The sequence below is a fragment of the Budorcas taxicolor genome, chromosome 8, assembly GCF_023091745.1.
Source record: "Budorcas taxicolor isolate Tak-1 chromosome 8, Takin1.1, whole genome shotgun sequence".
NCBI classification, from domain to species: domain Eukaryota; kingdom Metazoa; phylum Chordata; class Mammalia; order Artiodactyla; family Bovidae; genus Budorcas; species Budorcas taxicolor.
The window spans coordinates 26,360,935-26,414,354 of NC_068917.1; the positions used below are offsets into that span (position 1 = coordinate 26,360,935).

General features: G+C 43.5%; 3 protein-coding genes and 2 pseudogenes across 3 annotated transcripts; all 5 read left to right on the forward strand.

Moving 5' to 3' along the window:
• The first annotated feature begins 7,526 nt into the window (after window positions 1-7,526).
• On the forward strand, window positions 7,527-8,087 carry LOC128052625 (interferon beta-2-like). The gene has a single exon (XM_052645206.1). It carries the CDS (start codon window positions 7,527-7,529, stop codon window positions 8,085-8,087), a length of 561 nt encoding a protein of 186 aa, XP_052501166.1.
• A 4,563-nt stretch (window positions 8,088-12,650) lies between these two features.
• On the forward strand, window positions 12,651-27,867 carry LOC128052700 (interferon alpha-14-like; annotated as a pseudogene).
• A 2,751-nt stretch (window positions 27,868-30,618) lies between these two features.
• LOC128052292 (interferon omega-1-like) lies at window positions 30,619-31,239 on the forward strand. The gene has a single exon (XM_052644801.1). The coding sequence runs from the start codon at window positions 30,619-30,621 to the stop codon at window positions 31,237-31,239; it is 621 nt and encodes a 206-aa protein (XP_052500761.1).
• Window positions 31,240-37,115: 5,876 nt separating this feature from the next.
• Window positions 37,116-37,797, forward strand: LOC128052247 (interferon omega-1-like; annotated as a pseudogene).
• An 8,608-nt stretch (window positions 37,798-46,405) lies between these two features.
• LOC128052294 (interferon omega-1-like) lies at window positions 46,406-47,041 on the forward strand. Its single transcript, XM_052644802.1, has one exon. It carries the CDS (start codon window positions 46,406-46,408, stop codon window positions 47,039-47,041), a length of 636 nt encoding a protein of 211 aa, XP_052500762.1.
• The last annotated feature ends 6,379 nt before the right edge of the window (window positions 47,042-53,420 follow it).

Here is a 53,420-nt window from a genome sequence, read left to right on the forward strand (position 1 = left end):
TCCCATGGACAAAGGAGCCTGGTAGGCTACAACCGTCCATGGGGTCGCGAAGAGTTGGACATGACTTAGTGACCGAACAACAACAACTTGCTGGACACTCCAGATGTGGCATTACTGCCTTATAGTCTATCAGGGCAATCAGGTGTCACATAATTAGATAAGTTACTTAATTCCACTGTACAGAGTATAGCTAAAGGAGATGCTTAAGATTAATGAGAAGTAACAAGGACACAGAACAGTACAGTGGTAAAATACCACTTATATAATTAATCATGACTTAGTAAATTAGGTAACCTCTCTGAGCTTTCAGTTTCCTTATTTGCAAGTAAGTCGATCAGTTGTGTCCAGCTCTTTGCAACCCCATGTACTGTCTGTCTCCTGACAGGCCCCTCGGTCCATAGAATTCTCCAGGCAAGAATACTGGAGTGGGTAGCCATTTCCTTCTTCAGGGTATCTTCCCAACTCAGGGATTAAGCTCGGGTCTCTTGCATTGCAGGCAGATTATTTCCCATCTGAGCCACTAGGGAAGCCCTCCTTATTTGCAATCATATTAATAGTTATAGTAATTATCTCAAAGGGAAGTTGTAGAGATGAAATGAAGTGTCTGTAAAACACTTCCCTGAGAAGTTGTGTATAATTAAAGGTTGCTACCATTAATATTATTAGAAATAATCTGTATCTTACAGATTCAATAAAGATGTATCATTACAAGGTTCAAAAATCATTGCAGCCTCATTCTCCCTGAATATGTGGTAGGATACCACCTCTCAGGGAACATATACGGAGATGAGATTGTATTGCACAACGACGGAGGCAAGTGTAGTTGGTAGAGAAGAGGGAGACTCACACACACAGGCAAACTCAAAACTTTTAGGGAAACCAGCACCTAAATGAGTGGCCAGAAGATTATACGTGTACCATGCTTTCCTCTTAACAGATCATCTCAGTGATACTGTTCTCCAACAACGTCATCAGTGAACTTTAGAACAATTCAGTTGATACTTTTTAAGGTATATACATAATTAAAATTTTTTAAAGCAGGGAGAAAAGGATCAATAAGGAAAAATAAGAAAAATCAAAGTCTTTTATATTGAATATTTCCTTCTGACCCGGAAAATCCACCATATATTGTACGAATGTTTCTCCCTTCTCTGACCTTAACTATACTCTCCTCTCCAGGAACAACACAGGAGGTGGGAGAAAAGTGTTACACTGCTGTGTAGATATCTCAGTGGCACACGTGATTTGGAGTCCCCCACCTAGGCACTCATGGCAATAAATGCACATTTTTCATTGGCTTCATAAAAAAAGAGTAGAAAAGGGGAAAAATGGCAAAACACAGAAAATCAAAGTTTCAATACTCGATGTTTAAAATGCACCCATCTCCCAAAGTCCTCAGAACTTGCTGATATCTCTCCTTCAGGCAATCCTGCAGAGGCCCCCAACTTCCCAATGGTCCTCCCAGTTTCTGTGCTTTAGTTTACAGAACGTGCTCAGAATGGTACCAGACACTTCCTAAGTGCTCCTTACATATTAGCTCTTCTATTTGAATCTGGTTAGAAGATTATTTTCCGATGTGGTCAGGAAGATGAGGCAGTTGCCAAAGAGCTATTCAGACACAGCTTCATGCCGGTTACCCACCAAGCAGTGAGAGGAGAAATAGCCATTCACTGGGATGACGAGGCCAAGCATGTTGCAACAATACCCAGTTCTAGACGGAAACATTCCTACATGGCACACAGGCCAGCTGTCCACAAGGACTCACCCCCACCCTCACTGGATTCTTGGTCCTCCTGGACTTTAGGAGCTCAGAGTTTCAGCCAGGAAGACACAGGCGTCTGGCAGGCGGTCAGGAGGATCCTCTGCTCTGAGCACTCAACTCAGCCAGGAGGCCAGGCCAGAGGGGATCCCCAGGCTGGATCCTGAAATCCCCTTTGGCAGCTTCATTTATTTAGTTTCCTTTTCACTTGTTGCATCAACTTCGTTGCTATTTTTGCCTTCTGGGGTTCATTACCCAATCTCTGATGATGGAACAAAATTCAAGTCGCTTGTCGGTTTTGAAGTATGTAGAGGCCTTCGCTTTGGGCTATTTCACTTTAAAGATTCGGAAAGTGCCTCAGAGACAGGAAACTCACCCAGAACCCACACCAGGAGACCTGCCCTCATGCCAGCAGCTTGGGGCAGGGGCCCAAGGCTTGCTCAGCAGCTGCAGCCAATGTTGTCCTTTTAACTCTCTTCTCAACCTGAGGTTGGCCCGACTCAATGCAGCCCTGACAATGATGGTGGGAATTAAATGAGTCCAGCTCATAGGACGGCCTGGGATCTGAAGGGAAGAGTAAATGCAGGCTTGATGCAGACGGGCAGGCTGTGAAAGGGCCAGTCTGAGCGTCCAGCAGCAGCGGGTCTGGCAGCAAATAGTGAGACAAGGTGTGGGCTGCTCCTGCCTGCTCTGGGCCGTCCACCCTCTGATGGGAGCATTCTGAGGGTGACGGGATGCAGAGTGTAGGATCCTCTGGTTGGTTATGTTCTGGAGGAGTTAGAAGAGCTAGGCAGAGAGGACCCCCAGCAAAGTACCTAGTTCCAGCTTGATCCTCAAGTGAGAAGGACAAACACTGGGCAAAGAGTCTAGTCCAAGGCATATGAAAGACGTGCAGAGCCTGAAGAAAGGGAAAACAGAAGGTGAAAGTGAAAGGCACTCGGTTGTGTCCTGCTCTTTGTGACCCCATGGGCTGTATGCTGCATAGTCCATGGAATTCTCCAGGCTCGCAGAATACTGGAGGGGGTAGCTGTTCCCTTCTCCAGGGAATCTTCCCAACCCAGGGATCGAACCCAGGTCTCCCGCATTGCAGGCGGATTCTTTACCAGCTGAGCCACCAGGGAAGCCCAAAGGGAAGGGAGAAGAGGCTGCAACCAGAGGCACTTAGATCCCTCTGCATGCTGTCCCTCTCCACACCAGGTGGGAGGCCTGAGGAGGGGCTCTGGGCCCGCCAGCTGTTGGCTGTGAGCAGGAGGCAACCCCCGCCTGGGCAGAGTCAGCCTCAGGTGCTGACAGAGGGCGAGAGCGAGGCCACAGCTGGAAGGCGGGAAGACACGCTCTTCCCTCAAGCTGGAGACGGACTTTCCATCATGGTCCTGAAGCTTCACAGGAGCTCTCTAGGTTGCCAAGCAAAATGTCTCAGTCCAGTTTGGCCTATTTTTAAATTTGTATAAATGATTTATGTTTCTTTTTTTTCTTTTGAGTTGAGGTTCTTTTACTCACTTCTATGTTTGTGCATTTAGTTGTGTTTCTTACATTTTATTGTTAGTAACAACTGTAGTGTAAGCATAGGTAACATATTTATTCATGCCATTTTAAGGGATATTTGGGTTGTTTCTAGTTTGCCACTGTTATGAATATTGTTGGTCTGAATATTCTTTACTTATATCCTGATGCAGATTTACATGATTCTTTTTAGGTTAATTAAGAGTGGATTTACTGGATCATAGGCCACGCATATTTTCAGCTTTCCTAGGTAATGTTTTTGAAAGTTGGTCAAATTAACACACCAAACAGCAGTTGCTCCATATAGTCATTACACTTGATATTTTAGGTCCTTTAACTTTTTTATTTACAGGCAATGTATTTGTTTATCTAAAAATTTGAAAAATCAAACCCAAAATGTTTATATAGTGTTTGTAAAACTGGCCAGAGGAAAAAAAAAACCCAAAATTAGTTATTTTCATATGTGTGTGTGTATGAAAATGCAAGGAAAACTTAATAGCAAAGTTTTCTATCTCTACTTTCTATTTAAAGTTGCTATTTAAAAAGTAGCGAATGTCATGAAAAAATTTCATTAATACTTGCAACAATAATAAAGCATAAATATATTGGAATAAACCTCAGAAAGAATGTGCAAGACACATAATCAAACTAGCAGCAAAAGTTTATTGGGAGACAGTTTTAAAATAGTTCAAGAAAATGGAAACATTTGTTTTTCTTTATGACATGGTTAAGAAATGTTTGCTAAGTAAAATTTGTTCACTAAATAACTGTTGTTTCTCAGGAGGAGGTGGCCTTGGCAGTCTCCTATTGCACGCTCTGATTTCCCTCCTCACTGAGGGAAGATATGAATAAATAGCTGCTTTCCACCTCATCACATGCTTACATGCCCCTTGCTCCCTTACAAAAAGAGAAGTTGCTTAATCCTCATTAGTGATCAAGATACTGTCTCACTGTAAAAGGAAAAACTGTTATGTTTTTCATTGGCTTCTGGGCATCTAATATGAATCACAAATGAAATTATGGACTTGTCAGTTCAGTTGCTCACTCATGTCCTAGTCTTTGTGACCCCATGGACTGCAGCACACAGGCTTCCCTGTCCATCATCAACTCCCGGAGCTTGCTCAAACTCAAGTCCATCAAGTCGGTGATGCCATCCTCTATTGTCCCCTTCTCCTCCTGCCTTCAATCTTTCCCAGCATCAGGGTGTTTCCAATGAGTCAGTTCTTTGCATCAAGTGGCCAAAGTATTGGAATTTCAGCTGAGGTTAAATGTAAAGATTAAGTGACTTGTCAAAGCTACTTTAAAAAAACCCTGAAATCTACACTTTATTAAGATTTCCTTATTCCACCACCTACCCATTCACCCCCCGTTGGTTGGAGTAACTTCATTTTATTTTATTTATTTATTTAAGGCTATGAGAACTGTGGGATCTTATTAAATAGATTCTCAACCAGAGATCCAACCTGGGTGCCCTGCAGTGAAAGCATGGAGTTCCAGCCACGGAAACTCAAGGGAATTCCCAGATCCCCTTTGTTTCTACCGAATATTGTTTTTCTGCTTTGGGATGCTATTTAGAATGGCACATTTTATTAATTTCCATGTTTCCTTAGGCACCTCGAGGCTGTGACAATTTCTCAGTAATAGACTTTTTATGTTCTTATCAGTGGTATCATTTGGAAATGTCAATTTCCAATTTTTTATTGCTAGTGTAAAAAGAGGTGATTGATTTTAAAGTTGAACTTCTTTTTGGTGACTTGTTAAATTTATTTTAAAATTCTAATAGTTTATATATTCTTTTGTATTTTTGTATGTACACAATTATATCATCTTTAGATAGAAAAAAATTACCTGAGACAGTCAGCAAGGTATTGGAACAGGCCTGTCACAAAGAAAATATCCAAAATGGTCAATAAACATATGAAAATTGTATGGAACCTTAGAAACAATTAGGCAAGATGAGTTACATGATGTCTTGATGTCATAAGACATCACTATGCTTCACTAGAATGGCTAAAAGTAAGAAGACAGGCAACACCAAGTGTTGAAAAGAAAGTAATGCAACTAACATCCCATTCTCAGATACTGAGACTATAAGTTGGTGCAAACATTTGGGAAATATGTTTGTACATCTACTAACTCTGAACATATGCACATTCTCTTACCCAGTTACTTCATCCCAGGCCATATACCCAACAGAAGGCTATGAAAATGTGCACCAAAGGAGAGAAACAAGGATTTTCACAGCAAAATTAATTATACTGACAAAAATCAATATAAACTCCATGAAGGCAATTGAAAGGTGGTATAAACTCCATAAAGGCAATTGAAAGAGACTGATTAAGAAGCAGTTCATAAACACAATAGCAGGGCATGGGAGGAGGACAAAGGGAAGAAAGCAGAAAAGAGAATTCTTGTTTACAATTCTGCACCCATCCCCTTCTTCCAGTTCCTCACTCTGGTCTTTCTTTCCAGTCTCTGAGAGATGAGAGCACCTGGGCAGGATTTCTCCCTGCTTCAGTTCCCGACAATATCTGTGCCCATTCTTCTGTCCAGGGCATAGTCGAGCATGACCTACCCTCTTCTCGAATTAACTACAAAGCTACCCTCTGGCATCAAGATTGTTCCTAATACATTCTGCGCTGATTTTCCACCATTGATCCCCTTGATTCTTAGCACATAACTCGTCCACAATTTGAAGGTCCTTCTGTGTGGTCCCTGCAAACTTGGAAATTCTCCTGGCTCTCTGATCAAGCTCCTCCCTCCATCTTGAGCTGTGCTGGCCACCACATCAACCACAAGAGGCCAACTGACCACTTCACTAGTCCAATCTCAGCTGTACTATGACTGTAAAAGTATGTACTGTATTTTGAAGGAACTATGAAAAAGATGAATGTAGCTATCTAATTATTAATTTTATATTGGTATGTGTTGAAATGATAACATTTGGATATTTCATGTTCAATAAAATACATTGTTAAAATTAACCTCACTTGTTTCTTTATCCTGTTTTGATGTGGCTACTAGAAAATTTTAACTTAAGAAATTTAAAATTTCTTTAAACTTTGAGGAAATTATATTTCTTCTGAGCAGTGCTGAATACATTCTCTGGTAGCATATTGAAAAATCACACAAAGGATTAAAATAATGTTATCCTTAGTTTCACAAGTCAAACTTAATTACTATTAAAATGTTGGTATATTTCCTTTAGTTCATTTTTTTCCTATATACTTTTACATAGTTGCATTGTATCTACAATTTTATGCCCTGCTTTTGAATATAACTAGGTGCTTTTTATTTTCTAGTAATACCAAAAAATAAATTCCTTATAGAAAAAATTTAAATGTGAGAAAAGGGTAAAAATTACAGTAACATTTATTCAATTCTTTCAAACTAAATTATGAAAATACCTAAGAATCCTATCTCAGAGATATTCTTTCATTATGAGGAAAAGTTCATGTACAAGCAGTTCCAAAGGTACAAAGTGAGGACCAAGGAATTTTCCTGCTTGCTGTATCCTTACCCTATCGTGCAACATCAGATATTTAGATTATTTGAAGTATGTACAAAATAAATATGCATCGGGCCTCAGTAATTGTCACAAAGGATCCCTATAAGAGGAATCATGGACTTTAAGGCATGGTCTGTGTAATATTCATTTGCCGGCATAGAGATATTCCTTAATCTTTACTTTTTACTTATATCTGGAATAGTTTGAGATTGTCAATAAAGCAATAAATTTTGGTTGATAAAGTTATGCAATATCTTGCTGCTTATGGCTGAGGCCTACAAAATATTTCATCAACTTAGCTTATATCATTCTATTTTAGATATAAAAAATATATTTTTTCTAAAATCATAAACTCTTAGAAATAAAGACACTTTCACAGAATCTAATAATATGAAAAAACAAAGACAAAGATCTTTTCCCAATGAAAGAACCCTGCTGTAATTCAAATTGATTAGGCTACTTTTTTTTAGCATTTATCAAATCACTGACAATCTACAGAAACATTAGAAATTCTTCCAGACAGTATGAAAAGCTAGGAGCTTAAAAGAACAAGAGTTTTAGAGGTAACTAATCATTTAAATGACACGGGGGGAAAAAAGGAGAACTGAAAGTGGGAAATTCCTCTCAAGAAGAAAGGAGAGCCATCCTGTATAAGTAGCCCACACTCAAGGAGGAAGGACATTCACTCTGCAAACTCTTGAAGACTCAGCTTCAGCACCTACTAGCAGAACAGGCAGCCCTGTGCCTGATTTCACCATGACCTACCGGTGCCTCCTCCAGATGGTTCTCCTGCTGTGTCTCTCCACCACAGCTCTTTCCAGGAGCTACAGCTTGCTTCCATTCCAACAAAGGCGGAGCACTGCGGTGTGTGAGAAACTTCTGCAGCACTTACCTGCAACTCCTCAACATTGCCTGGAGGCCAGGATGGACTTCCAGGTCCCCGAGGAGATGAAGCAAGCACAGCAGTTCCGGAAGGAACATGCCGTATTGGTCATGTATGAGATGCTCCAGCAGATCTTCAATATTCTCACCAGAGACTTCTCCAGCACTGGCTGGTCTGACACCATCACTGAGCACCTCCTTGTGGAACTCTATGGGCAGATGAATTATCTGGAGCCAATCCAGAAGGAAATAATGCAGAAGCAAAACTCCACTACGGGAGACATGACCATTCTTCGCCTGAAGAAATATTACTTCAACTTCGTGCAGTACCTCAAGTCCAAGGAGCACAACAGGTGTGCCTGGACAGTCATGCAAGTGCAATTGCTCAGGAACTTTTCTTTCCTGAAGAGCCTAACAGGTTACCTCCGGGACTGAACATCTCCCACCTGTGGCTCTGGGAAGGGACAATGTGACTTTGAGGTGAGACTCTTCAGCAGCAGAGACTCTTGAAGTAAATGACGATGCAAGGCACTGATTTCAATGGACAGTTAAAAACTGTAAGCTATTTTTAAATTGATTTATGCATTATATATTTGTTTAAACTTTTATATGAGAAATAAATTATGAAACAAAAGTCAGCGTGGCAGTTTCAATGTCAAGTTGATTTCTGTGACAACACAGATTAAAAATTGCAGAGCACCTTGGAGATATTCATCGCCAAACAAGCCTGTAGAGTAGTAGAGTTTCTGGCCCCTGCATTTGAGGAATTTAAAATGCAAGGAAGCCATGAGGAATGTCCGAGTTATATGCATGCTCTCCATGTGTCCACACAGTCTACCTGCGCTTGTCTTGTTCACTTTAAATGTACCAGACAGCTCATGCTGGAGGGCCCCTCTATATGATGTGGGGTTTTTGTCTCTCTCTTTTTTTAATTGGGGTAAAATGTACACCACCTTACATTTGAGAGTCTTACAAGGTAAGCCTTCTTTATGCCAATAAAATTTAGCAAATTCCACCTAATTTATAAAATCCTTACTAAAGTAAATGAAAAATTCTGACCTTCTAAATGTCCTCAGTTGCTTGTACACTCTAACCCTTATTTCCAACAACGCAGTCCTCAGAAAGAGGTTTCAGGAACATAAGTCGAAAATTACTTAAGACTGTCTTGGGGGTCATTAGAAATTGTCAAAGATGGTAATTCACTCAATTAAAAATAAGAGAAAAGTAATCATGAAAATATTAAGTTTACTTCCGTGAAAGATAGAAAAGTAAAACGATATTAAATACTTGTTTCAGTACACAGAAAATATAGTTTAAAGCTTAATAAAATGCTACTGTTATATGCAAAATGTATTTTAATATTCTAAGCTTAATATTTAAAATATCTTCTATAAATTTATTATAAAATTGGAAACATGAAATATTTCATTTACAATAAGTATATAATTCAATATAAAATTAATTCAAAAAAATAAAGTGCTGTGCTTTTAAAGATATTCCTAGTTTTCAGCTATTCAACACTTACTCCCCACACTTCAAGGCCAAATCCTTGAAAGACCCTGAAAATTCCAGAGCATTCCAGGGGCGCACACTTCTTTGGTCCCTGACCCAGGTGGTGGCCGCGTTCCTTCTCATCCCCAGAAAGTCCCCCAAACCGTCCCATGCTTATTTGTCTCCTGACCACCGCTGACTTCTCCTCTGGCTGCAACGCACTCCCAGGGTCCCATGGCCAGTCTCATCGCCTTGGCTGTTTCTCACGTTGTCCAAAATGGCTCTAAGCCTATAGCCTCACTGACTCCCCCTGGCTCCCTTTTGTCCTCAAGGTCCTCCCATCGTCCCATCTCTCACAGTCTCACCCCCACCGCCCGGTTTAACTTGGTCCACGCCGCGGTGCCACCGCCCCAAGCCGATTGTCTCATCACCTATGCTCGCTTTCACTTTGTCCGCGAAGCCGTCCCTTCAACTCGAAGCCAAAAGCCTCAGCGCTGCCACCGTGTTTCACTGTGTGCCCAACGCCTTTCCATCCTGCCTCAGCGAATAGTCTCGTCGCCACTTCCAGGGTCCCCTGTGTGGACCACACCCATCCATCGTCCGGTAGTCTCATCCCTCCGCAGGGTTTAACTTTGTCTCAAAGCTGTCCAATCGTCCCACCACCAGTAGTTTCCCGCCACCGTCATGTTTCACTTTGTCCAAAACGCGGACTCCTCCTCTCAGAGCCAAGCAGGGCTCCCCTGTGTGAGAAACGCCCTCCCATCACCCCATAGCCAATAGTCTCATCGCTTCCGCTGTGCTTCACTTTCAGCGCAAAGCCCTCCCAACGTCCCACAGCGAATAATCTTACCCACCACAGCATCTAAAGTGAGGCAACGCCGCCCCCAGTGCCCCACAGCCTCTTGTCTCATCGGGACGTCAGCTTTCACTCTGTCCGCAACACTTTCCAACCGCCTTATCTGCAACAGCCTTACCCACCGCCCACCCCCGCCGGATTTCACGTCTTGCAGGACTCTGTCCCAGCGTCCTATCGCCAATATTCTCATGGCCTCCGCTGTTTTACACATGCCGCAAGGCCTCCGACTTCTTAGGGCAAACACCGATAGTTTCATCGTCATCTCAGGGTCCTCCTTTGTCCGGAACGCCCTCCGACGGTCCCATCGCCCAAGGTCTCATCTCCCCTGCAGGGCTGAAATGCACTCTGTTCGCAACGCCTTCCCATCCTGCCATAGGGAATGCTCTGCAAGCCACCAACGAGTTCTCTTTTGTCTGCGATGTTCTGATAAGGTCTCATCGCCCATAGGCATCGTCCCTAAGCCAATAGTCTCAAAGCTGTCTGTCTCAACGCCCATGCTGGCTTTCGTTTCGTCCCCAAAGCTATCTATCCTCTGAAAACCAAGACTCCTTACCACCGCTGACTTCCCCTTTTTGCCCCCCAGCGCCTATAGACTCATAGGCAAAGCGGTGTTTCACTTCAACTCCAAGGACATCGCCCAAGATCTCATCCTACCGCCCTGTTTCACTTTGTGCATAACGCCTTCCCATCGTGCCATAGGGAATAGTCTCCTGGCCAGCGCCAGGCTCCCCTACATGAGCAACGCCCTCGCATAGTCCCCGTAGACAAATGTCTCATCGCCGATGCTGGCTTTCACTTTGTCCGCCACGCCGTCCACTCTTCTCAGAGGCACCACCACTTTCCCATTTATGCCCAACGTTCGCCCGTGCTCCCATCGCCTATAGGCTCACGGCCGCCTCCGGTTTCCCCTTTGTGCACCACATCGCTGTCCTGCCTTCCCATCGCCAAGAATCCCATCTCCTCCGCGGTGTTTCACTTTTCCTCAAAGCTGACCCATACTCAGATCACCCAAGGCCTCATCCCCACCTCCGGGTTTAAATTGGACCTCAACTCTTGCCATTGTCCCAGGGCAAATAGGCTCATCGCCACCGCCGGGTATCATCCCATAGCCGATACTGTCATTGTGGCCACTGTGTTTCATTTTGTTCCGAACTCCCTCCCATAGTCCCACAGCACATAGTCTTGGCTCCACCGCGGGATTCGACCGTCCAGCCCGACCCCTACTCCGCCCCCCAATCGTCCTAAAGCCAATAGTCTCATCGCGGCCACTGTGTTCCACTTGGTGCCGAACGCTCTCCATCATCCCACAGCAAAGCGCCTCCTAGCCACCGCGGGATGCGACCGTGTGAGCAACGCCCCAGCAGGTCCCACAGGGAATAGTCTCTGAGCCGCCGCGCTCCGTGTGCGCAACGCCCACTCCCCCGTGTTTCACCTGGTGCACGACCCCCTCCCATCCTTCCACAGCTTATGGTCTTCAAGCCAACGCGGGATTCCAGAGTGTTCGCCGCGCTCCCCCCACCCCGCCCCTACCCCAGACACTGTTTCACTAGGTCAGCAAGGGCCCATATGAGCCGACACCAGGAGTGTCTTGTTCACCCTCTAGTTTCACTTTGGGCACAACGCTGTCCATCCTTGCATCGCCAATAATCCCATCACCGCTGCCGGGCCCTTTGAGCTGTGGGTTCCATCGCGCCTGAAGGGAGCGCCAATCTGTAAAATCAGCCTAATCTCGCTCGAACCCCTGCCTTGGGGGTCTGTTCCTCAAACATGGCCAGTTCCGGTTGACATGTGGAAAGAAAGCCCACTACTCAGGCGATCTTTCCGAAAATGCAAGATTCTGGCTCCCGACTCAGGACAGCGGAATCCAGGCCTTTTCCACAAAAGGGCTAATGATATGCGCACCCTTGAATCAGTGCTCCTATTAAAAGCTCTGTGGAACCTTTGCGTCCTGTCTCTCCAGCAGCCCCACGAGAGTCAACTGAAAACTCTCCCACGATTGCGATTCGAAGCAAAAACGATGGATCCCCAGTGTTCGCGCTCTCGCGGTTGCCTGGAGAAGCAGGCGGTCTGCGGGTCCATCTCAGGGCTCTTTCACATCGTTTCGCGGTGCTCGCGCGCCCCCTGCCGGCCGTCTGCAGAAGCACTGACATTCTCTATGGCCCACATCCACTTGCTGGTGGAAGGAGCTGCTGCATCCCTGCTTGCTCTCTTCGCTGGAAGGAACCTGGGATCCACCGCCAGAAACACAGGGAAATCTCCAAACACCTGAAACAGATGCAAAGGATCCGCTCTCAGTCGCGCCTAAAGGACAGAGCCGACTTGAGATTTCCTCGGAAATGAGAGATCATCACTCCAGTGCAGATGACTCAGGGCCCCTGCAACCACTATCTGATGCTCCAGCAGAGCTTCCAACTCTTCACCATGGAGGACAGCCGTGCTACCCTGCAGCCCGGATCAGAGCCTGAAACAACTGGAGCCGATGGAAGGAGACAGTCTGTGCTCTTCTCAGGGAACTTCCTGCCCGGGAGTATTTCCAGGGCATCCATCTCTACCTCAGGGAGCTGGAATACAGCCACTTTGCCTGAGAGGCTGTCAGAGTGGAAATGAAAAGTGCCTTCTCTCATGTAAAAATCCTCAAAGAAATGGCAACAATGAGAGTGTTTATATTTGTAACACTCGCTAATGAATTCCATTATTGTTTGCTTCCTGTTCCAAAGCGATTGCAGCTCATACTTCCTCAGGCACTGAAAACGGAAAAGAAAATCATGATTTTCCAGAAGCAGGTGTGGACAACAGAGCAGAATGTCTTTTCTTGTATAAAGATCTTGTGATCATCATTGAAAAGATCTCTTGATGTCTGTGGGGCTGGTATTTTCTATACCCAGCGTTCAGAGTTTCTTTCTCATGGACAGGTTTCCAGGATCCTCTGTTCTTCAATATCTTTTTCAGTTAATTCTAGGTGCTATGGAGATAAAGAATAAACTGTGTGGATTTTCATCATCATGGAAACTTATCTTTCCTTCTCTGAAGAGCACAATGCAGGCCTTCCGGATGAGGTGAACCTTCTGGTTTGCTCTCGTTCAAAGGGTGATTCAGAGACATGGGACCTTCTCTTCTGTGGCTTTTTCCATCATCAGTATGTGACTCCAAGTTTGTCTCTGCTACTTCGATCTAGTACACTCGGCAGTAAAGGTATGAAGTCTGGTGGCTCACGGGATGCTTCCAAGCACCAGGACTATACAGGGTGAGAGCACTTCCCCTCGCGTTCCGTGGCCTGGGTTTATCCTCATGGGAATCTCACTGCAAGCAAGTTGGGAAACTATTAGGTGATGAATGGATGAAGAGATAAGTTCAGGGTGCTGACTTTCAAAAATGCAAAATTGAAAGTTAAGTGTTTGGGGGGCAGAATGAGGACTGCAGCCCAGGAGACAGTACCTCAGAAAGCTCTGAGAAGCTGCTCCAAAGACACACAGAGGGATATATGGGATTTTGGTGAAGGGGCAATACATGCAATCAGGTGCCTATTTTTCGTGGAAGTTTTCTGCCAGTGTCGTGAAGGTTTCTTGGAGTCACAAGACCGGTTGTCACCATGAAGGGTTTCCATGCTTTTCTAGCTATGAGGAGATAGAAGAACCGTAAAGTTAAAATGGGCTCCTGAAAACAGTTCACCTTCTGAAGACTTGTTCTGCCAGTTTTCCCTGCACACAGCCTCCCTCACTTCTGCTTTCCACCCGAGATTCCTTTCCAGGGGTGTTGAAAATCAGCAGCTGCAAGAGCACATGATTTAATCCTTGTAGGGAGATGGCAAGCGCCAGTGGCAGGTGCTAGTTTGTACTTGACAGGGCATGAGACCAGGTTTCACGTTTGCACTATTTGTTCAAGTGAAATTCTGGTAGGGGTCAAGGGGAACAAGTATTGTTCTTGCTTGCACACACTTCCTTAAAATACAGTCTGACCCAAATGCTTTTTCTCCAAGTTCAGCTTTGGGGAGAATGACAAGAATGCCTGTCATCGTTCACAGTATCATCGGCCTTTGGAAGAAACGTCCAAGTTGATTCCCAACGGCGTTGCCTGCAGGGAAATATCCACAGTGTAGACACATTACAGGCTGTTTCCTTACTACCTGAGGGAGACAAGAAAAGGATAATGAGGCAGTTCCTTGCAACTAGATGAGGATGACTGAAGAAAACGTGATGAGTGAGTCATTCATTTGGGTTCAGGCCCAAGAGCCTCATCCTGATCTTCTAAATATTGGAAATGGAAAGTGGAAGACAGTCTTTCTAAAAATGATCTTCAAAAAATATCTCACACATGCTGTGTGTGAGGTCAAATAAACAAAAACAAATTTTTGTATCCACAAAGAGTTAAGAGATAAAATTAATCGCAATTGATGAAACACTACATAAAGCATTTGACACATTACTATGGTTAGTCTATTAATACCACTAACAGTCACTGAATTAGTCTTGCTGTTATCCTGCTGATAAGGTAACATTTATGGTGCAGGGAAATAAATAATACAGGATAAGATAGCAGTTCAATAAACATTTGCTCGTCACCCCTTTATGTTAAAAGGACTTCCCGGGTGGCTCAGATGGTAAAGCACCTGTCTACAATGTGGGAGACCTGGGTTCGATCCCTGGGTTGGGAAGATTCCCTGGAGAAGGAAATGGCAACCCACTCCAGTATTCTTGCCTAGAAAATCCCATGGATGGAGGAGCTTGGTGCAGGCTACTGCCCATGGGGTCACAAAGAGTTGGACACGACTGAGCAACTTCACTTTCACTTTTATGTTAAACTAGCAGCACACATGTGTATATTTATTTAATATATATTGTGCAAGTGTGTGTGTTTATATATGTGTATGTATTTTTGTTCAGTCGCTTAGTTGTGTCCGACTGTCTGTGACCCCGTGAACTGTAGCATGCCAGGCGTCCCCGTACTGCACTGTCTCCCCAGTTTGCTCAAACTCATGTCCGTTGAGTCAGTGATGCCAAGCAACCATCTCATCCTCTGTCGCCCCCTTCTCCTCCTGCCCTCAATCTTGCACAGCATCAGGGTCATTTTCAAAGGGTAGGTTTCTTCTCAGCAGATGACCAAAGTATTAGAGCTTCAGCTTCAACTCCAGAACTTTCAATGCATATTCAGGGTTGATGTCCTTTAGGAGTGACTGGTTGGATCTCCTTGCAGTCCAAGGGACTCTCAAGACTCTTCTTCGGTACCACAGTTCAAAAACATGAATTCTTCGGCGCTCAGCTTTCTTTATGGTCCAAATCACATCCATACATGACTACTGGAGGAACCATAACTTTGACTACATGGACTTTTGTTGGCAACATGGTATCTCTGCTTTTTAACACACTGCCTCGGTTTCTCATATAATTTCTTCCAAGGAGACAGAGTCTTTTAATTTTATGGCTGCAGTCACCATCCGTAGTAAGTTTGGACCCCAAGAAAATGAAATCTGACAGTGTTGTCACTTTTTCCCCATCTATTTGCCATGAAGAGATGGGACTGTGTGCCATGATCTTCATTTTTTTGAATACTGATGCAACTATATATGTATATGTACAAGTTTTTTTTTTGGGGGGGGGTTCTGGTTTAGCTCTGCCTCAAATTGGTTCTCTAAAAAGGTGGTTAATTTAGGTCAGGGAAACAATAGATGCTATAGAGATTCTGTTTTACATGATGGCTGAAGATTTTCAAAATTTAATTTTTGAAATTGCTATTATAATGGAAAATTTATTTACTGAGATTGGCATATTCATTCCAAAAAATCCTGTTTTGTTTTCCATGCATACAATCTGAATTGTGATACACAGAATGAAATATTCTAAATACAAAAGAAATATTTCAACAATTGGAACATTTAAATAGAATTTGGGACTACAACATTTCCATGTTAAATCCTGATGCTTGTCTAAGTTAAAATTAATGAAACTCTATGTGAACTTCCAGTTTAACAGATGAGATGGCACTAGTGGTAAAGAATCTGCCTGTCACTGCAGGAGACAGGTGATGCGGGTTCCATCCCTAGGTTGGGAAGATCCCCTCTACAAGGAAATGACAACCCACTCCAGGATTCTTGCCAGAGGACCCTGAGTCAGACATGACTGATGGACTAAACAACAACAACCCTGCAGAAAACCATAAAACTAGAGAAACACAAAGGAACGTTTGTGTGTGATTTTAGATGTTATTATGTTTCACATGAGAAAACAATATACCCCTTGGAGTTCACAAGTTATCACTGGAAGTCCCAATGCTGGAATGTTTCTACATTTAGTTAAAATATAACAATGAAAATGATTCAGTGTCTTATATGTGTAATAAAACTCTATACAAAGAATGTATAATCCTACTTGGAAACCATGTTAGATCTGAAATACTATCAAGAACATGAGAAAAGTACTTTATCTTATTTTTTACATTGTACATCATTTGTGGCTCATCAAAAACAAATATATGAGTCAAGTATGTTTCATCAAGAAAAATAATAAAACAATAGAGAAATAATGAATTCACTATATGGAAGTGAAAAATGGATAGGTTTAATGTATGAAATTGATACATTGGAAAAAATGATATGGCCATAAAATGTCCATGGCTAAGGATACAAAAATAGAGGAAAAAGGCGAATGCATGTAATAATGAAAATCCATTTTTTCCCATTATTGAAAAAGAAGATGAATATGTGCGTCTAATGAACATACATTTCACATTACTAGAATCACTACTGTGAGTGAGAATTGTTTTCTCTTCACTTCTGTATTTGCTACTTTGTGTTTAAATTGGCAGGACAGCCAACCGTTTTTGATTTCTAATTTCCTGCTTTCTTCCCAGCTGGAGTTCAGAGGAAACAAATATAGCCAATCTCTAAGCTCAATATGGGACGGGGGAGCCTGGTGGGCTGCCGTTTATGGGGTCGCACAGAGTCAGACAGGACTGAAGCAACTTAGCAGCAGCAGCAGCAAGCTCAATATGCCAGGAAATTTGGAAAACACAGCAATGGCCACAGGACTGGAAAAGGTCTGTTTTCATTCCAATCCCTAAGAAAGGCAATGCCAAAGAATGCTCAATCTACTGCACAATTGCACTCATCTTACATGCTAGCAAACTAATGCTCAAAATTCTCCAAGCCAGGCTTCAACAATCCATGAACCGTGAACTTCCAGATGTTTGAGCTGGTTTCAGAAAAGACAGAGGAACCAGAGAATAAATTGCCAACATCCACTGGATCATCGAAAAAGCAAGAGAGTTCCAGAAAAAAACATCTATTTCTGCTTTATTGACTATGCCAAAGCCTTTGACTGTGTGGATCACAATAAACTGTGGAAAATTCTGAAAGAGATGGGAATACCAGACCACCTGACCTGCCTCTTGAGAAATCTGTATGCAGCTCAGGAAGCAGCAGTTAGAACTGGACATGAAACAACAGACTGGTTCCAAATAGGAAAAGGAGTACGTCAAGTCTCTAAATTATCACCCTGCTCATTTAACTTATACATAGAGTACATCATGAGAAACACTAGGCCAGATGAAGCACAAGCTGGGGTCAAGATTGCCGGGAGAAATATAGATAACCTCAGATATGAAGATAACACCATCATTAAGGCAGAAAGTGAAGAACAAAATAGCCTCTTGAGAACGTGAAAGAAGAGAGTGAAAAATTTCAACATTCAGAAAACTAAGATCATGGCAGCCGGTTTCATCACTTCCTGGCACATATGGAGAAACAGTGTAAACAGTGGCTGGTTTTATTTTTCTGGGCTCAAAAATCACTGCAGATGGTGACTGCAGCCATGGAATAAAAAGCTTGCTCCTTGGAAGAAAAGTTATGACCAACCTAGACAGCATATTAAAAAGCAGAGACATACTTTGCCAAAACGGTCCATCTAGTCAAAGCTATGGTTTTTCCAGTAGTCATGTATGAATGTGAGACCTGGACTATAAAGAAAGCTGAGCGCTAAAGAACTGATGCGCTTGTACTGTGGTGTTGGAGAAGATTCTTGAGAGTCCCTTGGACTGCAAGGAGATCAAACCAGTCCATCCTAAAGGAAATCAGTCCTGAATGTTCATTGGAAGGACTGATATTGAAGCTGAAATGCCAATACTTTGGCCACCTGATGTGAAGAGTTGACTCATTTGAAAAGACCTTGATGCTAGGAAAGATTTATGGAGGGAGGAGAAGGGTACGACAGAAGATGAGATGGTGGGATGGCATCACTGACTCAATGGACATGAGTTTGCATAAACTCCGGGAGTTGGTGATGGACGGGGAAGCCTGGCGTGCTGCCGTCCATGGGGTTGCAAAGAGTCGGATATGACTGAGCTGAGTGACTGAACTGAACTGAACTGAAGCCAGTATTTGACCACAGCCCGTACGTGGAAGTGTAACTCCAGCTCCTGTTTGTTCATGACGGCATCACTCACTAGTCCACCAAGACCGCAAGCCTGAGGACCTAGACCACAGACGGAGGTGCCGCAGATCCTCATTCTCTCAGTCCTGTAGCTTGCTCCTTGCTCTGGTCCAACGCTGGATAACGGATCCCTGAAGAAAGGCCATGAGAGACTTCCAGGAACAGGTGGAGAGCCTGGTGTGATGAAGGAAGCCCGGCCGCTAAACTCTCCTCTCAGACCTCACCTGGTTCGCCTGCTTCCTTGGTTAAAGCTTGCCGGGTAGTTTTATGAGAGAGTCTATGTGACGCTGAGTGTAGATTTTCCCATTGTTTCCTTAGCTGTACGTGTACCTGGATGCAGTCTTGATAGGAGTCTTGAAGAACAGGCCAGGAGACATGATGTCTAATGATGGCAACAGCATCGTCATCACTCAAAAAGATTTTGACTCCCAGGACGAGAATTGCCTTCAGAGCAAGTTTACAAGCTAGATAGGAATATGAAACTCATTGCTATATTCTCATACGCTTCACCTTAAAGTGAGAGTTGTTTCATTTAAGTTGATTAGGGCCTTACTAACCACTGGACTCCAAAAAATTCCATCATCATATTTAGAATACATGGCACTCATTTTGCAAACTGCATCCAACTTTCCATCATTCTAACAGCATTCAAAATTAATGTGTTTTCATTTTCTTAAATAAACAATATGTTTTCCTTTAACTTTTAGACATTCCCGTGTTTACACTTGAACATAGCTTCACATGCATCTCTGTTCCTATCAAGTAACTTGTGAGCATTTGCTGTGTTGATTAAAAACAACAGTCCTAGTAAGAACTAGAAGTGACTAGTCACATCAGTGGAAGTTACTTTAAGGAGTTTGTTATTATTTTGGCTGTGCCACATGGCTTAAGAGGCATTAGTTTCCTGACTGGGGATTGAACCCAGGCCCACAGCAGTGAAAATATTGAGTTCTAACCACTGAAAGACCAAGGAAGTCTCAAATTACTTTAAATTTTGCAGTTTTAGTTGTTCAGTTTTTCATTCAAGGATTCAGAGAAACTCTACATTGCTTTAACATTATATATTTACTAAAAGAAATGACTGTTGGAGAACTGAATGGAGTATGACAAGGGTCAAAAAACATGTAAAAGTCACGTTAAAAGTAAAGCGTAAATCCAATACATTTGAGACCCAAACTGACAAAGGTTAAAATAATAAAATATTAATAGAATCTGCTTAAACATAAAAGATCCTATTGATTGATTTAATACACAAACTCCATTATTACTTGGAAGAGGAAGAAAAACCTAAAATCAAATAATACTAAATACTTAATAGCAAAACAAGGGCAACACAGAAGGGGGCCAATACAGAGCATGAAAATATAATGTAGGAAATAATTAGAAGTGGCAATGTTAATATCAATGAGATCTTTGTCATTAATATCAATATCCATACACTTGAGAATTCCAGAAATAAACACATGAGAAAGAAATTATTCTTTGTGAGAAAGAAGTTGAATATACGTAAGAAACACATTGAATTTATAATTAAATTTTTTAAATGCTTGAGCTAAATTTCAAATGGTATAAAACAATGAGTAAAAAATATAACATTATATAGCAATGTGAACAGAAACACCGGAGCACTGAGGTTTACCCTGAATGCTGTGCTTGAGCTGAGTCGCTTCAGTTGTGTCTGACTCTTTGGGACTCTATGGACCATAGGCTGCCAGGCTCTTCTGTCCATGGGATTCTCCAGGCAAGAATACTGGAGTGGGTTGCCATGCCCTCCTCCAGGGGATCATTTTGACCCAGGCATCAAACTGGTGTCTGCTCTTGTCTCCTGAATTGGCAGGCAAGTTCTCTACCATTAGCTCCACCTGGGAAGCCCAGGACAATGCTACTAGTTTCTTAAAAACCATATATAAAGTAGTAAAGAGAAGAATTGAAACTATAATTATGAGGAGGAATTAGTGTTTAACACTCTTGGGCCCTTAACCTAGAATAGAAATATAACTTGTTTCAAATATCTATAAACCATCCATGAAAATTATCACACATTGACTTCACATAAAATCTCCATAATTCAACCCTGGGAAAAATATTTGTATAATTGTGTGCCCAGATCACAATGCCTGCAATTAATTTTAATATTATTTTAAAGCACCATTTCAAGATGTAACATCATCCTGATAAATTATGTCAAGTCAAAATTAAACCATAAAATTGGAAATTTTGTAACTCACGGATATTAAATCACTACTCTTCAAATTTTCAGAAGCAAAGCTACACACTGAGATGAATTCATATCCTGGAAATGTGAATTGAAAATAGATTGGCCTCATTCATTAAAGTCAACAAGAATATTCGTATACATTAATAGAAATAGTATAAGAAAATATCTGTCAAATGCTCACTTCTGAGTGACCGTGATTTGACTGTCAGTCTCTAAAGTAAAGCTTGGTTTTATCAAGAGAGTGGTAGTTTAGCTCATAACTCAAATAATCGTCATCCAAGGGCTTCTCCTGAGAACAGTCACCATGCACGCAGCGGACGTGCTTGCCACACGACATGTCAACAAGACTACAACGGAGAGGATTTTTCAAATATGTACTCCAAAGTGAAGATTTCATAAAATTCATCATCTTGCTCTTTCACTAGGGATCTTCTTACATGAAACTGTCCTTTTCTCAAACTTCAAGTATATTATACGTAAAAACAGGACAATCACTAGGCACTGAGGTGCCCCTGCTTTGATCCACACCACAGCACTGGAGTCTTACCCAGCGCTGCATCTGTGCCACCAGGAGAAGTTGTTCCTGTGGCGAAAAAGATAAGATCTTGATATCACTATAATAATTATTGTACCTCATGAATCCCTGTAGAGTGTCCTGGGGATCTGCAGAGGCCCACAGACCACACTTTGCGAACTGCTGGTTTCAGGAATTTCCCTGTGTCTGCTTTGGTCCCAGTGGCTCTGTAGCTTTAAATTTGCAAGTAATTTCCTTGGTTCCTAAGATAAAATCTAACATCATTCAAGAGTCTATCGCTGGGCCCTTTTCCATGTCTCCAGGGCCATGCCATGCTACCTCCTGCAGGCATCAGTACAGTCTACCGACTCTGGTCTTGTTCACGCCTTTAAAAGCACCAGAGCCATTCCTGCTGCAGGGACACTCTACACGCCGTGCTTTGTTGTGTATTATTATTTTTTTATTTTGCTCTTCATGAGTTACTTGACAAATTCATGCTCATTCTTCAAGTCTCATACTTCGGATTACTTCCCTGGGGAGACTGCTAGTGCTGCTGCTGCTAAGTCGCTTAAACGTGGTCTAAATGAGCTTCCCAGGATACTCACTGCCATCAGCATCTGATACTTCTTCTGTGCAGCCCAGAGCCCAGATGTAAATACCTAATTATCTTATGCCTACTTCTTTCATGGCAATGTCCTTGCTCCAGTGTGAGCTCTGTGAGGTCGGGGCCTCTGCCTCTCACACTCAAGACTCTCTGCACAAGGCCCACAAATAAAGGAATGAACTGCACAGCATCTTTCTCTATGTCGTTTTACAGCATTCGGCCTCTGGGAAAAGATCCAAAAGGAAGAGGAAGAAACATGTCTTCAAATAAATGTCATGAGTAAATAAAAGGTACATTTTTATTAAAGAAAATTATATATTCTTATGGAATAAATTGGAGAAGGAAATGACAACCCACTCCAGTATTCCTGCCTAGAGAATCCTGTGGACAGAGGAGCCTGCTGGGCTGCTGTCCATAGGGTCGCATAGAGTCGGAGACGACTGAAGCGACTCAGCATGCATAGCACGCATGCATGTAATAAACAGAACATAGAAATGCAAGTACCGTGAAAATAAGTGAATTAATATAAATAAATGAGTTACATTCATACAAAAACATGATATTCCATAAGATTCAGCCACAGGGCATCAGATATATTTCTTCTAATTCTAAAAGCAGCTGGTATTGATATTCTCAACATTAATGCCAATATCAGTTGTCACTCAAACTCTTTCATCGCTGAGCAGAAATCAGAGTTTTGGAAATGACTGAACCTTGAAGTGTCTGAGCTAGGACACGAGTCACTGAGGATCAGGTTCCTTCTAACTTCCTGAGTTTTCTTAGGAACTTGTTGACACAGAAAGCGCCTCGTGATTTCCACTCTGACAGTTTCCCAGGCGCAGTCGCTGTATCCCTTCTCTTGCAGGTAGACATGGATGCCCTGGAAGTACCTCTTCAGGTCCAGTGTGAGGTTGTCCTTCCCAGGGCAGAGTCTTCCTCTCCCGTCACCTGCCCCAGGCAGGCGTCCAGGTCGTCCAGCTGCTGATGGAGTCCAGTGCGGAGCTGCTCCAGGAGGATGGTGTCCCAGGCAGCAGGGGAGCGCTCTGTGTGGAAGAGGTGGAAGCTCTGCTGGAGCATCTCGTGGAGCACAGAGATGGCCTGGGCCTCCTGCAGCTGGCCGCCACTCACCTGCTCCTGAGGGAATCTGAAGTCTTTCCTGTATCCCAGACAGGAAAGAGAGAGATTGTGTTTATTTGATCCAAATGTGAAGGTCTCCTGCTTTTCCAAGTCAAGGCTCTGAGGCAGTTCATGGACTCAGAGGAAGAGATGGGGTTAAAGATGAGCATCATGAGTGTCATCACTGAGGAGATGAAGCGCCACTGGTCAATTCCACAAGGAAGCATTCCGGTTGAGATGAGCGATTGTGAGCTTTGTTTCATCTCCATTTCATCTAAGGATCTTCTGCTGTGTGCCTCTTAAATATGAAGTCCAAAATGTTCGCATTCTGAGTCTACCCAGATTCATGCACTACCTCATTCTGGGCTTGCCTTTCACTTCAAGAGCCTGGAGATCTGTCGTGAGGGTCCGCTCTTCTGTGTCCTTACCTTGAAGTCAAATGTATTCATTAAAGAAGCAGACGTTCTAACTCAATGGAATGCTTATCATCTCAGTAACTTTGAACTAGGGATATATTAAGAGCTATTGGATCTTTCTTCCTGATGCTAAGATCAACTTTTAGGGAAGCTTTGTTAGACTCTTTTTCAAATCTTTCTTTGCTCCCTCTGCATATTCCTCTTGAAAAACTTAATCAGATGTGAAAAATATCTGACTTTATATGCATGGAGCTCACCTTCTTCTCTGCAGCAGAACTTTCAATTTGCCAATTTTGGTTTTATTTACTCTCCATAACTGAGAAAATTACTAAACATTTATTAGGTGCCAATCACTATGCTGAGCTTGTTACAGAGGCCAAGTGGCTCTGCTTGCAGCAGGGTAAATCAGTGAATCCAAGACGAGGTGTTGGGATCGGGAAAGGACTTCATTCGGGAAGTGGCTGACTGAGAAGATGAAAGGCCAGTGCCTCAAAATAACCATCTTGTGGGGCTCCTGGATGTCAGATTCTCTTTTCAATCAGAGATGGGGGAGGTGAGGAAACAAAGTAAAAGACTTTTATTTCCTAAAAATATCTCCCAGAATAGCAAGCAAGCCCCAGGTAGGAGGATGTGTTGGTTGCACTTCCTTACAGTCACTTCATGGGTGGTGTGAAATGGAATATCTCATGTCATGTCAACAAGGATGTCATATCTATCTGTGATTCTGGCCTTCCCAAATGTGAATTTCTGGGATGAAAAGAGTTGAAGTCACAGAAGCAGAACCAGTATAAATTCAAAATTAACTCTTCCTGGTTACAAACTAAGCTTATACCAAGATGATGAGTCCTCCAAAGTCACTCTCATGGAAATAAAGTGTAACCACCGCTGCTGTCCAAGTGTTCAGTGGTTAGAATGCGCCTTCTTAGCCCAGGCCAGTGTCCCGCCACGTCAGGGAACCCACCTTTTTCTTAGGTACTTTTATGCAGTTTTCATATTGCTGCCTCTTCTTTGTCATTTGTATTTCAGTTTGTAAAAGCTGTGCTAACGCTCCTACAATCTTTTCTATTTCCACTTTGAGGTTTATTGCAAAAACAGGAACAGAGAACATAAATGAATGGAACAGTTAACATATTTCCTCCGTGATTTTTCAAGAGATCTAAATTTTCCACTCATTCAACATTCCTAGAAATTAAAAGTAAGCAGTGAATGAAGAAGTAATGCACAAAGGTAAAGAGAAATGAATTGATGTAGTGAAAAAAACTACAGTGACATCTCTGCCAGATGACAAAATGTCACTTAACTACACGAACAGGGATGCAGAGCTCTACAGATGACAGATTTCAGAGCAGCTTATGTGACACTGTTCAGCTGCAGACAGAGCCAAGGAGGGTGGCAGGCTCTTAGGTACAGTGTTACCTAAAAGGATAGTGGACCACTCTGCTAACTCCCAGTATCTATTTATTTATCTTTATTTGTCTGTTTACATTTCTCACTCTTCGTCGAGGTTATTGGATTCTGAGGATGTAAACCTATTAACTCACCCTGAAGAGAGACTGGGATACCGAGTGCACAGTCACCCTATTCATGTGTGAGAGGTCAGCTGTTCCCTGGAAGCTACTAGATGTAGTGTTTGGACAGCACATCATGTTCACCAGAGATGAGATTAGATGTGATAATGTTGACCAGTGAGCTGAGCATTAACGGAAGGAAGCAGGTCATCTCTGGGAAATTCTATCCAGTTTCCATAGATGGATGTGCGAATTTTCTGCCTCGTGGAAACAGTTAACAGATACTGAATGTTTATATGTCCAAGCATTGTCAGAAGTACGTTACGTCCTACAATCTTCAGAAAAATCCAGTGAAACTTCTGTGATGATCAGTTCCATTTAAGAGGAGAAACCGTAGTGCCACAGGTCACACAGGCAGTGCAGGCTGGAGCTGTGACATCAACCCAGGGATCTTGCCCCATGTCCACTGTCTCATGCACTGGACCGAGCTGTCTGCTCTGACAATGTGCTTCCTATTTTAGAGGAACACTTAGTAAGGTCTTCCTTTCCAACTCCTATTCTTCATTGTCACAAAAGTGCCATTCTCTCGTCCCAGGGATGATACAATCATCAGATGACAGCTGAGTACACAGTTCCCTTTGCACCTGATAAGTTTCAATCGTTAAGTGGTGTTTTGTTGAGCTCTACAGAGGAGCCTGGCAGATTATGGCAACTAAACAACAACTCTGAGAGTCTCGGTCTCCACCTGAGATAATATTTTGAGAAATTATCCAGAAAGTTAAAAAATCCATTCAAATTTCTCTTACTATCTTTGTTTTCAGAAGATTCTCATTTTCTGAAACTGTCTTCAGATACTAGGTCTACTCAAACTTTGGTGTGGATAGTCCTCTTAGAACTACTTCTGGGACAGAGCTGAAGCTCCAATACTTTGGCCGCCTGATGGGAAGAGCCCAGTCCCTGATGCTGGGAAAGAGTGAGGGCAGGACGAGAAGGGGTCAACAGAGGATGAGATGATTCGATCGCATTGGATCGACTCAATGAACATGAATTTTAACAAACTCTGAGAGATAGAGAAGGACAGGGAAGACTGGCGTGCTGTAGTCCGTGGGATCAAAGAGAGTGGACATGCCTTAGTGACGAAAAACAATGGGACAGAGACCCCTCTGTGCACTTCCTCTGGGACAGACACCTTCCTGGATTCTCCACATGTGCCATTACTGCCTTTAGGGAACTTACAATCTCTCAGGGCAGTTAAATGTTACATAATTAGAGGGATTACTTAATTACAGCTGTATGTTATGTAGCTAAAGGAGAATGCTTAAGGTTAATGAGGAATAATGTGGAGGCTGAAGAGTATAGTGGTCAAGTACCATTTATGCAGTTAATCCTGACTGTTAGCAAGTTAAGTAATCTCTCTGAGTTTTCAGTTTCCTTATTTGCAAACTGGAGAAGGCAATGGCAACCCAGTCCAGTACTCTTGCCTGGAAAATCCCAGGGATGGGGGAGCCTGGTGGGCTGCCGTCTATGGGGTCGCACAGAGTCGGACACGACTGAAGCGACTTAGCAGCAGTATTTGCAAACATGTCAATAATTATAGTAATTATCTCATAGGAAAGCTGTGAAGATTAATTCATGTTTATTAAAAACACTTTGCTGAGAGGCTGCATGCAAAAATTTCTGTCATTAATATTATTAAAAATTATCTGTACCTTACAGAATTGGTAAAGACATGCATTACAAGGAGAAATGTCATTGCAACCTCAGTATCCCTGAGTGCATGGTAGATTATCACTTCCCCGTGAAATATCTAAGGAGATGAGATTATCTGCACCATCACACAGAGACTGAAGCAAAGTATCCTCTGAAATATTGCAGTGGTAGAGGAGAAAGAGAAATAAACACAGGCAAACATGAAGTGTTTAGGACAACCAGCACCTTAAAAAGTGCCTTGTGGATTATAGTTGCAAAATAACTCATTTTTAACAAATGATATCAGTGATATTGTTCCCTATAATGTCTCCAGGGAGCTTAAGGCCTACTCAGGTGATATGGTAAGGGTACACACATAAATGAAATTTTTTAAAGAAGGGAGAAAAGGGTAAATGAGGGGAAAATGAGAAAAATTAAAAGCTTCTCTTATAAGCTCTTTTCATACTGAACATTTCTTGGTGACCTGGAAAAGCCACAATTGTATGAATATTTGTCCCTTCTCTGACTTTGATCAGACTCTTCTCCCAGAAACAACTAAGGAGGTGTGAAAAGCATAATATACGGCTGTGTGGCTATCAACCACAGTGGCATGCATGATTTGATGTCCCCCACCTAGGCACTCATGGCAAAAATTAGCACTTTTATTGATTTCATTACAAAGAGTAGAAAAAGAAAGGAAAGGGAAAAATGTGGAAAAACCCAGAAAATGAAAGTTTCTCGACTGACTCTTTAAGAGCCACCCATCACCCCAAGCCCTCAGAACGGGCCTAGGCCTCCCCTGCAGGCGGTCCTGCAAGCCCCCAGCATCCCAGTGGCCCTCCCCGTCTCTGTGCTGCGGGCCCTGGTGATGCTCTGCTCCAGCCCCACGTGCTCCCTGGGCTGTGAGCTGCCTGCCGGCCACGGCAATCTGGAAAGCTTCACACGCTGGCGTCAGATGGAGAGAGTGCCCACTGTGTCCTGTCTGAGGGACAGGACTGACTTCAGATTCCTCAGACCCTGGTGCCCGGGACCAGGCGTGAGAAGACAGAAGCCACAGCTGTTGTGCGCGAGTTGCTCCAGCAGACCTTCCAGCTCTTCAGCACCACGGGCTCTTCTGCAGGTCGGGACGAGAGCCTCCTGGACAGATTCCTCGTGGGACTTGATCAGCAGCTGGAGGACCTGGACACGTGTCTGAGGGAGGGAAGGACACTGGAACAGTCACCTCTAGGGAGTGAGAACTCCAGATTGGCTGTGAAGGGTTACTTCCAGCGAATCAGTGTGTATCTCAAAGAATACAGGCGCTGTGCCTGGGAGGTTGTCAGCATGCAAATCAGAAGATGCTTGGTCTTAGCCAACAAGCTCATCAGAAAACTCAGGAAATAAAGAAGGCATTGAGTCTGAAAACAGTTCATCTGGTCAACTAAATGGCTATTTTCTAAGACTCAAAGTGCAACCTTTAACTCTATTTTTGTGTCTGATGACATATAAATAATAGCTAATATATGGGCTTATTTAAATGTATGTTAAAGGTTTAGTTACCATAATTGTTTAAAACAGATTTAAGAATCCATTTTTCATATCATAAAAAGTTGTAATATTTATTTATTTATTTAAATTATAGAAATATTTAGGCTGTTCATAGAGTTTAAATCTTTATCATTCATAAGATACTTGCTTTGTACTATATTTTGTAGAAGACTACTCTTGTTTTTCAGTAGAGAAAATAAAAGTAATTCGAAAAAAACAAACGGACTTGCACACAGCTTTGAATAAAACCTGACCCAAAGCCTGATCCTACAAGAAAAACCTATACTGAATTCACCTTAATAAAGAGGGAACGGGGTCACCAACCCTGGGTCATAGAAGGAACAATGGACAATTTGAGGGGGGATTGAATGTGATTCTTGAGACATAGACTAGAGGTGGGGGGGAGATGGGTGGAGAAAAGCCCAGGTCATGGACTCAGGTGCCTGCTTGGGGGCTGGAAGAACCGGAGCACCTTCAAGGGTTAGTGGAGAACCACATACATCATGCAGAGAAGGCAATGGCAACCCACTCCAGTACTCGTGCCTGGAGAATCCCAGCGACACGGGAGCCTGGTAGGCTGCAGTCCATGGTTCGCTAAGAGTCGGACACGACTGAGTGGCTTCACTTTCACTTTTCATTTTCATGCATTGGAGAAGGCAATGGCAACCCACTCCAGTGTGCATGCCTGGAGAATCCCAGTGACGGTGGAGCTAGTGGGCTGCCGTCTATGGAGTAGCACAGAGTCGGACACGACTGAAGCGACTTAGCAGCAGCAGCAACACATCCATCATGGGAGGTCAATCTGCATATGTGGAGTCTAGGATCCTGCAGTAGGATGAGGAAGGGGGAGGAAGTTTTCTATACTTGGCCACTCCTGAGAAAAGAGTCTTCCTGAACGCTTCAAATGGAGGCCCGAAGAACAAGGAAGGCTGGGGACTGCAGAGACAGCTAAGAGAGGCCATGCAGAACCAGTAGCTGCCATGAGAAATGTGACTCTAAAGAAGTAAGAGGGTTTCTCAAGCTTATTTATATATATTAAACACATATATCATTGCTAAACTTTGCATAATTCATTCAAAGGAATGCCTACCCTTGACTTCTAGGAGGATGCACCGTAATCCTCAGCACTTCCTCCCAGTGTAGAAATCCCCAGCGTGCTCTCCTCATTCACTCTGCATGAAGGCGTCCTCTCCATTCATACAGCTGTGTCCTTCTCCATTACGGTTTCTGGTTGTCAATTTCCCCTTACGACTGCAAACCACCAGCTAAAAGCAGAACCAGAGAGAAAGTTCTGGCTCTGTCAGACACTCTCCTGTGACTTCGCCTGCTCTGCCTGCCAAGCACTGCGGGTCCAGACTGTCCAGCCTCCCAGAGAAACACAGTAATAGAGGGAACCCCGCCCCACAGTGAGCAATGGTGGAGACACCAGGGGCTCCTCTGAGCGTGCACCTAGGTTATCCCATCTGCAGGGCTTTTAATACATTTAATACATTTAGCAACAGCGGGACAGAGCTTTCCCCCAGGACATATGTTAGTAAAGTGAACACTGGAAGAATACAATTTCTCAAAGTAACAAAGATCTTTGTGGAAATTCATGTATTTAATGTAGGCAATCTTCAGGACATTGATGGATCAATCACCTTTTTCTTCTTTCCAGTTGGGACATACCGCACTCAGTAGCTATACGTAAAGTCAGAGGGACTTTTGAAATAATTTTATTCATTTATTCATTTCTCACTGTGCTGTGTCTTCACTGCCGCACGGACTTCTCTCTAGTTGTGGCAGAGGTGGGTCCTCTCTAGTTGTGGGGCGCAGGCTTCTCACTGTGGGGCCTCTCTTGTTGGGGAGCACAGGCTCCAGTGCACTTGGCTTCGGTGGTGAGGGCCCGGGGTCTAGAGCACAGGGCAGGAGCTGTGCCCCCGGGCTCACTGTCCTGCAGCACGCGCATCCTCTAGGACCGCATGGGGTCCTGTTGGCGGGTGGACTCCTCACCACTGAGCCACCAGGGAAGCCCCTCAGGGAACGTTTAAAGGACATTGAGAGGTTTGGAAACCTTCTTGAAGATTAGGGTCCTAAACAAGTAAAAACCATTCCGATATTACTGTTAAAAATACCATTTCATTAACAGATTATTTTCTAAATAACCTTTCATTCAATACTATAGTATTACCTGAATGAGTAGCCTGGTTCTCACCGTCCTTCGTTCTCACAAGAAGAAAGAGACAGAGGAACAGAGACGCCCAGTGGAAGCAACTGCCTGAATGAATGACTGAAACTCACTAGATTCTGTGACATAAGTTTCCAGTGAGACACACCATCACTGAATGTCCTTCCTCCAGCTCTGAAACTCTGAGCAGAAAATGCTGAACAGTGTAAATAAAAGTGATAAATAATAAAAACATTCTCATTTAATTGACATATACAATCAGATGGGTACATTTGAAATTATTGGGAAATAGGTAAAATTAATACTTTAAACTGATGACATGTTCTTTGATCATATTGTGAATACATAAATGAAAATCAAAAAAGGAAGTGAAAGTGTATTAAAATAATTAGAAAATGAAAATTACCATGTTCACTATTTAATGGCCTCTCTTAGAAAGCATGGCATCAGAGAACCTACCTCAAGGTTCCACCAGACGCTGTCTCAGCCAGCCCAGCAGCAGCCACATCTTCCCCATGGCCTTCGTGCTCTCTCTACTCATGGCCCTGGTGCTGGTCAGCTACGGCCCGGGAGGATCCCTGGGCTGTGACCTGTCTCAGAACCATGTGCTGTTTGGCAGGAAGAACCTCAGACTCCTGGGCGAAATGAGGAGAATCTCCCCTCGCTTCTGTCTGCAAGACAGAAAAGACTTCGCTTTTCCCCAGGAGATGGTGGAGGGTGACCAGCTCCAGGAGGCCCAGGCCATCTCTGTGCTCCACGAGATGCTCCAGCAGAGCTTCAACCTCTTCCACACAGAGCGCTCCTCTGCTGCCTGGGACACCACCCTCCTGGAGCAGCTCCGCACTGGACTCCATCAGCAGCTGGACCACCTGGACACCTGCCTGGGGCAGGTGATGGGAGAGGAAGACTCTGCCCTGGGAAGGACGGGCCCCACCCTGGCTGTGAAGAGGTACTTCCAGGGCATCCATGTCTACCTGCAAGAGAAGGGATACAGCGACTGCGCCTGGGAAACCGTCAGAGTGGAAATCATGAGATCCTTGTCTTCATCAGCCAGCTTGTAAGAAAGGTTAAGAATGATGGACGGAGGCCTAAACTCATCTTGATATGACTCTCAGTGACTAAGATGCCACATCACCCTTGTACGCTCCCCTGAAGTCATTTTAGAAGACTCTGATTTCTGCTTTAGCCACCATGTTTCCTGAATTCAATCAATAGTACTTTCTCAGTAGCAATAAGCAAGTAGATATAAAAAGTATTCAACTGCACAGGGATCAGTCCGTAAGGGATGACTGCCCTGATGTTATTTATGTGTATTTATGTATTTATTTTATCTCATCATATTTATATTTTCATGTAAAAATGTTTTTCTGCATTGTAATAAAATTTAGAAAATATGTTCATTTCCTTAATCTTCTAATTTGTTTTATTTATTAATTTCTTATGAAAGTAATTACTGTTTTCATTATGAAAAATTAAATACTTATTTGGTCTACATAAACCTATCATAGAATAGCATTTGTCCATTTATACTACAGAATAGTTGTATCACTTTTCAGGAAATGATTGTCAAAAGGTAGAATTTCTGGATCCCTGGCAGTCCAGTGGAATGGACTCCATGCTTCCAGTGTGAGACGCAGAGGTGCCATGGATACCTGGTCAGGGAACTAAGATCCTGTAAGCTGTGGAGTGCAGCCCCCTCCACCCAAAAGAAACAGGTACAAAGGAGTCTCTGAAACGGGGGTAAATGAGTAGTCCTGAAGTCACAAGTATAACTAGTTTATACCCGATCAACAGAGAATGGTTGGTGTCAGTATGTGGGGGGAGGACTCCCGTCCTCCAGGGAAGCTGCGAACATGTGGTGCTGAGTGGCTGAGCCTGACTCCTGTTACTCTTCCTCCCGCCTTCTCCTCGGTCCTGCTTTACTGAACAATCCACTCCCTTACACTCTATCTTCACTGCCTCCAACACAGGAGCTCTGTTCTGTGATGGTTTCTGGCTTCAAAGTTTCTCTGAGTGGAAATCACTGGAAGAGAGCACAAGTGAAAGGAGAGCTCTAGAAGTTTCGAAAACTTTGAATTGCAGCTCTGCTATTTAACAGCAGTGTGACCCTGCAAAATATCACAAACACTGAGGAGATGGAGATTGCAACCCCCTCCATTATTCTTTCTTGAAAATCCCATGGACAGAGGAGCCTGGTGGGCTACAGTCCATGGGTCACAGGAGCTGGACCTGTCTGAAACAACTTAGCATGCACGCAGGCATGCATTCTGTCTTGATCTTCTTCTCAAATATGGGGAAAATAATTGTAGTTTTTCATAGGACTGCTATTTGGATCAATAAGTCTATATTACAAGAAGCATAAAAGTGTGCTTGGCACAGATAATCAGGACAGTGAGTCCCAGAGTAGCTGCCCACAGGGAGCAGAATTGACTGGGTCATAATTTGTCAAATATGGCATTCCCTCAGCGAAGAGAGATATATACGAAGTAGCAATTCTGAAAACATTACTGATGATTTTGCTTCCATTAAAGCCAGCAACTTACAGGTACTGTTGTGGCATAAGGAAAATATTTCAACTTGATGTGAGTTTAAGATGTATATATATTTAAAAGATTTTTCAGACAATTAACATTACAGGAGAAATTTACCTTTTATATTAATAGTGAATGAAATAATTTTCTTTTTCCCTTGGGGCGCCTTTAAGTCTCGGTCTTGTCCCCAAGTCTTCCTTCCCACTGGAGGGTCACAGTATCAGGCAGATTTCTGTCCAGACGTCGTCTTCTATTCTTCCAGTCATTTCCCATATTCAGGTAATTTGGTAGCAGCAAGTATGCTTTACCTAGAGCCACAAGTACCATCAGCTTGGAGTTTTCTACAGAGGATTCACTGAATCGTTTGTAATCCAATCTGAGCAGGAGTCATCACTCTCAAGGATCTTGTCCATCATGTATCTCAATTTTATGGTGAGGATCACTTAACAATCTATGAGTCATCTTGGACAGTTAAATGCGATTATTTTATAATTATTAGAATTATTAATTTTGTCAAGCACAGTTAGACTCTCAGTAATAACTACCACTTGATAATTTCAGTTTGCTTCTTATACAAAATAATCAGGATACTTTGTAAATTGCTCAGCTTATCGAGAATTTGGAGGGAGACATTAATGGAAATAAGAGATTTGTAACATTGAGGTATGAAACAACAAAGGGACAGCTTGTGTTAGAAGCAAAAGAGGGAAATAAGTGAGAGTTCAGTACATGCAGTGTGCTCAGGTGTTTATGCTGTGGATAGGGAGTTTGGAATCTGACATTCATTATTAGATTAGTTCATTCACATAAAGTCTTAGCAGGGGGCTCTTGGAAAGGAGAATATTAACTCATTTCACTATGTTGGAAGGATTAAGTGAGTCCCTTTAGAGGCTGAGGAATTTGTGGCTGTTGTCACTGTCATTTTTGATGAAGACTGAGTGTCTGGGGAATTTGTCTGGTGAAAGTATTAGTGGCTCAGTCAAGTCTGACATTTGGTGACCGCGTGAACTGTAGCCTGTCAGGCTCCTCTGCCCATGGAATTCTCCAAGCAAGAATACTGGAGTGGGTTACCATTTCCTTCTCCAGGGGATCTTCCCGACTCAGGGATTGAACCCTGGTCTCCTGCATTGCAGGCAGATTCTTTACCATCTGAGCCACCAGGGAAGCCTGGTAGGTCCTTGGTAATTAGGTTCACAGTATACCATTTATAACATTTAATGAGTAAACAATCCAGGATGGATATGCCATAGAAAGTGAGGGTAGCATCAGGGAATGTGTTCTTTCTCCTCCAATAAATACCAAGAATGAAATATATCCTAAGGAATCCTTGCCATAAACACAATACGTTGGTATCTTCTTATTACCATGTCACAGACTGAATGTGTGTGTGTTCCCCAAATTCATATATCGAAACCCTACCCCTCGAGACTCCCTGACGGTCCAGTGGCCAGGACTCCATGCTCCCACAGCAGGGAGCCTGAGTTGGATCTCTGGTCAGGGAACTAGATCCTGCACGTGGCAAGCAAGACTTCCCATGGCCCAAGTAAAAATCCTGCACGAAGCAAGGAAGATCCAAGATCCAGCATGCTTCAAATAAGACCTGGCCCAGCCAAATAAGCACATAAAATAAATATTTAAAAAAAATTTTAAAAACCCACAGAAACCCAACCCATCAATATGATCATATCACAAACTGGAATATTAGGGAGATTGTTAGGGTACAGCTCAGTTCAGTTCAGTCGCTCAGTCGTGTCCGACTCTTTGTGACCCAATGAACTGCAGCACACCAGGCCTCCCTTTCCATCACCAACTCCCGGAGGTCACTCAAACTCATGTCCATCGAGTCGGTGATGCCATCCAGCCATCTCATCCTCTGTCGTCCCCTTCTCCTCCTGCCCCCAATCCCTCCCAGCATCAGAGTCTTTTCCAATGAGTCAACTCTTCACATGAGGTGGCCAAAGTACTGGAGTTTCAGCTTTAGCATCATTCCTTCCAAAGAACACCCAGGAATGATCTCCTTTAGAATGGACTGGTTGGATCTCCTTGCAGGCCATGGGACTCACAAGAGTCTTCTCCAACACCACAGTTCAAAAGTATCAATTCTTCGGCGCTCAGCTGTCTTCACAGTCCAACTCTCACATCCATACATGACAACTGGAAAAACCATAGCCTTGACTAGACGGTCATTTGTTGACAAAGTCATGTCTCTGCTTTTCAATATGCTATCTAGGTTGCTCATAACTTTCCTTCCAAGGAGTAAGCGTCTTTTAATTTTAGTAATCAATAAAATTAGCTATTACTTTTAATATCATAATTTTACTGTTACCCAGATTAAGATCAGGATCTTTTGGAATCATTTCATTCCCTGTCATTCTAGTTTTTTCGAAGCATCTTCTCATTACCCAAATGGATTTATCAACTACACAGATGCTAGGCAAGGCTGGTCTCCTAAACCCTGCCAGAAAGGGTTTGTGTTCTAGCAAATGGGGTTCTGAGTGCCCGTGTCTCTTCCTTCTCCGCTTATACTGATGACATGTGGATTAAAGGAAAGGAAAATCAGCTAGCTGGTCTTACAAAGCTGAGGGCAGACAACTGACCCAGGACTTGGCCTTCATTGAGCTTCTGTAAGAAGCAGCCCTGTCCCAGTCTTTCTGTTGTTCACGTTGGCCTCATCCTTCCCCTCTGCCACAGCCTGCTCCCCAGCTGTGCTGCACTGCAGTTTGCTAACTCAGAATAATACATCATTACCTCAGGGGAAAACCCCTTCCCTTCTTTCATATCAGGACATTGAGACTTTCCCTTGTTTTCTTCTTGCCCACAAAACAACTGTGGAAGTTTACTTTCTAGGAAAGTTGCAAAGAGAAACAAAAAAGAAATCTAACGTCTTGAAAGTGAAAGAGATGCAACCTCTCTGGCTTCTTTACTTCCCTCTCTTGTTCTCACCTCATCATGAAATAGAACCAGAGCAGAGGCAGGAATACCAACATTCTCCAGTAAGTCACTAAGTGTGTATATAAACTGTTTAAATGAAAAATTACACTCAAGTAAAGAAAGAAGGCTATTTCTTCTGATCTAGTGCCCCGGATCTCACTGTCCTGCAATCTCAGAGGAGACAGAAACAGAGGAACAGAGATGCCCAGTAGAATCAACTGCCTGAATCAATGACCGAATCTCATTAGATTCTGAGACATAAGCTTCCAATAAGAGACAACCCCATCACTGAGTCTCCTTCCTCCACCTCAGAAACTCTGAGCAGAACAAGTGTTGAAGAGTTTAAGTAAAAGAGTTGAACAATAAAACCTATACCTGACAAAGTAAATATTATTTATCTACTAAAAGGAAAATAATTGCAGTTGGAAACTCCTCCACTAACTTGCACAAACACACTTTTGCCCTCAGCATCTGAGCACTGCTGACACTTTAGACACCTGGGGACACGGGTCAGGAGAAGAAGAGGTCACCACTGAGCACTAGGGTCCTTCACACAAAAACTCCAGGGGAGAGGTTGGGGTTTCCGGAAGACAATTTATTTTCCCAACCAGTCAATAAGCCCTCCACAGAAAGGAGCTTTTCGAGTCCTCAGGATGTGGTGAGCCTGCCCTCAGGGAGGGAGAGAGTCCAGCAGGTGAACAAGGGGACTCTGTCACTCCAGAGACAGGGGTGGCTCCATGTGATCTCTCCCTTGTGAGTGAGGTGCTGCTGGGAAAATACAATTATCCTGGATGTAGAGTCTCCTCACCCATGTTCCCCGAGAAGAACCAGGATTCTGGTGGGGGTATTGGCCCAGTCTGTGGAGGACGACAGGTCTCCAGTAAGAAAATGGTGGAAAGAAGGGTGATGTCTGTAATAGTCCTGCCCTCATGGTTCCCTGAAGGGCAGGGATCTGCAGGAACCTGTTCTAGAAGGAAGAGAAATGTGGGAGGACTTCAAGGACTGGTAATAATCAGCCTCTTCTCTAAATCAAACACTAAAGAAAACTCATCATTTGTTTCCAAGAGCTTAACCGCCAGACTGATCTGGTAAATCCCTTATATACGGAATCCATAGAGCAGACAGAGCCAGGCTTCCTAAGGAACCTAAGAGAGAAAAATGGAGCTTCAGAGCAAGCCAAAAATACGTTCTTGGATGAGAGGAGAGCAACACTTTTGCATGAGAGATAAAGGGCAATAACGTGTGTAATTATAAATGTCCATCAATTCTGACTTAAGAGAAAGACCTTTCTCATTTGATTGAAAAACATCCATTTGGATGGGCACATCTGAAGTGACTAGGGAAAGGCAAAATTAATAGTCTAGAAGGAAGAACATTTCTTTGACTGTCTTGAGAATACATAACAGAAAACCAAAAAAGGAAGTAAAAGTGCATAGAAATGATTAGAAAATGAAAATTACCATGTTCCCTATTTAATGGCCTTGCTTAGAAAGCCTGGCATCAGAGAACCTACCTCAAGGTTCCACCAGACACCGTCTCAGCCAGTACATCAGCAGCTGCGTCTTCCCCATGGACTTCGTGCTCTCTCTACTCATGGCCCTGGTGCTGGTCAGCTACGGCCCGGGAGGATCCCTGGGCTGTGACCTGTCTCAGAACCATGTTCTCATTGGCAGGAAGAACCTCAGGCTCCTGGGCCAAATGAGGAGACTCTCCCCTCGCTTCTGTCTGCAGGACAGAAAAGACTTCGCTTTTCCCCAGGAGATGGTGGAGGGCGGCCAGCTCCAGGAGGCCCAGGCCATCTCTGTGCTCCACGAGATGCTCCAGCAGAGCTTCAACCTCTTCCACACAGAGAGCTCCTCTGCTGCCTGGGACACCACCCTCCTGGAGCAGCTCCGCACTGGACTCCATCAACAGCTGGATGACCTGGACGCCTGCCTGGGGCAGGTGATGGGAGAGGAAGACTCTGCCCTGGGAAGGACGGGCCCCACCCTGGCTGTAAAGAGGTACTTCCAGGGCATCCGTGTCTACCTGCAAGAGAAGGAATACAGCGACTGTGCCTGGGAAACCGTCAGAGTGGAAATCATGAGATCCTTGTCTTCATCAGTCAGCTTGCAAGAAAGGTTAAGAATGATGGATGGAGACCTGAGCTCGCCTTGACATGACCCTTTCTGATGAAGATGCCCCGTCATCCTTGGAAACTCACCTGGGGTCATTTCAGAAGACTCTGAATTCTGCTTTAGCCACCAAATTTGTTGAATTCACTCAGCAAATACATGTCCATAGTAATAAGCACGTAGATATAAAAGAAATCAACTGCAGGCGTATCAATCCATAAGCGATGACCTCCCTGATGTTATTTATTTATTCTTTATTTATTTAAATAATGGAATATTTTATCTCATCATAGTTATATTTTCATATAAAAATATGTATGTTTACATTGTATTAAAATTTAGAAGATATATTTCTCTATTTTATTAAAATTGTTATTTGGTTTATTTATTAAATAGTTATCAAGATAAATTTCTTGAGTTTTTATTTTGAAAACCTAAATCCTTATTTTGTCTTCAAATACCTATCACAAAATGGTATTTGTTCACTTCATACGGTGAAACAGTTCTATCACTTTCTAACAAATGTCTGTCAAAAGGTAGAATTCTGAGAATCTTCTGTGGTGCAGTTCTTAGGACTCTGAGTTTTTCCTCCAGGGAGCCTTGGTTGAGGAACTAAGATCCTATAAGCTGTGGAGGGTGCCAAAAAGAAAAAAGGTAGAAAGGAGATTATGAATTGTAGAAAATGGCTAGTCTCGATGTCACAGGCGTAACTAATTTATCCCCACTCGTTAAAGACTGGTTGATGTACATATCTGAGGGAAGCAGTCACCTCCTGCGGGAAAGCTGAGGACACACCCTGCTGACTGGCTGCTCCTGACTCCTGTTACTCTCTCTCCAGCCTTCTCCTCAGGACTGCCTTACTGAGCAATTCACTCCCTTCCACAGTAACTTCACTGCCTCCACACACGAGCTCTGTTCTGTGCTGGTTTCTAGCTGCATGGTGTAGTCAGAGTGGAAGCCCCAGGAAGAGAGCCCAAGTGAGAGGAGAGTTCTAGAAATTCCAAAACCTCTGAATCCCAGCTCTGCTATTTACCAACAGTGCAACCCTGAAAAATCTCACAAACACAACAGGTCAGTTTCCTCATCTTTAATATGGGGACAATAAGAGTGCTTTTCATACAATTACTGTTTGGATTCAGTGAGTCCGTATCACACAAGAGGCATCACGCGCTCCTGGCCGAAATCATCAGGACCGTGAGAAGCACGGAGTGGCTGCCCTCAGGGAGGAGACAGGACAGCCGCCCTGAGACAGCGCCTGCAGGGCAGCATGGAAAGGTGCTGGCCCCCGACAAAGGTATTTTCTTTTCATCTTGGGTGCTAGTTTCAGAGTGCTTTCAGTGTGAGAAACTTCCTTTGCTGTATGCTGAAGAGAATTCCAAATTTCTGGGTTTCATACTTCTTCTTATTTTTTTACAATACTGTATTGGTTTTGCCATACATTGACATGAATCCACCACGGGTGTACATGCGTTCCCAAACTTGAATCCCCTCCCACCTCCCTCCCCTTAACATCTCTCTGGGTCATCACCGTGCACCAGCCCCAGCATGCTGTATCCTGCGTCGGACATAGACTGGTGATTCGAGTCTTACATGATAGTATACCTGTTACAAGGCCATTCTCCCAAATCCATTCCCATGAAAACTCTTTGAGAAAGATGAATTTGTAGAAAATACTTGATCTAACATAAATACGATAATAGGGAAAGAATAGAGATCGCACATCAGTGCCGATAATCAAACACAAGCAGAGGCAGGAAGGAAAGAGCGGGAGCTGTGAAGGGTATGGTTCCGATTTCCAGTTCTGGGCTGTCCCAGGTTGCATCCTAGCTCTCTTTCCCATAAAATCCCTTGTCCATATTTGCTGGCAATGTCACCTCCTGGAGCCTTTGTTTTGCTACTGAAAGAACAAAACCCAACAAATGGTTCAGAAGCCAGTTTTACCTCTTCTCATACGAAAGAAGTGAGAAACACTATTAATGAATGAAGTGCTTGATTTTCGGCAACCTCCAAGGAGACTTACACCAAGGGCCACCTTCCAGGATTGCTTGTCGCCAGGGCAAGCCACTTCTGAACCTCACTTCCATAGGAGACTCCAACTTTAGGAGGTAGGTCTGGTTCAGTCTCCTGTGGGGTCACTGCTCCCTTCCCCTGGGTCTTGGTGCATGCAAGATTTTGTTTGTCGCCTGCAAGAGGAGTCTCTCCCCCCGTCCTGTGGAAGTCCTGTAATCAAATCCCACTGGCCTTCAGAGTCAGATTGCCTGGGGATTCCCAGTCCCTTTGCAGGCTTGCAAGCATGACATGAGGCTCAGAACCTTCCCAACAGTGGGAGAACTTTTCTGGTATTATTGTTTCCCAGTTTGTTGGTTTCCCATCTGGCAGGTATGGCATTTATTTTTATTGTGCTTGAGCGCCTCCTGCGTCTCGTTGTAGTTTCTTCTTTGTGTTTGAACGTGGGACATCTTTTTCGGCGGGCTTCAGAGTCCTCCTCTGGATGACTGTTCAACAGCTAGTTGCAATTTCGTTGCTCTTGCGTGAGGAGATAAGTGCATGTCCTTCTACTCTGCCATCTTGAACCAGAAGCTAAGCCAAAATTTTGATATTTGACCATTTGAAATATGCTGAACTATCTCATGCACACCCACCCGATCTTTTATTCACCACCATGGACGTACGTGTGGCTGAGATTTGAGCAGGTGGTTAACTGCTGGAAATAGGTATGTTGTCTGTCTTCAAATAGTATGATTTTCTAAGAAAGATTTTAAAAATCAATATGTCAATCCGCTGCACAGAAAATATTGTTATTGAGGTATATCCAGTTTCCCACAGTAACAAGTGGGATCGTTTATAAAAATTGATCAACAAAGATCCCACCAATTTATACATATCATTCACCATATTTCAACTTTTATTATTTTAAGAATTTCCTATCATCTGTACTTTTCAAGATCAAAGTCTTTCTTTTCATTTTAAACACCGCTCCCCTTCACACATCCTCCATCAGGATCTTCTAACTGAGAGCCCCTTAAATGGGGAGGAATTGACTCCCCAGAGCAGGAGCATGTCTCCATTTCCTATTCCCACCCAGCATCCTGCACAATGGTAGGATACTGCTGGTCCTCAGAGTTGTCAATAAAAGTGTAAGTGTAACAATGATAAGCTTAAAAGAGTTTTACCAGTTAAACTTTGAAAACGACAATCTTTCTACATTTTTTGTTTTTATTTTCTGTGGGTTACTCTTGTCTTCTCAGGTGACCAGTATATTTGTTATACTGGGCATTCTCTTTAGTTTTCCCTCAAGTTCCTGAATCATTTAGTCCAGTCGATTTTTCTGTTCTATGCTACAGTTTTCTCAGCTTTAAAATAAGGATATGAGAGTGGATACATGTGTACTTAGAGCTGGTTTACATTGTTGTACAGCAGAAACCAGCACAACATGGTAAAGGAATTTTTCTCCAATTAAAATCAAAATAGGGATAATGAGAATATTGTACGCCATTCAATATACCATCTCATGTTCTGTACTCTATATGATATTAATATAACAACTTATAAAAGTATCTTAAATGAGTAGATGATATAAAGCATCATGGACACATTAAACAGCTGTGAGAGTTGTTACTGTGACCGGTGTATAGTAAGTTTCACCATTATCTCACGTCTACCCCAAAGATGATTATGCCATATCTGCGGCTTGCTCAACTCAGTTGTTAATGCAAAAGCTCTACCTCTGCAAGTTAGAGTAAGTTAATCTTTTCTCGTATTATACACAGCATATCTACACATTTTGAAATTTTACTAGCAAATAAAATACTCACATGACTGTACCAAGCACACCGCGATATTTAGTGGGCATCAAATCAACATGCAGTCAGTGCATTTGGCATATAAGATGCTTATTAGGTAGAAAATCGTATATTAAGTGAAAATCTACATTATGCTGAAATAAAACACATCTTGATTATGAATTTTAAAGCAACTTATCTATACGAAATGACCGTTTAAAAAAGTTAATAAAACTCTCCAATGCAAACTGTGGATAAATTTGAAAGCTTAACGTAAGATCCTTAGATAAAGGAAATGAGAAGAAAAAAGACTTTGAAAATTGAGATTAATTATTTAAGGTAGCTACTGGGTCATAAATTTCTCAAATATGGCTTTCCCTCAATTGAACTGAGATGAACAAAGAAGTAATTTTGAGAACTTTACAGATGATTTTGCTTCCAATGAAGCCAGGAACTTAAAGTTTTGTTTTGGCATAAGGAATATTTAGACTCGGTGTGAGTTTCAGACTTCTTTGTACCTTTTAAAATATTTCCAACTACTTGACCGTTGCAGGAGAAATTAACCATTTATATTAAATAAAATCCCTTCCCCTTTCCCCAGGGGCTCCTGTAAGTCTCTGTCTTGTCCTCAAGTCTCCCCACTGGATGGTCCCAATATCTAAATTACTGTCCAGAATGTGGATGCCTTTCCCCTTTCCCCAAATGAGTCTTTTTCCCCAGAAACAACCCAGAATCTGAAAACATACCACAACATGCTCAGATTGCCAGCCCTCAGTGGCAGCATAAACAGGCATCAGTGTAAACCGCTCTGGGTAAAACCTCTTCCCAGGAAGGGGAGGATGGAATCAGGGGCAGGTGCAGAAATCAAGTTCTAAGCGAAACCCCTGCAAAGCGCCCCCGGGCAGTCTGGCCCCAAAACGAAGGTTCCTCACTGCTCCTGGGGCCCCCACGTGCTCCCTGGGCCCCAGAAGCACCTAGCTCAGCTGGAGGCTCCTGCCTACAGGGACTCCCCGGTTCTCCTGGTGGATGTGGTGCTGGAGTTCGAGGCACTGGACCTGGACAGGTCTGATGGGAGAGCAGGGTCAGTTGCTCTGTTACAGGGAGTGCTGTGGTGCCCTCCCAGTCGCTGGGGTGCAGGAAAGGCAGATTTGAGCATCTTGCTGAGCTGGAGCTGTGGGACTGAATTTCACTCAAGTGCTGATTTTGGGGGATTCCTGGTCTCTCAGAGGGTGGCAATGGTGATGATCACCATTCTCCAGGGCTGGAGAACATCACCCTCTCTGTCATCAGGGAAGGGGTTGGCATCTGGTGAGCTTGGTGATGTTGCAGATGTTGGGCTGTGCCAGCCTTTATCCAGCTGTTCCCCGCACCTTCCCCCCAGATAAGATCTTTAAATAGGTCAGAATTGTCACTTTCTGCACTTTTCTCAATTTTGTCTCCACTGAAAAACTTTTCCCTTCTATTCTGGGCATCAGAGAATGTCACGGTTTCAATGCTTCTTTTGTGTTACTACACTGGAAGTGAAATATACTCATGGAAAAGTCTCAATCCAAAAGGAGATATTCATCTACATGAGTCAACTCAGCTTGAAAGAAAAACCTGAGGCTCCATCTCTCTTCTTTAGTCCAAAAGAGAACTGAGAGGTGTGACTCCATAGTCCTCTGTGACAGTTTTTAAATTGCACCAATTTTTAAATTGCCACATCTCTCTGCATTTCCTTTCTAAGGGCCTAATATATGAGGTTTGAATTGTTCAGTTATTTACAGGTCTATAGCTCCTGTTTTCTGGTGGTCTACAGATAATAGTGGCATAATGATGAACATGGGTTAATTCGTAGTGTTCTCTTCATTCTCTGACCAAAGTGTGCTGAACACACACACATATGTGACAATGTGCTCGGCGATGAGGATTCCAGGAGTGTCAGGAAGGGATGATGACTGCCCTCCTGGGAGCAGGGGAGAAGACTTTGGAGGCAGGAAGAGGAGGAAGGAGGCAGCACGTGCTCAGAGCAGCTGAGGGCCAGTACTCAGAGCTGATGAAGAGGAGGGACGGGGAGCAGCAGGAAGCTCTACTCTCACAGTCTGGGGCTCCTGAGTGCAGCCGACACCAGACTTTCCTTTCGTCTTCTAAAACATCGAGACAACTTTAGTAGCAGTCACAGAGGACACCCTTTAATTCAAATAATGAAAAGTTCGCAAATTAGCCTGAAAATGTGGAACTTCATGAATGGTAGCAGTCTTTCATATCAATATAACCACTCTCAGTCCAACCAAGAGAAGCTTTGAGGGCAAGTTCCTTAACACAGGCAAGGGTCTGCATGTTAAATCCCTAAGTGTTCATTCTAGGAGAGGGAATGCCTGCAGGATGGTGACGAGCCCAGGAGCCCAAGTTTCCTCCCTTTTGAGCAGGGCCTTGTACATAATGGAGAGAAATCCTACAGCACTTGAAGTTCTTTGCTGAGGAGGAGATTCTAGGAAAGTTGTCCACTCTCCTAGAAGTTCGATGTTTTGTTCCTGGTCAGGGAACTAGATCCTACAGGCCACAACCAAGACTTGCCATGCCACAAGTGAAGATCCTATCTGCAGCAAGGAATATGGAAGATCCAGCATGTCGCCACCAAGGCCTGGCACAGCCAAATAAATGCATTTAAAATTCTTAAAAAACCCAAAGAAACCCATCACATCAATGTGATCATATCACAAGGTGGGATATTAGGGAGATAAGGCATACAATCAATAAAATTCAGTTATCATTTTTAAGAACATAATTATTTTTTACCAAGATTAAGATCAGGATCTTTTGAATCATTTCATTCCCTTTCATTCTAGTTTTTTCAAAGCAACCTCTTATTGCCCAGGTGGATTTATCACAGATGCTCAGCAAGGCTGGTGTCCTTGACCCTATGAGAGAGGATCAGTGTTCTAGCACTGGGGTTCTGACTGCCTGTCTCCCATGAGCTGGTGCGTGTGACTTCTTCCTTCTACCCTTATACAGACCACAAATGGATTAAAGGAAAGAAAAATCAGGTGGATGGTCTTACAAAGCTGAGGGCAGTCCACGGACTCAGGACTTGGCCTTCCTTGAGCTTCTGTCAGAAGCAGCCTTGTCCCAGCTTTTCTGTTGTTCATATTGACCTGATCCTTCCCCTCTGCCACAGCCTAGGCCCCAGCTATGCTGCACTGAAGTTTGCTAACCCAGAATATATCACTGTGTCAGGGAAAGCCCCTTTCTTTCTTTCATATTCATGACATTAAGACTTACCCTTATTTTCTGGTTGCCCACAAAACAGCTGTGGAATTTTACTTTCTAGCAAAATTGCAAAGAGAAACAAAAAAATCTAACCTCTTGAAAGTGATGCAGCCCCTTGGGCTTTCTTTCCTTCCCTTTCTTGCTCTCGCCTCATCATGAATTACAACCAGAGAAGGAGCAGAGAGACGAATCCTGTCCAATAAGTCACTAAATGAATATAAAAGTTTAAGTGAAACATTACACTCAAGGAAAGAAGGCTATTGCTCCTCATCTGTAGGCTGGGGTCTCACCGCCCTGCTTTCTCAGAGGAGACAGAGACAGAGGAACAGAGATGCCGGGTGGAATCAACGGCCTGAACAAACGACTGTAACTCACTAGATTCTGTGACACAAGCTTCCAACAAGAGACAACCCCAGCACTGAATCTCCTTCCTCCAGCTCAGAAACAGAGTCCAGAACAAGTGTTGAACAGTTTAAGTAAAAGAGTTGAATAATAACTGTACTTGGCAAAGTAGATATTATTTATCTACTAAAAGCAAAATGATTGCAGTTGGAAATTCCTTCACCAACTTATTTTACACAAGCACACTTTTGCTCTCAGCATCTGAGCACTGCTGATGTTTTGGACACTTGGGGTCAGGAGAAGAGGAGGTCACCACCGAGAACTAGGGTCCTTCACAGAAACACTCCAAGAGAGAGGATGGGGTTCAGGAAGAGAATTTATTCTCCCAACAAATCAACAAGCCCTCCACAGAAAGGAGATTTTGAGGCCGCAGGATGTGGTGAGCCTGTCTGCAGGGAGGGAGTCCAGCAGGTGAGGAAGGGGACTCAGTCACTCCAGAGGACAGAGGAGGCTCCATGTGATCTCTCCCTTGTGAGTGAGGTGCTGCTGGGAAAATACAATTATCCTGGATTTAGAGACTCCTCACCCATGTTCCCTGAGAAGAACCAGGAGTCTGTTGGGGGTATTGGCCCAGGCTGTGGAGGACGACAGGTCTCCAGCAAGAAAATGGTAGAAAGAAAGGGTGATGTCTGTAATGGCCCTGACCTTGTGGTTCCCTAAAACACAGCCACATGGACCTGCAGGAACGTGTTCTAGAAGGAAGAAAAACGTGGGGTGAGCTCATGGACTGATAATAATCAGCCTGCTCTTTATATCAAACACTAAGGAAAACCCATCCTTTGTTTCAGTGAGATCAGGAGCCAGTGATCTGCTAAATCCCTAAATAAATACGGAAACCACAGGGCTGAGGGGCCTGGCTTCCTAGGCAGAGTGAGAGGGGAAACAGAGCGCAAGATGAGTGCTACAGGTGTGTTCCCGGAAAAGAGGAGAGGAACATTTATGCATGAGAGACAGGGAGCAATGATGTGTGTAATCACAAATGCACTTCAATTCTAACATAAGACAAAGACCTTTCTCATCTGATGATGACTATCCGTTTGGATAAGCACATCTGAAGTTACTGGGAAAAGGTAAAATTAGTAGTTTAAATAGATGACAATTTCTTTGACCATATTCAGAATACATAACAGAAAACCAAATTAGGAAGTAAAAGTGTATAGAAATGACTAGAAAATGAAAAGTATCATGTTCCCTATTTAATGGCCTCGCTTAGAAAGCATGGCATCAGAGAACCTACCTCAAGGTTCACCCAGACGCCGTCTCAGCCAGCCCAGCAGCAGCTGCATCTTCCCCATGGCCTTCGTGCTCTCTCTACTCATGGCCCTGGTGCTGGTCAGCTACGGCCCGGAAGAATCCCTGGGCTGTGATCTGTCTCAGAACCACATGCTGGTTGGCAGCCAGAACCTCAGGATCCTGGGCCAAATGAGGAGACTCTCCCCTCACTACTGTCTGCAGGACAGAAAAGACTTCGCTTTCCCCCAGGAGATGGTGGAGGGCGGCCAGCTCCAGGAGGCCCAGGCCATCTCTGTGCTCCACGAGATGCTCCAGCAGAGCTTCAACCTCTTCCACACAGAGCGCGCCTCTGCTGCCTGGAACACCACCCTCCTGGAGCAGCTCCGCACTGGACTCCATCAGCAGCTGGACCACCTGGAGGCCTGCCTGGGGCAGGTGATGGGAGAGGAAGACTCTTCCCTGGGAAGGACGGGCCCCACCCTGGCTGTGAAGAGGTACTTCCAGGGCATCCATGTCTATCTGAAGGAGAAGGAATACAGCGACTGCGCCTGGGAAATCGTCAGACTGGAAATCATGAGATCCTTCTCTTCATCAGCCAGCTTGCAAGAAAGGTTAAGATGATGGATGGAGACCTGAACTCACCTTGACATGACTCTCACTGACTAAGACGCCACATCACTCCCAACTGTGGTCATTTAAGAGACTCTGAATTCTGCTTTAGCCAAAATATTTATTGAATAAGTCAATAAATTCTTTCTCAGTAGTAATAAGCAAGTAGGTATAAAGATTATTCAGCTGCACGGGAATCTGTGCATAGCGATGACTGCCCTGATGTTATTTATATGTTTCTTTATTTTCATTTATTAGTTTATCTCATCATATTTATATTTTCATTTAAAATTTTTGTTTACATTGTAATAAAATTTAGAAAACATGTTCATTTCCTTAATCTTCTAATTTGTTTTTATTAAATTCTTATGAGGGAAAACTTGTTTCTTCATTCTGAAGGCCTAAATCTTTATTTTGTCTACATAAACCTATTGTGGAATAGCATTTGTCCATTTATACTATGGAATGGTTCTATTACTTCTCAGGACTTGATTGTCAAAAGGTGGAATTACTGGAATTCCCTGGCAGTCCAGTGGTTTCGACCACACGCTTCCAGTATAGAAGCTCAGGTGCCATGGATTATGCAAGCTACGGAGTGCAGCCCTCCATTCCACCCCTCCAAGAAAAAAAAAAGGTAGAAAGGAGTCTCTGAAACGGTGGTAAATGAGTAGTCCTGAAGTCACAAGTATAACTAGTTTATACCCAATCAACAGAGAATAGTTGGTGTCAGTATGTGGGGGGAGGACTCCCCTCCTCCAGGGAAGCTGCGAACATGTGGTGCTGAGTGGCTGAGCCTGACTCCTGTTACTCTTCCTCCCACCTTCTCCTCGGTCCTGCTTTACTGAACAAATCCACTCCCTTACACTCTATCTTCACTGCCTCCAACACAGGAGCTCTGTTCTGTGATGGTTTCTGGCTTCAAAGTTTCTCTGAGTGGAAATCACTGGAAGAGAGCACAAGTGAAAGGAGAGCTCTAGAAGTTTCAAAACCTTTGAATGCAGCTCTGCTATTTAATAGCAGTGTGACCCTGCAAAATATCACAAACACTAAGGAGAAGGAAATTGCAACCCCCTCCAGTATTCTTTCTTGAAAATCCCATGGACAGAGGAGCCTGGTGGGCTACTGTCCATGTGTCACAGGAGTTGGACACCTCTGAACCAGCCTAGCATGCACGCAGGCACGCATGCTGTCCTGATCCTCTTCTTTAACATGTGGAAAATAACAGTAGTTTTTCACAGGGTTACTGTTAGGATCAATGGGCCCATATTACAAGAAGCATAACAGTGTGCCTGGCAGAAATGATCAGGACATGAGTCCCAGAGTAGCTGCCCACAGGGAACAGAGAGGACAGCTGGCCTGAGGCAGTGACTGAAAGGCAACACTGGAAAGATGCTGGTCCTTGGTAAAATATTTAACTTGGGTGCTAGTTTCACAATTTAGTTGTGAACTCTTCTGTGCTCAATGCTGAAGACAATTCCAATTTCTGTGTTTCAGCCTTCTAGAAGCAGTCTAGGAAGTCATAGAAATTCTTTGAAAAAGAAGGATTAGTAGAAAATGCTTTGATCTACTATAAAAATGAATAATAGGGAAATCAGAGAGATCTCCTAGGACTGCAGAGAATCACACACATTACTCATTAATAATGTTTCTTGTTCTTTAGTATGAGTAGTCCTGTACTACTTTTTAACATAGTTCTAAAATCACCTTCTCAACTCTCTGTTGGGTTTCCGTCTTTCAGCAGCAAGGCACAGGCAGGAAGAAAAGAGCAAGGGCCATGCAGTGTGAGGTTCTGCTCTCCATCCCTGAGCTGTCCTGGGTTTGATCCTAGTTGTTTTCCATAAAGACTCCAGTCCCTAAGTGCTGGCAGGGTCACCTCCTAGAGTTGTTCCTTCTCGGAAATTAGTGCCTTTAGAGGAGAGACTGCTACAAGTGAATGCAGGTGTCGTACCCTAGTGAGAGTCTTTCTCTGAATAAGGGGCATGAACTCAATATTATTTGTCAACACATAAATCTTGCACATGCATACTGCCAACTGTCCATGATAACAATGGCTACATTAATCCATATTCAAGACCATAGAAGCTCTTATATGTTCTCACACCTTGACCAAAACAGGGTCTTATCATCTTTTTTAGTTTTTGCCCATCTGACTGGTGACACATAGCATCTAGCAGCAACCATTAGTTTTCCTTTTCCTAATTGATGGCGGTTGTTATCAGTCATACTCCAGTCAGGAAAACAGAAAATTCCTTCCAGCCTTCTAGTCCACCCTTGGAACTGGCATGGGAAAGAAAAACAATCTGCAGGCAAAGGAGAAATGTCCTGGAAGGAACTAGAGCCCCAGCATCACTGAGTAGCGTTGAGGAGAAGAGCTGTGGAGCTGAGACGTTAGTTTTAAGACCACTGCACTAGAACAGACGGCAGCCTTTCCCCATCATATCCACTGGAAGTGCAGGCCGCCTCTGTGAATTTCTGATCCGTAGAGAATGCACCCACTGCTCTTGCACTGTCTCTTTACCCAGGTAAAGGAGCTCATGACTCATTTTCGTTCAAACTCCGTGATCTCCAGCTAGAAGACACACAGATTGCAAGGTTCTCAACCAGATCCCAGGCTGCACACTCACACTGCACTCCTGCCATCTGGCTGGTATCCAGTCTGAATGTCATTTGTGACCAAGAAGTTTGTGGTTTTCCTGTGTTCAAAGCCCAGAACTGTCTTCTGTCCAAACTGATGAACTAGGTCATGACCTGCTCTAGTTTTCAGGCCTTTAAAAATCTATCCTGATGATGATGTCTTCCAAAGACGCATGCTGGAATTATATATCCAACTGCCTATTTCACAGTTGGTGTCTACTGAGTACACATTATGCTGAAATCAGAAGCATTGTAATTGCAACTTTTAAACAACGTATCCACATGAGAAGACATTTTGAAAAAGTTCATGAAACTCTCCAATGAAAAACTGACTAAAAAAAAAGTTTAATAGATGACCTTTGGTTAAAAGAAATGAGAGGAAAAAAGGATTTTGTAAATTGAAATGAGCTATTCAAAACAGTTACTGGTTCATAAGTTTGTCAAATATGGCTTTCGCTCAGATGAAGAGAGAGATACCAAAAAGTAATATTGAAAACATTATTGATGATTTTGCTTCCATTAAAGCCAGGAAGTTAAATATTGTTGTGGCATAAAGAAAATATTTGAATTTGATGTGAGTTGAAGACTTATACATTTTAAAACATTTTCCAACCAATGAACATGACAGGAGAAATTAACCATTTCTATTAATGTTCAATGAAAAAATTTTCCCTGTACTAAGGAGCTTCTTTTGAAGTCTCAGTTTTGTCCCCAAGTCTTCCCACTGGAGGGTCCCAATATCTAGTAGATTCCCATCCAGATTGTAGATACCTTTCCCCTTTCCCTGAATTACTCCTTTGCCCCATAAACAAGGGCTTCCCTTGTGGCTCGGCTGGTCAAGATCTGCCTGCAATGAGGGGACCTGGGTTCAGTCCCTGAATTGGGAAGATCTCCTGGAGAAGGAAAAGGCTACCCACTTCAGTATTCTGGCCTGGAGAATTCCATGGACTGTATAGTCCACGGGGTCGCCAAGAGTCAGACACGACTGAATGACTTTCACTCACTCCAAAACAACCCTGAATCTGAAAACATACCACAACATGCTGTGATTTCCAGCCGTCAATCGCGGCATTCAAGGGCACCAGTGTGAACCGCTCTGGCTAAAATCTTCTCCCAGGAAGGGGAGGATGGACGCAATGGTAGCTTATCTAGAATTTGGAGGTGCAGAAATCAAAGGCTCTGAGCGACGCGGCGCAAAGCTCGCCTGGGCAGTGGGCCCGAAAAGGAAGTTTCCTCTCTGTTCCCGCGGCCCCAAGCTCTCCCTGGGCCCCGGCGGCGCCTCGCTCCCGTCGCGGCTCCTGCCCACGGCCACCCGCGAGTTCTCCCCGTGGATCTGATGCCCCAGGGGGCAGCCCTGCAGGCGGGCCCGCTGGGTGGGCGGTGCGGGTCTGTCAGTTACTGAGAGATCGGGCGCCCCCTCCCGGCCGCTGGGGCGCAGCAAAAGGAGTTTGGAGGGCTCCGGAGTTAAGTGCAGGACCTGAACTGCTTCAGAGAGGCTCAGGTGAAGTGCTGAATTTCTGCACTCCTGGTCTCCCTGCTGATGGCAACGGGGAGGCTCTGCTCCATCCCTCACATTTCACCCGTTAGCATAGGTCGTCTTCTATTCTTTTGGTCATTTGCCAAATTCATATAATTTGGAAGCAAAAGTTTGTTGCTGAACCACGAAAGACACCAGGATTCTTGGCCTCCGGAGGAGAATTTAATCCAGGGCCAGTGACGAGGCTTGATCGCTCAGCACTTTTGTGTAATAAAGTTTTATTAAAGTGTAAAAGAGATAGAGAAAGCTTCTGACATAGACATCAGAAGGGGGTAGTAAGAGTGCCCCATGCTACTCTTCCGCCAGATGTTATATAGCTACTAGCAGTCTGCTAATTAGAGAATGGAAATGTCTCAAAACTCAGAGAATGGCACCGGGCCCCTCACCCACAACATGCATTGAGACAACATTGGCACCAGGTGAGTCATCCTCGGCCACAAAATGATGGACGTGAATCTTGAAGAAAGGCAGATTTCCAAACAAATATACAGTTTCATTAACACAGATTAGGAGAACAGTGTATGAGTATAACATACTGGTTTGTCAAGTCGGTTCTGAGCCTTTGGGTGGAACTGACTTAAACACAGAGTCTAGGGTAAATACACAGTACATTAACAGCTTAAGACAAACATTTCCAGAAGAAAAGTGCATTGGTTAGCTCAAGGTTTGGGAAAGGTTAAGTTCGGGTGGAACCAGGTGTCATTATGGCAACACAGAATTTTAAGAGAAATCTCTTTTTAAATTTGTATAGAGAAGTGAAGTCGCTCAGTCATGCCTGAGTCTTTGCGATCCCATGGACTGCAGTCTACCAGGCTTCTCTGTCCATGGGATTTTCCAGGCAAGAGTACTGGAGTGGGTTGCCATTTCCTTCTCCAATGCATGAAAGTGAAAAGTGAAAGTGAAGTTGCTCAGTCATGTCCGACTTAGCGACCCCATGGACTGCAGCCTTCCAGGCTCCTCCAACCATGGGATTTTCCAGGCAAGAGTAAAGAGATTAAAAATGTCTCACACTTGCAGCCTGTTTCCTCTGTTTGGAGACCCCCAGTTTTCCTGTCTGTTACCCTCTCAAAAGCATTAAGTATTTTTTTTAATTACAGTCACAAGAGCCATCAGCTTGGTGTTTTCTACAGAGGATTCACTGAAATGTTTCTAACTCAATCCCCTGCTGGAGTCAAAACTCATAAGGATCTTGTCCATCATGTATCCCCAATTTATGGTGAGGATTCATTGCACAATCTATATGAATCATCTTGGACAGTTAAATATGATTATTTTATAATTATTAGAATTATTATTTTGTCGATCACATTTAGACTGTCAGTAATAACTACCAGTTGATAATTTCATTTTGCTTATTATACAAAATAATCAGATATGTTGTAAATTGCTCAGCTTATCTAGAATTTGGAGGTAGATGTGAACTAATGGAAATAAGAGGTTTGTCACATTGAGGTATGAAACAACAAGGGTGCATCTTGTGTTAGAAATAAACTAGGAAATTAAGTGAGGGCTCAGTGCATGCAGTGGGCACAGGCGTCACAGTCTAGATAAGCAGTTTGGAATCTGACATATTAGGTTTTGAAAACTGGATTTGCCATTTCATTCTTAGATTATTTTATTCCAATAAAGTCTTAGCAGGAGGCTCTTCGAAACAAAACTATTAACTCAGTTTCAACTATGCTGGAAGTATTGCGTGAGTCCCTCACAAAGGCTCAGGAGTTTGTAGTTGTTGTCACTGTCGTTTTTGATAAACACTGATAGTCTGTGAAATTTTTCTGGCAGGTCCTTGGTAATCATGTCCACGGTAGTCTTGTAACATTTAATTAGCAATCAGTTCAGGAAGGAGGTGCAATAAAAAGTGAGGGCAGCATCACGGAACGTGTTCTTATTCCTCATTAATATCAAGAATGAAATATATGCTAGTGAATCCTTGCCATAAACACAATACCTTGGTATCTCCTTACTACCGTGTTACAGACTGAATGAATGTGTGTGCATTCCCCAAATTCATGTATTGAAACCCTCCCCGTTGACTTCCCTGATGGTCCAGGGGCCAGGACTCCATGCTCCCAAAGCAGGGAGCCTGAGCTGGATCTCTCGCCAGGAAACTAGATTCTGATTGGCAAGCAGGACTTCCCATGGCTTAAGTAAAGATCCTGCATGAAGCAACCAAGATCCAAGAACCAGCATACATCGACTAAGACATGCCACAGCCAAATA

Excerpts from the sequence above, each read along its gene's own strand:
- LOC128052625 (XM_052645206.1), top strand. The coding sequence starts at position 7,527 with ATGACCTACCGGTGCCTCCTCCAGATGGTTCTCCTGCTGTGTCTCTCC.
- LOC128052292 (XM_052644801.1), top strand. The coding sequence starts at position 30,619 with ATGGCATCAGAGAACCTACCTCAAGGTTCCACCAGACGCTGTCTCAGC.
- LOC128052294 (XM_052644802.1), top strand. The coding sequence starts at position 46,406 with ATGGCATCAGAGAACCTACCTCAAGGTTCACCCAGACGCCGTCTCAGC.